This window comes from Castanea sativa, chromosome 5 (assembly GCF_040712315.1).
Source record: "Castanea sativa cultivar Marrone di Chiusa Pesio chromosome 5, ASM4071231v1".
NCBI classification, from domain to species: Eukaryota; Viridiplantae; Streptophyta; class Magnoliopsida; order Fagales; family Fagaceae; genus Castanea; species Castanea sativa.
This window is the reverse complement of record NC_134017.1, coordinates 61076201-61148289: the sequence shown is the minus strand read 5'-3', so window position 1 is coordinate 61148289 and position 72089 is coordinate 61076201. Positions and strand designations below refer to the sequence as shown.

Here is a 72089-nt window from a genome sequence, read left to right as displayed (position 1 = left end):
AATGAAGTTACCCTTCATTAATAAGGATATTTTGAACCAGATAAAATTCCAGTTGAAAGAAGGAATCCTCTTATATATAATATAGATTAAGGAGCTTATCTTTATCACAAAAAGAATTTTCCACCCTTCAAATTTGATACTAATAATTATAAAAAAAAAAGTACATGATGAGCACAGATTCTACACATTACTTTTTGTAAATATTTTTAAAAAAAATCTCAAAAATAGAAATGGTCTCCCAAACAATTATATTTTGTTTTTAGTAATTTAAAAAAATTTCTTAAAAGTGAGAGCCAAACATGTAAAATATAAAAATTAATATCTGAAAACTAGTTTGAAGTTCAATTTTTTTAAAAAAATTATATTGTTTTAAAAACAAAAACAAAAATCCTCTCACCCATCAAGTCCTAAGGGACTCATAATTTGGTAACAAATGAACAAGTGTAAGGCTGCTTTCAATTCAAAACCATAAATATTTTACAGTGAAATAGACGGAGGCTAAAAATAATTAAAGACATACATATATAGTGATAAGGAATATTTTCACCAGTTAGAAAATTTTTTCCAACACCCTAGAGTCTTCGATCACCAAAAGAATAATTGAGCTTGCCAAAAGAATCTTCGGTCACCAAAAGTATTGTCGGTCACAAAGGGAGCGTGACACCACACGATGCATTTCGCCCTGACAGTCGTCACGTACCAAGAGGTCGTCAGGTACCAAGGGGTCATCAGATACCTTCCCTGACATCGCGCAACATGCTCTGCCCTGATGGTTGTCACGTATCAAGGGGTTGTCAGGGACTAAGTGGTCATTAGGTACCAAAGGGTCGTCACGTACCAAGGGGTCGTCAGGTACCTTCCCTAACACCGCACGACACGTTCCGCCCTGACGGTAGTAACGTATCAAGGGTCGTCAGGGACCTAGCAGTCGTTAGGTACCTTCCCTAACACCGTGCAACATGCTCTACCCCGACGGTCGTCACGTATCAAAGGATTGTCAGGTACCAAGGGGTCATCAAGTACTTTCCCTAACATCGTGTGACACACTCCGCCCTGACGGTTGTCAGGCATCAAGGGCCGTCAGGTACCTTCCCTAACACCGCGCGACACGCTCCACCCTAACAGTCCTCACGTACCAAGGGGTCATTAGGTACCTTCCCTAACATTGCACGACAGGCTCTGCCCTAACGATCATTACATATCAAGGGGTCGTTAGGGACCTAGCGGTCGTTAGGTAGCAAGGGGTTGTCAGGTACCTTTCCTGACACCGCCCAATACACTATGCCCTGACAGTCGTCACGTAACAAGGGGTCGTCAGGTACCTTCCCTGACACCGCGCGACACGCTCCGCCCTAACGGTCATCATGTATCAAGGGGTCGTCAGGGACCTAGCCATCGTTAGGTACCTTCCTTAACACCGCACGACATGCTCCGCCCTAACGGTCATCACATATCAAGGGGTCGTCAGATACCAAGGGGTCATTAAGTACCTTCCCTGACACCGTGCGACATGCTCCGCCCTAACGGTCGTCACGTATCAAGAGGTCGTCATGTACCTTCCCTAATGCCATGCAACTTGCTCCGCCCCGACGATCGTCACGTATCAAGGGGTCGTCAAGTACCCAAGGGGTCATCAGGTACCTCCCTTGACACCATGCAACACGATCCACCTTGATAGTCTTCAGGTACCAAAGGATCGTCAGGTACCTTCCCTAACACCATGCGACACGCTCCGCCCTGACGGTCGTCAAGTATCAAGGGGTCGTCAGGTACCTTCCTTGACACCGTACGACACGCTTCGCCCTGATGATCATCACATACCAAGGGGTCGTCAGGTTCCTTCCCTGACACCGCGCGACACGCTCCTTCTTGACGGTTGTCATGTATCAAGCGGTAGTCAAGTACCTTTCCTAACACTGCGCAATATGCTCCGCCTTGATAGTTGTCACGTTTCAAGGGGTCGTCAGGTACTAAGGAGTCATCAGGTACCTTCCCTAACACTGTACGACACGCTTCCACCCAAATAATCGTCACTATCAAGGGGTCATCAAGTACCTTGCCTGACAGCGTGCGACATGCTCCGCCCTGATGGTCATCATGAATCAAGGGGTCGTCAGGTACCTTCCTTAACACCACGTGACACGTGCCGCCCTGACGGTCATCACGTATCAAAGAGTCGTCAGGGACTTAGCGGTCGTCAAGTACCTTCCCTAACACCGCGCAACACACTCCACCCTGATGGTTATCATGTATCAAGGGGTCGTCAGGTACCTTCCCTAACACCACGCAACGTACTCCGCCCCGACGATCGTCACATGTCAAGGGACCGTCAGGTACCTTCCCTGATACCATGCGACACGCTCTACCCTAACGATCGTCACGTATCAAGGGGTCGTCAGGTACCTTCCCTAACACTGCGCAACACGCTCTGCCTTAACGGTTGTGTGTACCAAGGGGTCTTCAGGTACCAAGGGGTCATCTAGTACCTTCCTTGACACCGCGCGACATGCTCCGCCCTGACGGTCGTCATGTATTAAGGGGTCGTTAGGGACCTAGCGGTCTTTGGTACCTTCCATAACACCGCGCAACACACTCCCCCCTGATGGTCATCACGTATCAATGGTCGTCAATTACAAATGGGTCATCAGGTACCTTCCCTAACACCGTGTGACACGGTCTGCTCTGACAGTCGTCAAGTATCAAGGGGTCGTCAGGGACCTAGTGGTTGTCAGATACCCAAGGGTCGTCAAATACCTTCCCTAAACTACATAACACGTTTCGCTTTGACGGTCGTCACGTATTAATGGGTCATCGAGTACCAAAGAGTCATCAGTTATCCAACGGTCGCCAGGTACCTTCCTCGACACCTCTCGACACGCTCTGCCTTGATGATCGTTACGTATCAAGGGGTAGTTAGGTACCCTATTCATCGCCTAGAACATGCAGACACTAACTCATCTAAATCGATGAGACACTTTTGGCAGGCGACCCACTAATATGGGTATTTTCATCCAATAAAGTCCTTCAAGCACTTTGACTCATCAGGATGGAATACTCCACCACTGACCCATTGATAGGGATAAATCCCAAAGCAGACGGATCCTATTGATAGAGTTAGTCATTTGTGATAGTGTTGTCAAAAGTGATGGTCTAGTTAGCCTACTAGTCAAAGAGATGGTAGAAGGAATCATGCCTTGGACGGAAAGGTAGAGAGACAGACGGACTCTTTAAGGTGGACAAACTCAAGGGAGATGGGTGTCAGAGTCACGTGGCACCAACGTGACCTAAGTGGTCTCCAATGATCCTAATATGGAAATGTCTTGCATTCTATGCCCAACCATAATCAAAAGAATCCTTACAAGGAAAGAATCTCACAATATATGAGCATTAATAAAGATCTTCCCTATAAGAAAATACCTTCTCCACCAAGAAATTAAGGTTGTGTCTACACTACTATAAAAACGCCAATTCCCTCACAAATCAAGGTACGAAAATTCTCTCTAGCTCTTGCATTCTTGGGTTCTTGGAGATTCTTCTATCATTAACTTAACCTTCGGAGGTTTTTTAGCCGTTATCTCACCGATGCCATTTGATCAGTTCTTCTCTTTTGTTTTTCAGGTGCACCCATTAGCACATGTGTGTGGACGATCAACTCATTGACGATTTTTGTGCATCATCTTCTAGTTTTTCTTAGATAGTTGAATATCTATGGATGTATTTTAAACAGTTTCACTTCTAATTTGTTACTCAACCTCAACAGTTTTTATTTACTTCACATTATTCGCATCATACACGCATAGCAATAGATAGAAATCGCCGATAAAGCACTGCTAACTACTTCTGTGAACTTTCAGCTTTCAAAGGTAGGGGCTCTATCGACCATTGCTTAGTGAGCTAGAGAGAGATCGCGAGGTATAGAATTTGCTAAGAGAGATAGAGAAAGATCACCGCTGTGAAGGCTAGTGGAGAAAGGCCAAAACTTGAGAAAGGGTCAACAAAAGGACAAAGTCCATGGAGATTGGGGTGCATCATTCAACACCACCTCATCCGTTCCACTGCCGCTCATCCTCCTCCCTACTACCAAGTGCATGCAAACAAAATTGGATCAGATCGGCTTCTGACTTTTATTATTATTATTATTATTATTATTATTATTATTATTATTGGTTCTTTTCTTATATGTCTTCGTTGAGAAATTTGAGAGAAAGAAACAGATCTCCTTTGTTCTAGAGAAGAAATCATGAGACCAGAAAGAAATTAAGAAGAAAGAAAAAGAATTGATATAATACTAGCTTTGAAATTTTTTAATAAAAAAATTCAATTGCTAATTTACAATAGCCCATTGGACTTGGTAAGCTACTATTTGTATATGTAAAAAAAAAAAAAAGTTAGAGAAATTGTTGGAGATTTATTTTTTAGTTTCACTTTCGAGTATTTTAGTTTTATAGTTGGAGATGCTCTGACCGTGACAATTTATCGATTTTTTTTCTAAAGATAGACAGATGGTACTAACGATTTAAAATAAAATGCTACACACAGAAATTTAGGTGTAATTCTTTCCAAAAAAAAAAAGAAAAAAAAAGAACAAAGAAAACAAGATGTAATTTATCATATTGGTCTGAAGGAGAAGCGATATTTGTTTGGCCCAACTTGGACAGAATATTTCCTACTTGTGTCCAATAAAACCCAAACATTTGTCTGAAGATCACTAAGACTAAGCACATATATAGGATCGCACCTCTCTGTCACTACCCTCAATAGTCAACGAAGCCTTGGGCCCAAAACGATTCTCCCAAGCCAAAATTTTGCTGCTCTCAAGTCTCTACTCCAGCAAAAGACTACTGTACACACAAATAAAAATGCAACAGTACACATGGTTGAATGCTCAGTTCACGCTAATTTATGGCCAAATTCCAGATAAATATTAAATACAGTTGGTTGATGTCTGATAATAAAAATAAATAAATTTATAATTAGTGATTGTCGGTCTATTAGAAATCTGGAATCATATTTTTTTAGCAATAGTGTAAAACTTTAGATTATGTTTGGTAACAGTTTTTGTTTTTTGTTTTCAAAAACTTGTTTTTGAAAATATAAAGAAAAAACTATTTTCTTGTATTTTTGAAATAAAAAATATGTTTGGTTAGTTGGAATTAAAAAAATAGTTTTTTGAAGAGAAAAATAGAAAATATTAAATATGTTGTTAGGAGAATTGAACTTTAATAGTAACTCATTAAATGAGACAAATTTTTTAAATTAAATGCATATTTTCATCGACTTTTGAAAATTAGAAACTGAAAACAACCTTTTGCATGTTTTCAGTTTCCTTCATAAATTGAGTTTTGAAAACAGTTTTTGTTTTCTATCAATTTTGGGTTGCCAAACAAGTTTTTTAGTTTCAAAAATAGGAAATTGTTTTTGAAAATAGAAAATAATGGGAAAAAACAGTTATCAAATAATTGTTTTATTTCTATTTATCTATTTATATATTATATCTAAAATCTGAAATTTAGCATTTATTGGAATGTTATGCTCCTATTGAGTCACATCAATGGTTACGTTATTATCTTTTTTGTTTCCAATTTTTCTATATATATTATTTTAACATTTACTCATATTTTTAGTGACTTAAAAACTCCATTATTTAAAAATTAAAATATATATTATTAATTTTCCAACATTTCTCCATTCCTTTTACATTTTCATTTCCCCATTACTTTCTATCTTAATAACACTCTTTCTCTATCCTTTTATCTTTCTATATTTTGACTCTTATTATTCTAATCATTTCACTATAAATTTGACATTTGCTTTTACATTCTATGCATAGTTTGCTCATAAAAATCTCTCTCTCTCTCTCTCTCTCTCTCTCTCTCTCTCTCTCTCTCAATTTGTTTATAGAAAGTTAGAACAGCAGTTTGTTATAATTTTTCTTTATGGAGTGAAGACAACAGCAAAGAGAAATGATATGTCCATAACATTTTTACAATATTTTTACAACAAATCCTAAGTGGTAGGTTGTTACTGGTTGTTATTGTTGGGACAAAAAAGTAATCTTAGTGTTAGGTTCAAATTTGAACCAATAACAACTAACCACCTATGATTTGTATTGAAAATGTTGTAAAAATATTGTGGATGTAGCACCTCTTCAACAGCAAATTGGTTATATAGTTTTGAGTTTGTCAAAGATACATGTTTTCCAGCAAAGATCAATTTCGGTGATTTTTTATTGGCTTTATCTACACTAAGTTATGTTTGTAGGCAATTTTATTGATCAAATGGTTTGATAAAAGTGTATATACACGTTAAGTGGAATTTCATAGTGGTTTTGTGTGATTTTATCTAGAATTGTAATTTTACGATGGATTTGCTTGATTTTAATTGCTCAATTTTATTTATTCAAAATAATTTCACAATGAAGCTTTTTTGGGGTTAGTTTTATTACTTTTACGTAGACTAAGTGATATTTGAATGCAGGTGGAGTTTCATAGTGAGTTTGTGTTTGAAATTGTAATTTCCAAATAGGTTTGCTTGATTTTGATTACTCAATTTTATTTCTTAAAGTAGATATACCAAAATATTACCTTTTGGGTTCCTAATATTGTTGGGTTCCTTAGCATAATGGTTAGAACTTAGAAGCCATGTGGGCATGGTCGTAAGAAAATGTTTGATCAACTCTTTGCCCTCTATAGCACTCTAATATATAACATTGGTAACACATTATTAGATTGGATATTAGCTTTTGGATGTTGATTGCAATAAGAAGAATTTTGTACATCATATACACATTCTTATGCAGTTAATAACTACGTACCTCTTTTTAAAGCTTTTGAAGGATGGACAGATGCAAACCATAATGGAAAGAACGCAATCACCTTGCAAATGATAGAGGATATGAGAATGCAACTTATAGATCTATTTAGCATTGCATTTGCAATTTGTTTTACACCTACCACATGTGGTAACTTAACTCTTAATATTCTTAAGTTGTTTTGCCAAAAAGAAAAAGAAAATTATACAAAAAAGGTTGTCACAAAAGAGGAGTCTATGTAAAGGTTTTTTCAAAATGAAATACCTATTTTGTAAGGTCACTATACTTGATAATTTGCAAAGGGTGGAACCACTCGCAACAATATTTACATAGTTATATAGTTCCAACTAAAGCAATTAAGCATACTTTTAGTCTTCAAAAAACAAATATCTACTAGTGGTTATACGTTCATCTTGGATAGTTGTAACTTTTCATATAATTTTACCTTTACATATTCATCTACTTTATTTACATTTTTCTATATAAAAAAAACTTTAATTTAGATATTTATTAGTAAACAATGAAATAATGATTTATGAAGAATAAAAAACGAAACAAAAAAATTATTTATACATATTCATCTTGTGCGGTTGTAACTTTACATATAATTTTGCAATTATATATTCATCTACTTTAATTTAGATGTTTATAACTGAATGTTGGAATTTTTGAACAAGGTAATTAAAATAATCATATTTCTAGTCTTCAAAAGTCACCAATTTTGTTTTCCAAAAACATGCCTTTTACATTTCCTTGGAAATTCATTTTAAAAAAAACCTTTGACATACCACTAACCAAACCACTTCATACATTAAAAAATTTCAAGGCTCGTTATTACTTTTGTTAAGATATTGTGGATATTGTTTGTTTGTTTAGACCCCTGTACACTCAGATTATTTAACTTAATTAATTAACCAAGTTGATGCTTAAGTTGATTTTTTAGATCTAGGTTAGACACAAACAATTATATTACTTAGTGCAGAAAAGTAAAGAAGGCAAGCAATATGATGACCTAGGAAAACTAATGAAACCAACAGTTCAAGGTAAAAAACCTAGGGATGATTTACCTTAATCTATCCTCAAGGCAACAAATTCCCTATGATAGAATTGAAGTTTTACAATAGATTTTCTCCTTAAAATCTAAAGCTACCTCTTATAGTACTTACTTACACAACCACGTGTAGCTCAAATCCACAAACCTTTCTATTTGAATTTGTCATGCACAAACAACACTGTTTGTGACTTTGGGATCCCATTCAATGATTTTAGATAACTGTCAGTGGCTGATCTTTATGCAGCAACTTATCTCCACCAGTTCTTGATTGTAGATCTAGCTTTTGATAGATGCTTGTTGAGTTAGAAAGCTAAAGAAACCTCACAAATCTCACAAGAGTAACTCACAAGACTTCTAAGAACCTCTGAAAAGTATTTAGGGTTTTCCTTTTATATTAGGTAGTGTAGGACTGAAACCTTAAACATTTTCGCGATCTTTGGGTCGGATTTAAAATTTGTAGAATAACACTTTTGATTGGTCAAGTCTTTCTTTCAATCAGTTGAGCTTCATAGAAACTTACTTCTTCTTTCTACGGCTTGACAATTCTTGAATCTTGACTTGAACAATCTTGAGCAATGTCTAACACCTAATCTAGACATGTTTTTGTTCTCGGTTTGCCAAAATTCATAAATTTAGAATCTAATCATTTATCCTAAATATTTCCCTTTGGCAATCCATAACGAAACACACAGAAACATGAATTGCTCAATTCAAGAACTAACCCAATTTCAATATTTTTCCTTACTACAATTCTACTATCTATAAGTTGCTAGAATAGGCAACAGTTTGATGAACTTGATAAACGCATGTGTGGAAAATATAGTATAAAACATAATAACTTGAACTTGATTTCACAAAGCTGAAAAATAAAACAGGATATCTAATGAGAATCATCAATGTATCAATAATCATCAAGTTTGTGAAACAAGAACAAAAGAAAATAAACTAATATAATAAAAATATACATCTCCAACCAAAATAAAAACAACTGAAATAATAACAAATCCCCTAGCTACAAAATCTACTCTCCCCATAAGTACAAGAGCTCTACACATCTATTGCCCTTTTTTGTTATGTATTGCCAAAGGCAACCATCAAGGATCCGAGGTGGAGGAGGTGGAAAAGATCTTGCTTTAGAGACACTATTTTCTTAGTTATCTGAAATTTCTCACCTCGAATCTAAGTATTCAAGTAATGACCACTAGATGAAGCAGAATGAGTAGAGATTGAAGTAAAATTCTATAATCAAGGCAGCAGGAGGAGGTGCAAGATCATTGCACAAAGACAACCAATTCCTAGACTCTAGATTACGTTGTATAGAATGATCTAACTCATCTAGATTTACCTACCTTTCACCCCAAATAGACCTATATTTGACTAAGGATTCAAACTTTTGTGAATTTTGAAGAGTGTGAAACCTAGTTTGATCAAAATCCTTAACTAGTTTAGAATTGGACTCAGAGACTCTTTTGACTTTGGTCTTAATTAAAGTTCCTAGATTTCTTAGGAGCCAATTCTAATATCTAAAGAGTGAGGAACAACCAAAACAAAGCACAAAACCAATGGCAAACTGCATTACAGAGATAAATAAGATATATATATATGTGTGTATATATATATATATATATATGTATATATATATATATGCAATCTTTGAAAAACTACATGATGCATGAATTAATGCATTGAGATGTTCAATTTTCCTTAATTTTGAGAAAATTAACCCAAAAAAATCAAGTTTTTTGAAAAATCCCATAATTTTGAAGAAAAAAAAGCCTAATTTTTCAAAAACACACAAATTGAGCAATTGATCATCACATCAAGTATAATACATGTTCTAAACAACCAATCAATCAATAACAATGATCAATTTTATCTAATTTTAACCAATTGAATAAAATCTCCAATTTTCTCAAAAACACATGAACCCTAATTTCAAATTTTTTTACAAATCATGAAAAGTTTGAAATTAAAGTATAGAAAACATGTGAACAACATGCATAGACAAAAACCCATTGATCATTTTGAATCAAACACCCAAAATTATAAAAAAACTCCAAAATCTACAATGCTAAAAAAATTTAGAATTTTGAATGATTATGCATGAAATGTTTGCAAAATGATCAAAAAGAAAGGGTAAAAGGGTCATACCTAGAGTGTAGAAGAAAACCCTTGAAACTTTTGACTTGAAAAGATTAAAAAAAAAAAAAATTGTTCTAAGAAGAGGGATCGAGAGGAGTCAAAGAGAATAAATGAAAAAACTGATCTCGATGACCCTTAAGAATTTGAAAATTTCAAATTTTGATCAGTTGAGAGGAATCAAGCAGTGATCAAAGGGACAATTTAAAATTTTTGACTGATTGAGTGTGGATCGAACATGAATCGAGAGAGACAAAGGTTTTGGCCTAAATACTAGACATTTTCAATTAGTTTGGGATCAGCTTTGATTGATGAAAGTAGTTGAAAAAACTAAAATTTTAAAAAACTTGGAAATTTTGTAGAAAATCATCTAAAAACAGTTTTTATGATATAAGATGCATATGAATGCTTCCAGAAGTTTTCAAAATCAATTTTCACTCAAGTTTTCAAACCATTCCCACAATTGAGTTAAAAATCACTTGATTTAAAACCTTTTTTTTATATAAAAAAAACACTTCTTTCAAATTCAACTCAAGCCAAAGAAAAAGTATTAAATGTCACTTAATGAGTTATATTAGATGGCCTTATTAGTTAATACTTAGTCATACGTATAGAATTTAATATTGATTTGCGTGTAGTGTGTGCAACTAGAATGTGTACAAAGTACAGAAAATGTGATATGTAGATAGTAATTAAACAAAGTTTCTACATCATCAATCACATTGGTTTGTAAGTGACTATCACACAAAGAGTTACATCATATAACTCCCACATCTCCTAGAAAACACATTTGCAATCATGTAAATGTTTTCTTTTTTTCTTTTTGCCCTTTTTTTTTTTTTTTTTCTTTTGATGCATTTTTTTTTCTTTCAATTTTTTGATTCTTTTTAAAAATAATACCTCATTAATCTTGCGGTGCAAGTGCTACACCTTGCTGAATATGGCTTTTATAATTTACACACAGGTATTAATGATTGGCGAATAACAGTGGTGAGATGATTATTTATGCTTTTCTCCTAGGATTTTCTAGTCCTTATGATCAAAGGAATTTGACATCAAAATCAAGAGCGTTTATTTAAAGACTATAAACAACTCACATAATTAAGCATTACATGGCACAAACAAACAAAGTGCAAAAAGAAGCTCATCAAAGCTAAGCAAGGTACATAGTCATGAAATGCAAATTTCATTGCCCAACTTTATTACACACTTAGTGATGTGCAATACGATTTTTTTTTTCTTTCTATTTTTTAGCATTTTTTTTTAAATTTAAAACATCCTAATCAACCCTAGAATAAAAATGCATGAATGAAAGGCAGAAAATAACATCCTAAGCAAAACACTTTGTCTAAATAATTAAGAGATTATGCACGAGGACCATGTCAAACAGACTCACTGATGTTTAGTCTTTTGCATCCACACTTTCTTAGATGCAAACTTAAAGTTGGAGTTTCTAGACACATGAGATTATTGATCTACTCTAGTATTGGCATAGAGGCTAAGAGTCTTTACCAATTCATCAATAAATGTCATGGGATCTTGTGCTTTTGACACATGCACTTTTTGTTTAGTTGCTTGCTTGGCAACTTGCAACTTGAAGTAGTTTGGGCGAGTATGCCTAGCTCCACCATGGAAGTGACAAACCATTGAGGCTTGTGTTGTTTCTTTCCCACAGGATGAGTAGATTTCTTGGGTTTGGTGTCACTTAGATCTATCCTAATTTTCCTAATAGCTAGGACCTCTTCCTTAGGAACCCCAACTTCTGGTTTAGTCATAGAGATTGAAAGAGCAAACTTGGTGGAAGTCACAGTAGAAGATAAACAACTCTCAACATAACCTAACATAGTCTTATCATAAGCAGATTTTTGAACATTCAGTATATTATCAAGTTTAAAAGTAGAAGTTCTATCAATTTGTTCTCTAACAATAAGTAATTTAGATTCTAAACTTTTAACATTTTCAATCAAAGATATGATCTCAATCTTAACAGCAGTTATGAGTTCATTTGCATCAAACAATTTGACCAAAAGATTATTCTTTTCTTGTTCAAAAGTGCCTATTTTTTTCAATCCTAGGTCAACATTCATGGCATCTTTTGCTGCAATTTTGCATAGTTTGTTGTAGACCTCTTGGCAAGTCAGTATTCTCAAAGAGTTCCCTATCAGAAGAGTTCTCCTCAACAATTTCAGATTCACCAACTACAGCAATAGCAGGGAAAGTCATGAAATTTTTTTCTTGATCACTTTCAAACTCGTGATTAGATCCTTCATCATTACTAAGAGTAACAGTCATAGCTTTACCCTTTGACTACAAGTAAGTGGGACATTCAGACTTAAATTTCTATACCCTTGACAACCAAAACATCGTTGGCCTAAAGAGTTGTTAGAATGTTGAAAAACTTTATCTTTGGACTTTCCTTAAGAGTTGTTTTTAGTTGGTTCATTCTTCTTCATATTTTTAGAGTCAACATTATTTCGATTTCTTGCCCTTCTATTTTGTTTCTTAGAAAATTTCTAAAATTTTTGACAAGATAAGCAATCTCTATAGATGTGATCTTTATCATCAAATTCACAATCATCTACATCAACTACAGATTTCAAGGCCATAGATTTGGACTTGTTAGTCATGGGTAGGTCAGACTCATAAGATTGAAGGGATCCTACAAGTTTATCTATAGGAATAGTATCCACATCCTTGCTCTCATTTATGGCAGTGACTTTGGGTCTAAAGTTTTCAGTTGAAGATCTAAGAATCTTCCTAACTATCTTAGGTTGCTCATATACTTCACCCAAATTAAAAGCAAAGTTAACCATGTCATTCAGTTTGGCATAGAACTCATTAAACGTCTCATCATCTGCCATTTTAATGCTCTCAAACCTAAAAGTTAACTGTTACAGTTTATTGATTTTTATTGCCTTAGTGCCTTCATGCACAATTTGTGGGATATTCCAAGCTGATAGGCAAAGAATGTATTGACCCATAAATTAATTGATTAATTAGACAAGTTTATTAATTAATCAAATTAACATGCAATTTTTGTGGTAGCACAAACAAATCACCAACTAAAATAAAATGCAACAAAAAATAAAGTTGACAAGGTGATTTGTTTTCGAATGAGGAAAACCTCCAAGGCAAAAACCCCACCGGGTGATTTTAAGGTCATCACTCTCGAGAATTCACTATTATCACAACAAGCAGTTACAAGTAAAGGAATCCCAGTACATTGTACCAACTTACAGTTGAACCCTTACCCTAATACACAATTGGACTTGTTCTGTAGTGACAATCTCTCCTTTTAATGCACGGCTCCCAGTACGTGACTAACCAATAGATGCGCGGATCCCAATATGCAACTTAATCAATAACTTGAGAAGGATGTTGGCTGCAAAGTTCTTCAGTTCATCACATAATGAAGATCACCAACTAGAGTATATGTCTCCAGTTCACAATATGCTTATAAAGAACTTTTGAAAAGATGTGCATCAGCTGTGATGACCCTTAAAACAATCCTTATATATGTTTAGGGTTGTGAGAAAAGAATGCCCAAACATCTATTCATGGATTGGAATGAAAACAGAACTGAAAATCTAATTTTCATAATTCTTGATAGATACCCTATCTGTTGAGCAACTATCGAGCTTTGGGATAGAATAGCTTTTTAAACCTTGATAGATACTAGCTGTCAAGAGTTAAAATCCAGCACTCCATCACTTGATTCTTGGACAGACTTGCATGGCTCTAACACTTGAACTTGAAACGTTGTTCCTTGAAGCATTAAACACATTCTAGATCTACCCAATTACAAGTAAGGTGCGTTTTTTCAAAAGATTAGCCAATACATGATGACATATGTTCCTAACATAAATCACATATGTCCTAACACAAATAGTGTGGGCAACCTCCACATTAGGAATCCTCTTGAATTATTCTATAGAGACAGTATTGAATATCACATTCATAGCCATGCTATTAAAGCTTGCTGCTTCTTTTTGAGTATTAGACCATTGATCCATAGGAGTGGAAGGTATTTCCCTTCCGATTTTTGCAAACAACCAAACTCTCTCATCTAAAGATTTCAGGAAGGTTTTTGTCCTTACCTTCCAGTAGGCATAATTATTCCCATAAAAGTGGGGAGAGATCATAAGAGAGTAACTGTTTTCCATGACAATAGGGATCAAGGATCAACTCAAGGTAAAACTACCTAAACAAGAGCTAACCCGCTTTGATACACTTTTTTAACCTAATTAATTAACCAAGTTGATGCTTAGGTTGATTTTTCAAATCTAGGTTAAACATAAACAATCATATTACTTAGTGCAGAAAAGTAAATAAGGCAAGCATTATGATGACCCAATAAAAGTTTCAAGATAAAATACCTAGGGAGGACTTAACCTAATCTATTCTCAAGGCAACAAATTCAATATGATAGAATGAAAGTTTTACAATAGACTTTCTCCCTAACATCTAAAGCTACCTTTTGCAATACTTACTCATACGATCACGTATAGTTCTGAATCCACACTCTTCTATATGATTTTGTCACGCACAAACACCCCTGTTTGTGACTTTGAGATCCCACTCAAAGATTTTAGTTCACCATAACTAGTTGATCTTTATGCAGCAACTTATCTCCACTAGTTCTTGATTGTAGATCTAGCTTCTGGTAGATCTACAATAGTATAATTTTACCAAAAAGATTATCACGCACAACGTGCAGATTTTTGATTAGTTTACATTAATAATAAGTGCACTTTGGATGCTAGTTTGAATTTTCATGAATTATATTTTAATATATTAGCACCCCTCAATTAAAGTTCTATTTCCATCCTTGGGTAGGGATTTATCCTGAAATAGTTATAAATTTGCTAATTAAAAAGAAGTTATAGATTTGCTAAAAAGGTCTTACAAAAACTATATTTTTTCCTTGTCACTTAGAGATCATCATTTACTCAAAGCTTAGACAAAGGAAACTTTGAATACAAAGTTAGAAAATGTCAGATTGTGAGTTGTGTCATTCAACATCAAAATGAATTGATGATGAGAAAAACACACTGAAATTTTTTATGGTATTTGACTTCACACTCTTACAAACTAAATTAAGGGTAAAATTGAGAGGGGGGGAATTTTTTTAATAAATGGATTTCTATCAGATTTTTTTTTTTTTTTGGGGACAATGTGAATAAATTCATATTATTATAGGAAAATGAGAAAATTTAATGGATACTCTATGAGCATTGTTTTAAGATATATTTTTAGAAAATTTCATGGAAAAAATTAAAATTTTTGGCGGTTTTTTATATTTCCAATAAAACTAGTGTCAAAACCTTTCTAAAATTATTTATTAACAATTGCTCTATAGACACTCATTAACATGATGCTAGTAACATTTATAAATTGATCAAATATGTCACGAAAACCATCTCAAATGTGATCCTAAAAAATTGAGGAAGAAAAATAATGGATGGTCAAGTTAAGTTCTAAGGTCAATTGTCATGCAAGTTGGGTTTTCCTACTTTGACACTTTGCTTTTATTTTAGAAAAAAAAAAAAAACAATTTTGGTCATTACATTTTAGAGTTACAATCAATTTGGTCATGATATTTTGATTGTAGTCATTTTGGTCTTTGTTAATTTCAACTCGCTTTTAATTTGGTCTCTATCATTAACTTACTAATAGAAAATGCATACATGGCAAACAGTATGCATATGTGGCACACATGTACGTAGCTAATAAAAAAAAAAATTTAATTGCTATTAGAAAAAAACCATATCAACAAATTCAATCATAAAAAAGCCATCTCATAAATAGTGGCAGCTTTAGGAATTTTGTTTATGATAGTCATTAAGAAACTTAAATTAAAAAATAAAATTAATAAAATAAAACTTTAATATATCAACATCACAAAAAAAAAAAAAACATGAAAACACATGAAGTTTAAAACTTTTCTACCACTAGTTTTCATATTTTGAATTTGTTGTATTATAACTTCATTATCAATGCTATCAACTATATATTTTTAAATTTACACACCCAAGCAATCATTTATCTACTCACTTTCCATTCAATTACCAAATTTTTGCCTAAATAAGTAATAATTTAAACAAAAAGAATCAAACTTTTTTTATGATATGTTCTAGCCAATTTTTGTATTCTTTAAACCAATCAGGATTAAATCGATGCAACGCTCCACGATATATATATATATATATATATATATATATGTGTGTGTGTGTGTGTGTGTGTGTGTGTGCGGAGATGGATGTATGTATGTATATTTTAAATGAAAATTATGGCTAAGATGTTAACTAGAACCACTTTGTATATATGTTTTTCTTATTTCATCTTGATCATTAGAAAGAAAATATGAGATATTTTCTTATATCTCAGGATTCGAAAGAAGATTGTTTAAGTCAATACAAACTTTCTTAGAAGATAAATTTTGCAATACATGTGATTTCCTTAAAAGAAATTTGCCCATAATGATAGTAAAAGAATAAATGATAAATTATTAGTTCATTTAACTTAGGCATTTAACCATTACATTAATCATGTTCAATGAAGCGTTCAAAAATTATTTTAGTGCATGTGTATATACAAAATGTATCACAGAAATCTAACATATTCAGCTAAAGACTAAAGTGAGCACTGATATACTAGCTACTTGTAAAATAATGTTTTTTATTATGTAAAATAGCAATTTTAAAATATGCCTTTTGAAAACACATTTCTAAAAATCACAGTTAAACATTTGCTAATTTTGTGGTTTGACAATTAAGCTATTGATCTAACATTATTGTTTCAATGCAAATTACTAAAATTAACTTTCAATAGACCTTTGGAGAGGTCAAATTTTATTTTAAAGGGCTCAAATTTTTATTTAGGGTGTTGAAGGTTGTTTTTGGATAGTCATGTTTTTTTTTTCTTGGATGATCAACGGCCCATATTTAATTTAAAATTAATTTTTTTTATTTTATATAATTTATTTTCAAGTGAGGGTGGTCATATGACCATCCTCACAACCACATAGAGTAGCCCCTTCTCATAAAAATAAAATAAAAAATTGTGGTTCTCTTTCCCTCTCTATTTTTGTGCTCAAAAGCCAATAAGAAGATGAAAATGAAGAAGACAATGACGTCATAACAAATTCTAATCACAATCCTAAGAGTAATATTAGGAACACATAATTTGCTACAATTTTGTGTCATAACTTACCCCAAAGCGAGTTGTGATTGACAGAAGTGCGTCTCCACATAGCCCACTATCACATTTTTACCAATCACAACTCGCTACATGGAGAGTTGTGGAACAAAATAGTGGCAAATTATGAGTCCCTAGCATTACTCAATTCTAAGAGTAATACAAATGACACATAATTTGCCACATTTTTGTGCCATAACTCGCCACGTGGCGAGTTGTGATTGACAAAGGTGTCCCCACATAACCCACCATCACACCTTTACCAATCACAATTTGCCACATTGAGAGTTGTGGCAAATTATGCGTCCCTAGCATTACTCCAATTCTAATCCCCTCCCTCTCTCTCTCCAGAGAGTTTGTTTGAATCAGTCTTAACTCCTTGGATCAGCGAGTTTGTTTGAATCAATCTTAATTCCTTGGCTCCCAACAGCTAATCTAAGTTTACTAAATGCAATGAAAGAAAGACTCAATCATTTTTAACAACTAAATGGTATTTTCGCCTTTATTTTATGGAAAATGAGAGGATCACTTCTAATCTTTATTTTGGAAATGCACTTCACGCTACTAAAATGCTATAAATAGAGTAATGCAAAAATCACGAATTATTTGCAACATTTGTATGAAATGCTATTGTGGCAAATTATTATTGGTTTTTATGTAGAACTACCATTAACATTGCTTTCTCTAACATTTTATCTATAAATAATGAAGCCCTCATCCAGTTTCAATAGCCAAGCACAAACAAAGATGAAGTTACCCGATTATTTATTTGTTTTTGTTCTACTTTTCTCATTTTTATTGGTAACTTCAGCTCATACTCATGAAGATTTTCTTCAGTGTTTGACCCTTCATTCCGAAAAAGACAAACCAATTTCTAATATCATTTCCACCCCATCCAACTCCTCATATACATCTGCCTTGAATTCCTACGTCCGAAACACCAGATTCTCAACACCTTCCACCCCGAAACCCCAAGTCATTGTTACACCATTGGGTGTTTCACAAATTCAAGAAACACTTTAATGTGCCCAAAAACATAGAATCCAAGTACGAGTTAGAAGTGGTGGACATGATTACGAGGGTCTTTCTTTTGTTTCTCCTGTACCATTTGTCATACTTGATATGATTAATCTTCGAAACGTTTCTATTGATGAAGAAAATAACATTGCCTGGGTTCAATCCGGTGCAACCCTGGGTGAATTATACTATTGGATTGCCAATAAGAGTAGAACTCTTGGCTTTCCAGCTGGAGTTTGCCAAACAATAGGTGTTGGTGGACATTTCAGTGGGGGAGGGTATGGCACATTGTTGCGCAAATATGGCCTTGCTGCAGATAATGTTCTTGATGCACATTTGATTGATGTTAAGGGAAGATTCCTTGACAGAAAATCAATGGGAGAAGATCTGTTTTGGGCCATTCGAGGAGGAGGAGGGGCTAGCTTTGGAGTCATTGTTTCATGGAAAATCAAGCTGGTTCCTGTTCCAGCAAATGTGACTGTTTTCACAGTCAGAAAGGGCTTGGAACAAAATGCAACCCAAATTCTTCATCGGTGGCAGTATGTTGCACCCAATATTGATAGAGACCTCTTTATTCGTGTACTCTTAACAGGTTCAGGTTCTGTCCAATACGGGAATAGGTCGGTCCATGCTTCGTTCAATTCCATTTACCTAGGAGGGAAGGATAAGCTCCTTCCATTGATGCAAAAGAGCTTTCCTGAGCTTGGTTTGGTGAGTGAAGATTGTACAGAAATGAGCTGGATTCAATCTATCCTCTACTTTGCTGGATTCCAAAATGGACAATCCCTAGAAGTTTTGCTAAATAGGACTCTGACAGTTAACTCTTATAAAGCGAAATCCGACTATGTGAGGCAGCCCATTCCCGAGGCTGCGTTGGAAGGGATTTGGCCAAGATTTTTTGAGAAGGAGGCACAGTCATCTGTAATAATCCTGAATCCATATGGGGGGAGAATGAGTGAAATTTCGGAGTCTGCAACACCTTTCCCACATAGAGCTGGCGTCATCGGCAAAATCCAATACTTGGTGTATTGGTCAGAAGAAGGGACGGCGGCAACTAAAAAGCATGTACGTTGGATGAGAAGGCTTTACGCTTATATGGCTCCCTACGTTTCAAATTCTCCAAGGGAAGCGTATATAAATTATAGAGACCTTGACATAGGTAAAAATAAGAAAGGCCGCCGCACAAGTTTAAGACAGGCAAGCGTATGGGGCACTAATGGCCTGTTTGGGAGTTTAGAGAAGGAGGAGAGTAGAGGGGAGGGGAGTAGTGGGGAGGAGAGTAGAGGAGAATAATTACACTCCACCTTGTTTGGATGTTTTTATAATTAGTAAGGGGGAAGGGAGTAATTAGCCATTCCCCTTGTTTTTAACATTGTAATTTTATAAATATAATAAGGGTAAATTAGGTAATTTACTTTATCAATAATTTTATGTGCTCTACTCTCCCTCCAAATCTCTCCAATTTGGGGGAATTAAAAATGAGGGGTTTGGAGGTAGTTGAAACCCCTTCAAACCCCTCCAAACCCCTCCCCCTCCTTTCTTAAAAAACTCCCAAACAAGGTAATTGAATTACTCCCCTTCCCTCTACTCTACTCCCCTCCTTTTTTAAACTCCCAAACATGCCATAAATATTTTAAGAACAACTTCAAAAGGTTGGTGTTTGTGAAGACCGTATTTGATCCCACTAATTTCTTTAGGAATGAACAAAGCATCCCGCCTCTTTCATTCTAGTGGATGAAGCGAAGTGATTTGGGATACTTATTTTGCAATGATATATTGTTGTCTTGTTTCTTTCTTTTTTTTTGTTTTGTTTTTGAATGCCAAAAATTGTACTCATAATAAAGCTTAAACATAAAAAAGGCTTTATTAAGTATAAATAAAGGCTTGGATGGAATTGCAAAGATCGATCCAGAAATCTCCATCTTATGGTAAATTTATTGTCTATACATTGGTATAAGTATGTATTATATTTTCATGTTGAGTGTTTGGCTTGATGTGTCTTCATAGGTCTTGAGCACCTGCATGATAGTATGACAATATTCGTTTTGATGATGTGTAGTTTTGGGTTCCTCTGCGCTTATTGCAATTCAAAAAAACTAGGATTAAACGAGTGCAAATTTTGCATTAGGAACTTATTTATTGAGTTTCAAAACAAGCTAATCAAGAAATGTCCAAATATCACCGCGCACCCTTAACATGATAGTCACTTTACAAGTACAAGTTCTTGTGGAGTGGGTTGGGGGGTGGTGGGTGCTGAGGAGGCAAGCGCTGAGGTTTAAGTGTAATGTCTCAAAATCTTTTAAAAAAAGAAAAGAAAAAAAAGACTTATTTTGTTAGACCCAAACATGCCCCACCGACCCAACTTATTTCCCACCACTCATTCTCACAATATCTCTCCCTCTCTTGGCCGGGCCATCTGTCCCTCTTCTTTAATTCGTTCTCTTTTCTTTTCATTTCACAAAAACACAAACACACACACTCCTCCCTCACACTCTCCCACCAAAACCCCACTCCTCACCACCACATTTGCCATATTTTTCTGGCAAGGTTTACCGGAAACTTCCATAGGAAAATGCTAAGGCTCATTCATTTCTATTATTTGAGGTAAAACTTGATTTTCGGTCGGTGTTCACATTTTTGCTAGAGGTTCTTTTAATCTAAGCCTTGAAAGTGATATTTATGTGATTGTGTGTATGGGCTTTGACTTGGTTGCTTTACTTCATGAGTGAGTCTATGATTTTTACAAGTGGTGGCTGTCTAAGGTTTGTTACGGTGGAAATTTAGGGGTTTTGGGGTTCTAACATGTGATAGTTGGTAAATCTAATTTTTCCATCACTATTGGGTTTATTTGGAGCTAGTTGAAGTTTTAAATTGCTTGTCTTGGAGGATATTGTGATTTTGGTTTCATGAGTATCTCAATGATGTTATGTAAATCTTATGGAAGCTACTCATGAAGTGTTGAGATTTTAATATTAGGGAGATGACCTTAAATGACTTAAACGTATAAATTGGAGCTTATGCCTCGTATATTAAATTTTTGAGTAACTTTGGAAATGGGATAGATTACTTGTGAGGTTAAAGTATTTAGACTTGCCTATTTAATGGCTTATTTAGCAATTCCTATTTCGTAGCTAGATGCAATTTTTAGCTTTATGCCAATTGTGATAGGTTTGCTTGGCATTGTTTAGGTTCTAGTTAATCTACTTTGGAACTTGGGAAACTAGGCTTTTGTGGATTGCAACATAAGTAACTTCTTAATGGGATTTTTGAAGATAATCATATTGCATAAAACATTGTTTTTGGGTTAAATACATTTTGGGAAATTGTTTATAGAACTATATTTTCCTAAAACGCATCATGTTGTAACCTTAATGTATTATTTATGTAAAGGACATCATATTGGGCATTACATAGGGGAAATGCATGAACTACTGACATAATTATTTATCTTTTTATATTTTTATTAGTTAAATTAAGTATAATGAAAATGAAAGTCTTTTTTTTTTTTACATTGATAAAAATAATAGTCTAATATATCAATGTTAGTGTTAATAATAGAAAACTCATATAATAATAAAAATAAATAGTAATAAGTACACAAAAGTCATTCACACTTGAATTCTGGCAGGTATTAAAGTTTGAAATTTTAAAGGTTCACATTTTTTGTCAAAGAAGGGCACACAAAACAAAACAAAGGCATTTAACAAAAGTTAAAAAAGAAACAGAAGGCAAAATATTTGGGGCTCTAAGCAAAAAACATAGAAGAAAGAAGGAGACGATGAAGAATTATAAGAAGAATGGTCGATCATCAACATGGGTTAAGGTCGGTGAAATGGTGGCGGTGACGGTAGCTATCTTATATCAATTTTCACCGCTATTTTCGTTTGAAGTATTTTTTTTTTCTTACCAGCCGATTGCTTTTTCTTGGTCGAAACACCTGATTTTTGCCATTATGACTGGTACATAGCCGATATGGCCAGTATTTAAACTGGCAAACAAGTGTATCTATATCGGTTTGAGCTCTGATGCGACAATACTGGCTGTACTGGTGGTTGCCCCTTTTGTGTGACATATGATTACCTCGTCTGTGTGATGACCTGCCTTTGTGACGACCTCCATCTATGTGATGCCCTCGACTATGTGACAATCTTGTTATGTGACCTTGGATGAGGTTTCCTAGTTTGAAATGATTTTGGACATCATTATGCTCACAATGATATTATGTAGATTCATGGTGGTTATTTTAAGAAGTTTTGGGTTACATCATTTCAATCATTCTTGTCAAATTATAATTGAGTGTGATTTTTCAGCTTTTAGTTGGACATTCCCAAATTATGCTTAGTTTTTAAACTATTCTTCATTATGAAACTTACATTTCTCCCCCTCTCATTAATTATCCAACTTACTAGGTTCTATCTAATCCCATTCTTTCACTAAACATTTTTAGAGTAAGTAGCAACCTTTTTGAGACAGGTTTTTGTGGCTAACAGTAATTATACAACTATTGATGGAGGCTGGACTTTTGAGGTGGTGATCCTTAGATGTGTATATCCTGGAGAAGACTTGAATCATTCTTTGTAACTAATAGTTGTGACGGGACAAGTATTAACGTGTAATAATTATATTTAGGCTTCCATTCTTTTGTGGCCAGTGGTCCTTATAATTATTCGTAGAGCTCTAACTTATTTTGAAAGTAACTTTATTGAAATTGTTGTGAAAATTTCTCGTTGTTGGTGGGAATTTTTTGGATTGAATTGCCAATGAAATTTACAGGTGCATTGGGTTATGGTTTTCTCATACTTTGGACCTCTTTTGGGTATGGGGCATGACATCAAGTGTCTCAAAGAGAACTTTATACACATATACACTTAGATTTGATTAGAGTAGAATCTTAGTTTATAGGGGCAAAAAAAAAAAAAAAGGGTCCCAATATGAGATTTTGTAGGGGCAAAATCTTAGTTTATAAATTAACAGCATGTTATTGAGATGCTTGCTCCATAAAATAAGCAATCTAATTAAAAGCCCAGTTGGGTTTACTTATTTATTGGCATAAATCCACTACCAGTTCTTAAAATTTAGCCTACGAATGATTAGTCCCTAAAATTAAAAATGTTAATTTTTATCTCTTTAATGACATGACCACAGTACACATAGAAAATTATTGTGTACTCCCGAAATACCATAAATGCGTACTCCCTCCTCTCACATGAATGATGAGTTCTACTAATTAAATTCATGATGGGACCCACCATTCATGTGAAAGAGGAGAGTACGCATTTATAGTACTCTAAGAATATATAATAATTTTCACTAGTTTATGGCCAAATTCCAGATTAATACAGTTGGTTAATGTCAGATAATTAAAATAAACATATTTAGAATTAGTGTAGATTAGAAATTTGGAATCTTATCATTTTAAAAATAGCTTAAAACTTTAGTGTTTTTTATTTACAATAATAATTAATGCAACTTTGAATGCTAGTTTGGATTTTTCCCATTGTACAACTGATTCGAATAAAAAAAAAAAGAAAGCGAAAAATATTAAGAAACATCAAATAGTTATCTTATATGTATTTTCTTATTTGAAATTTCTTCTAGATTTGGAGAACAGAAGGAGAACAACGGCCAACATTAACAATTTATCTTACATATATGGAATGGCGTTTCAAAACTACATACCGTTTTCTAGAAAACGGTACATTTTTTTTTAAAAAAAATGTACATTTTATTTCCTCTATATGGGAACAACATTTCCTATACAATTCTACTATGAAGGTAAAAACCGTAAAATCAAGAGAAGTTAATATATAGGGAAAATTACATTTTGCCCACCTGCGATTTGCTCAAAAAATACTTTGCCTACATGTGAATTAAAAATTTGCACTTTACTCACTTGAGATAAGTTCCGTTTGTCTTTTGTTATCCACCTCTGTTAAAAACATGGGTAAATTTGTATTTTTGATACATTTTATGTCTTTTTTCTCTCAAAACGTTAAAAAAAATAAAAAAAACTAAAAAATTAAGAGAAAAAAGATCTAGAACTAGGTTTTGTAAAATTAAAACCTAACTTTTTGATCTACAACAAATCAGAAAATTCCATGCACATTACAGAACTTCACCACAATCTCAAACGTCTCTAAACCACCTGGAAATTCCGTTAACGTTAACACTGTATTTCCTCAATTTCGTCTCTGTCACTGTTTTCTTGTTCCTCTTCCATTGTCAGGGGCAGGGGGTCAATAAGAAACATAAATTATATAAAATCTAGAACAAAAGAGACTTGAATATATCAATATCACAAAAAAAAAAAAATGAAATTCTACAATTATCTTCTATGAGGTTTCATATTTTGAAACCGTCATATGATAGATTCATTATTAATCCTATGAGCTATATCTCTTTCAATGTACAAAGTCAAAAAATCATTCATCCAATGGATATACCAAGCAAATATACCAATGGATATATAACAACCTTATTTGTCTCCACCATCTTTCTAGCAAGGTCCCCAATTCCTTTAAGCTCTAAAAACTCGTCATTGGAGCACATATCAACAATGTAAGTTTGAAGTTGATTATCAAGTGTCAATACATCTGTCTCAAAAAAATCGGATGGATAGAACTTTTCAAGATGGGTCAATTTTTGTATATCAAAAGCCAAAAACGAATCACTTGGATTCAAGCAAGCCATACAAAGTAGCAACTCAATAGTCACCTTTGAAAAACGATTATTAAGCTCTTGAAGTTGTAAATCTATGACTTCAAAGAATAGATCAACACGACAGTGATGTAAATTTCTAATTTGTGGGGCGTTGTGTCGTGGCCTCACACCAACTACAAATATTTCATCCATGTTCAAGATAGGAATATCATGCTTGCTACAAAATGTGGATACTTCAGTCAATAGAGCTTCTCATTCGTCATCTCTCATCGTCTGCAATCGTTGCTTAGACACTTTGACAAGTGTCATAGCATTTACAATATCTTGATTTTTCTTTTGCAATGCTATTGACAACTCATTTGTGATCCCCAAAATATTTTTCATCAAGTGTAAAGCAAAGGAAAATTGAAAAGATAGAATTAACCTTAAAATAGATCGAGCTTCAACTCTTTGCTCAGAGAGTAGGCTATCCTTTTCAATCATCTCAAGTACATTAACTGTGGAAGAGAACATCAAAATCAAGTTGAGGATTGTCCTATAATGTGATCCCTAACGTGTATCACCAGCATGTTTAAGACTTGTCTCTTGGTTCAAACCTTGCCCACTTTCAAGTTCACCGAAGTTCAATGCTTCTGTAATTTTGGCAAGTTGTGCATTTCGTAAAAATTCTCGTCTTTTACGAGAAGCTCCAACAATAGTTACTATTTTACTAACTGAGCTAAAAAATTCAACAATATTAGTATGCTTGTTAGGAATAGCTACAAGAGTCAACTGAAGTTGATGAGCAAAGCAATGGACATAAAATGTTGATTTATTCTCCTTCAAAATTAAAGTTTTAAGACCATTGAATTCACCTTGCATGTTACTGGCCCCATCATAACCTTGCCCACGTAGTCTTGATAAACTCAATGCATACTTACATAATAAAAATTCAATTGCAGCTTTTAGAGACAAAGCAGAGGTATCTGTTATATGTACAATACCAAGAAATTGCGCTGTAACAATTCTCTTTTTGTCCACATAACGCAAAACAACAGCCATTTGTTCTTTTATTGAGATATCACAAGACTCATCAACTAAAATTGAAAAGAACCCACTACCAAGATTTTCGATGATAGCATTGGTAGTTTTATATACAGCTACATTCACAATGTCTATCAGGATGGGTTAGCTTGCTGTTTTTTGGAGTTTTCTACCACACTTCATTAAAAACATCATTATGATCTGCCAAAAATTGTAGAAGCTCAAGGAAATTTCCTTTATCACTTGAATCATCAGATTCATCATGACCATAAAAAGCTAACCCTCGATGGAAAATGAATCTTATGCAATCAACTATTGCATTTAATTGAGTCTGATATTCAATTCTATCTTGATCTGTCTACTTAACAAAAACACTTTGAATGTGTTGATTTTGATTCATTAGATTTTCACCATTCTTAAGAGCTTGGTTATGGGCACTATTAACACCTCCAACATATAGGTCTAGCTTTTCTTTCTTAGTCCAACTATTGAATCCCTTTGTCACAAAATTGTCACCTCCAGATTGTATACCAACATCTTGTCTAAATAGGTAACAATATAAACAATATGTAACATTCTTTCCAGTACTATATTCCAACCAACTTCCGTACTCTTTAAACCATTTAGGCTTAAATCGACGCATAAGTTTACCAATTTTTGTTTGAGGAAAATTGTGTTCATAAGGTTGACATGGTTTTTTTTGTAAATAATATTTTCCTATTTCATCTCGATCATTAGGATGATAAAATGAAATTTTTTTTCATAGCCTAGGGTCCGAAGGAAGATTGTTCACATCAACACGGCTATGCTTAGAAGATGAATCTTGATTATGATATGAATCTTGGGTAGAAGATGAATCTTGCAGCCTACGGAGTTTCCATATTACAAACTTGTCCATAGTACTAGCAAAAGAATAAAAAATAAACTATAAGTTCATTTGACATATTTTTTTCTAATACAATAAACATATTAATTATTGTTGTTAAGTGATTTTTTTGTAATTCTTGAATTTATAAGTTTACAATTCTTTAAATGTTTTATATTTTTATTTTCTTTAGTGTTAATGTACTGACCAAGTCACATAGCCAACAACCCCTCACAAGTCACATTCAACAAAATTAAAAAACTACTTACAAGTCACAAATTAGTCAAATAGTCAAAGTACAAAAGACAACTCATAAGTCATAACTCCACTGTATATCAAATCAATAAAACACTTACAGCAACTCTACAAAAGCCAACAGTATAGAAACTCAAACTCAACAACAATAAAATACTATAAGTAATAAGTTCTATAACCCATTAACTCCCACAGGCCCACACACAGTCACACACATGGTCAAAATTTAGAGACTCAAAACTCAAGTTGAGTTAGTCAACAACAAATATCAGAACAAATTTCTTAACCCCACAACACCCCCCCCCCCCCCACACACACACATGGTCCAAGATTCAAAACTTAACAAAAAAAAAAATCAAAAGATAACTCCACACAAATATACGATGATTCACTCACACAGATTCAGTGAATAGCATATCAAAACACTATAAACACATTCTCACAGTGAAAGAAATAGAGAAAGAGAGCTGAAAAACTAGATCAAGTGGTGGCAGAAATAGATTAGGGACAGTCAGGCAACGGCAGATCGTTGGGGTTATGTTGCGGTAGATTTTGTGTGTGAAGCAGAGGTAGCCTTTTTCCTTTGGGTTTGGAGAGTGAAGAAGGATAATGAGAGATTTTGAAGGTTAGGCAGCTATAAATTCTTAGGTTTTATTTGACCCTTTTTTTTTGTGATTTTTCAAATTTTGATTTATGGGCTTTTTTATTTCTAAGATTAAAGACCAAAATTTTCTTTTGGTTTTTTTTTTTGTTTTTTTTGTTTTTGTTTTCGTTTTTTTTTTTTTTTTTCAGAGTTTAAGTTGGCCTTTAAAAAATAAAGGGTCAGGTTCATGGTGAGGGTGTGCAAATTTGTATTATAGGGGGTTCAAAATATTGTTTTTTTAAATGTTATATATATATATATATATATATATATATATAATTTTCGAGTTAGGGGGTTCATTTGAACCCTCAGACTATAACGTATCGTCGCCCTTGCCCGTTGTTCATGGTTGTATAGTACCAACGTTAGTTTCTTGAAACTTTTGACTTTTAGAGCATCCACATTAATGGATGCAAAGTCTTGCATGATAGAAAAAAATATTACATTTTACACATTTTGACCTAAAAAACACCCACATCAGTGGGTGTAAAGTTGAGCATTTATGCACGGTTTTTGTAGCTCTTGTAAAGTTGTGCATTTACTCTCTTAGCTTCTCACTCTCACCTCTCTCTCATTTTATCTCTCTCTCTCAGTCCACCGATCTCACCGATCAGTCTTGTTGGTTAAATACATGTTTGTATCGCATACAAAATATACGCAGTGAAAAATTAACGGATCTACTTTATTCGCAATTGTTAACATGTGCTATGTAAGTTTCAGAATATAAGAACAAGAGAGTATATCTTGATGTGGTGAAATTCAAAACCAAAGATTAGAAGCACTTAGAGGCATTTTTAATCTTCACTCCAATTCCACTGTACGCCCAAGAAGTGTGGTCCCTCAATCAGTTTTCTAAAGGAGAATAAGAGAGTGTCCCACGCTCACATACACACCATTTCATAATCTCTCTTACCAAAATTTTGTATGTTTTTCTCCTTATAACTGATTATCTAATTGGGTTAGCCTTTTGGGCCTTTTCAATTGGGTTTTAGTATGTGGTTTGGAGTGGGATCAAAATGGACCAATAAGATACTAGCTCTAATGGGTCTTGGGCTTTTCTGTTAACTCTTGACAAGTCCAAAGTTAGCATTAATTATATTTAATATCACTATATAAATATAGTTGCATTCTGGGCCTTATTTATGAATTATATCCCAAAACTTTATTATACATGTAAGTGCACAATTGCACCTGGACCTAAAGACAATCACGGGCTCAGGCCCAATGAGCCTTAAACAATAAGATTTGTAGAGTGTGGGCTTGAAACCTAGGTTAGAAACGCTGGGATCTTGATAACAGGCTTTTATAAGCAAACACAAGTAAATAAAGAACGATAATGACAAATGGGTCTCCTCGGACTCAAGCCGAGGACTATTTCTTTATTATTTCTCTTTCTTCCTTCAAAATTACAAGTTCTTAATTTCTTTCTTAGTTTTCCGATCCCCCTTTTTCTTTGGCCTTTACCCCCCTTTTATACTGTCTTCCCTGATACTTTTTGAACAGTGACTAGAAGTTTCCACCTCACTGTTCAGGGGTCACCTCCCCATTAATGCGGCCAGGGAGGTAGGTGCAGAGCCTTTAATGCGGAGGTGGCAGCCTTTATTCTTGATATTTTCTTTAATACTAGTGCATCTAGAAGATTCAAGATGTCCCCTTTTAACCACTGGTCTCTCCAGAATTGTACTTTGACCTTCATAATGAAATTTTGAGTTCTCTTGGATCTGTCCGAGGTGAAACTCTCCCTCGGCTGTATCCTCGGACCCTCGGCGTATGGGCCAACTCATAGAGTTTGATCCTGGAGCAAGTCGGCCCTCCATGTTACAGCCCAAAGGCCCATATGCCCACTTGGGCCCTTTTACTCCCCACAATACATGCAACCTCTTCATAAAATATTCGTAGTAATACAAAGTCATGAATGTAGACTGTCACTTTGTACCCGGTTTAATCCTCTATATTAGTCATTATATATTTATGAAATCCAATTTCATAAATATATACTTTAGTAACTCCTTACTAAAGTGATTAGGCCTAACACTCTGAATAACCAAACACATTAAGCTTATCTCAAGGGAATATTTTATATCTCCGTTAAAAGACTATGAATTTCATCTTAAGAATATATGTTCCATCAATATCAAATGTGGCTGCCCAACATACTGAGGTTTTGATAATTTCTGTAGACCTCACTTCTGATATATCAAAGCAACCTACATTTCATGATTATGTCCATTATCCTCTTAAGATTAAGAGTTCATGTAAATAGAAGTCGTGAGATTTATTATTCATTTGACAATCGTTAGGAAAATAATAAATCTCACAGCGGTCCAGTTCAATATGTCTTAACTCTTAAAACATATCAGCATACCAACTAGAAGTTTCCACTTCCACGATCAAGACAAATCATTTTAGTTGATATGTTATAGTCTTCGCAAATGAAATGTCTAATTTCATCGCCGAACTACGAACTATAATTCTGAGTTTACAAAGAACTTGTGATTTATATCTTCTGTGACTTTTCACATAAATCACATACTATGCATCTTATGGATTATATGATAATGTCAAATATTCATGTTACCATTAGTTTAGATTATAATGAAACAACTTTATTAATTACAACTTTAAGTCATACATAATGTTATACATAGCATCATACAGTAGGATTTAAGGGCACACATCCTAATAAGTCTCACCAATTTCACAGGTCTCACTGATCAATCTCACCGATCTCACTCTCACTGCTGATACAATCTCACCAATACGATCTCACTTACCTTTGATCCTTTTTAATTTTTTTGTTTGATTAGTTTTGGATTTTTAGTTTGATCAGTGGGTTTTGGGTTTGATGATGGTGGGTTGATGGTGGGTGTGGATTGATCGTTGGTGGTGGACATGGATGAATATTTTATTTGAATAAATGTGTATAATAAACAAACTGGTGTGGGTGTTTTGTAAAAATGAGAGTGTAAAATAGAAAAAGTAGGTTTTAGATATGCAAATTTACAAAATTTTTGTGCTCACATCTAAGGAAACCGAAATATCAAAAAAGAAAATGAGAGTGTAATATTGTATAGAAGAGAAGAAAAAACTCAGGGATTGATGGAGAAAAAACCTTGTGGAGATGAAACGTCACGTCGTTGACTTCGATAACAATGTCGCTTGGTAAACCAGTGGTGCAAAACCTTGCTTGACCTGAAAGTGGTAGCAACTTTTCACTATCTTCTTTTGTAAAAAAATAAAATTTATTAAAAGTTTTTATCACTTTATCTTCACGGGTATATTGGAGGTAGGTGGTGTTCATGAATGGGTCCACTATTTGGAGTTAATGGGGATGACAGTAAATGGCTGTATGAAGAATTCCTTGCGCAACATTTGCCAGCAATGCCTTGGTTCAGAATTTTACATCATAATTTGAACAAATTAATGGTTCTCAAAGAGACGAGTCCTTTCAAAAGCTTCACGGGTCTTAGTGGCAACTGGCAAGCATTGCATGGAAGCAATCAAATCGGAAAATTTCCAGGCTGTTCTTGCTATCACATTACACGTTTACGTCAATAATAAGAAAAGAAAGTCCAACTAGTGAACATAAAAACCAGAGAGAATCAGATCGGCAGAGAAAACCCAACTTCACATGTCTCATTTTACTGACAAACTGTAAATTTTCTCCAAAACCAAATTTAAAACCTAAAATTTTACAAAATCTAACTTTTAGATATTATTTTCTTTTGATTTTTTTAGTTTTTTATGTTTTGAGAGTTGAGAGACAAAAAAATGGTAGCAAAAATACAAATTTACCTTTACTTTTAACAGAAGTGGGCAACATGAGACAAACAAAACTTACTTCAGGTTGATAAAGTGTTCATTTTTAAACCACAAGTAAAGTGTTTTTTAGGCAAATCACAAGTGGACAAAGTATAATTTTCCCTAATATATATTATATGATTCTGAAGTTTGAACAATATAGTATACTAGGTTAGGTTCCCTTTTCTATACTATTAGGATCTCCCTCTAAACTAAACTAAGGGTACCATTAAATGGGAGGCGATGGAGGCAAATTTTCTTAATAAATGGATTTTTATTTGACTCTTTTTTAGGAAGATTTTTTTTTCCTGTTGATTTTAATAAATTTTCATGATAGTAAGATTGGTTAATTAATAAATAGATCAAAAATCCATCTTGAATGTGATCCTAAAAATTTGATGAATAAAAATAATGGACAGTCTGTCACGCCTCACCCAATAGGGTCCAAAACATAAGAAAAGAACCATCGAGAAAGAAACTCTAGGAGATTTTTCATTTTTTTTTTCCACGTGATAAAAATATATAACCATACTAAAATTTCCACAATACAAGTCTCCCAATTTAACATAACACTTCAATTACCCCCAAATAAAGTAAGCTCCCAAGTTATAGCTAATTGATCTGAAAAACTGTTAGAGGATGGGATGAGCTAAACCCCAGTATGTAGCATAATTAATAGGTGTGAGGGAAATGTAAGTCTCATGATAATTAGTATTTTACAAAATGTGTTATAATTTGGAAATTTCCATTTGGTTCATGCAAATCTATTTTTCTTAATAAAATAATAAGAATGATTAAAAGAATGTAACACCAAGCTTTCTCAAAATATTTCAACATAAAACTACATACTATATACTGTGAGTTATATAAACACAATTTAAAAACCTGAAAGTCCAACCTAAGGCCACATAACAAGCCACCATAAAGACGTTAGGTATGCTACAAAGACATCTTGTTATGCCACAAAGACATCAAATTATGCTATGAAGAAATAAGTTTATACCATGAAGACATCAGTTATGCCACAAAAACATCAAATTATGATATGAAGACATCAATTATGCCACAAAGACATCAAATGTGCCAAGATATCAATGTCACAAAGACTGTGACATCTAGCTGGGGTAATCACACTAATCACGACATAAGGATAAAAACAATATAAAGCTCACAGCTATATAAAATTGAAACTCGTAGTTCATTCCAAGTAGTTTCATAAAACTTTATAATATCCAAGCATTTTACAAAGCTCCTAAATTTTTCAAAATCATTTCTTGTCAACAAGATTTTCTATCAATTTTCCAAATTATACAAGTTAAGATAACACTTTTTTAGTATTTCCAACTAATGCCATAAATCCATGAAATCCATTATCAAAGTAATTCAAAGATGCTTATCTTTTTCCATGCCAAATACTCATGCATTTCCCCATATGCAATATTAAATATGATGCGTTTTTCATATATAATCATACATAGTAGGGTCATAACACAACACTTTTTAGGATAACATAGTTCTATAAATAATTTTTCAAAATGTATTTAACAACCCCCCCCCCCCCCAAAAAAAAACATTTATGCAATATGGTTATTTTACAAAAAATCCCATTAAAAAACCACCTACCTTAAAACCCACAAAAAATCTAATTCTCCAAGCTCCAAAGGAGATTAGATAGAATCAAAACAATATTAAGCAAACCTATCACGATAAGCATAAAACTTGATATTGCATCTAGCTACAAATTAAAAATCTCTAAATAGGAAATTAATTAGGCAAACCTAAGTATTTAACCTCACAAATAATATATTTCATTTCCAAAGTTTCTCAACAGTTTAATTTACAAGGCATAAACTTCAATTTATAGACTTAAATCATTCAAGGTATTTTCCTTGACATCAAAACCTCAACACTTTATAAGTATTTCCCAAAAGATTTACACTACATCAACAAGAGACGAATGATACCAAAAATCACAATATCTTCTAAAACTAAAAATTTAAATCTTTAACTGGCTTCAAATAAACAATAATAATTATATTTACCCTAATCAAAAAAAAAAAATTATATTTACTATCTATCACATGAAATAACTCAACTCCCAAATTTCTACAATAAATAAACTTTAGTTAGCTACCATTTGTAAAAACCATAAACTCACTTATCAAATAAATCCACCAAGACCAAACCCATACATACAAATACATGAATATCACTTCTAAAACTCATAAATCGTATGAATATTGTTATCAAAGTATAGATTAAAAGAGCATATAAACTCATCAAAAGATTAGGAGTCTTAGCTTCAAATAATAGAGATGAGTGAGCCTTTACTTTTTCCTATAGAATTTTCTAGTAAACTTTGCCAGAAAAGAAGGTAGTGGTAGTGGTGAGGAGTGGGGACCGGTAGGAGAGTGTGAGGGAGAAAGGGAGAAGTGTGCTATGTTTGTGTGAAAAAAAAAAAAAAAAAGTATAGAAAACCCTTAGTTGATAGACCAAAGAGGAAGAGATATTTTGCAAGATTTGTGCTTAGGAGTTAAGGGGTAGGTGGGCAACACTACATCAACAAGAGACCCATGATACCAAAAATTACAATATCTTCCAAAACTAAAAATTTAAATCTTTAACTGGCTTCAATTAAAAAATAATAATAATTATATTTACCATCTATCATATGATATAACTCAAAACTCTCAAATTTTTACCATAAATAAACTTTAGTTAGCTACCATTTGTAAAAATCATAAGCTCAATTATCAAATAAATCCACCAAGACCAAACCCATACATACAAATACATGAATATCACTTCTAAAACTCATAAATCATATGAATATCATTATAAAAGTATAGATTAAAAGAATCTCAAGCAGAAGCATATAAACTCATCAACAGATTAGGAGTCTTCAAATAATAGAGATGAGTGAGCTTTTACTTTTTCCTATGGAATTTTCTAGTAAACTTCACCAGAAAAGAAGGTGGTGGTAGTGGTGAGGAGTGGGGACCGGTAGGAGAGTGTGAGGGAGAAAGGGAGAAGTGTGTTGTGTTTGTGTGAAAAAAAGAAAAAGAAAAAAGAAAATAATAGGTATAAAAAACCCTTAGTTGATAGGCCAAAGAGGAAGAGATATTTTCCAAGATTTGTGGTTAGTAGTTAAGAGGCAGGTTGGGCACACTGCATCAAAAAGAGACCCATGAATCCATGATACCAAAATTCACAATACCTTCCAAAACTAGTAATTTAAATTTATAACTGGCTTCAAATAAACAATAATAATTATATTTACCATCTATCACATGATATAACTCAAAACTCCCAAATTTCTACCATAAATAAACTTTAGTTAGCTACCACTTGTAAAAACTATAAACTCACTTATCAAATAAATCCACCAAGACCAAACCCATACATACAAATACATGAATATCATTTCTAAAACTCATAATCATATGAATATCATTATCAAAGTATAAATTAAAAGAATCTCAAGTAGAAGCATATAAACTCATAAAAAGATTAGGAGTTTTTACTTCAAATAATAGAAATGAGTGAGCCTTAACTTCTGCTATGAAATTTTCTAGTAAACTTCGCCAGAAAATAAGGTAGTGGTAGTGGTGAGGAGTGGGGACCGGTAGGAGAGTGAGAGTGTGAGGGAGAAAGGGGGAAGTGTGTTGTGTTGTGTTTATTGAGAGGATTACTTCAAATCTTTAAGTTGGAATGCTCGTCACGCTACTAAAACGCTATAAATAACGAAGCACTAATCCAGTTTCAATCACCACACACAAAAAAAAAAAAAAAATTTATCAGTTTCTTTATTTGTGTTTGCTCTTCTTTTCTCATTTTTATTGGCAACTTCAGCTCATACTCATGAAAACTTTCTTCAGTGCCTGACCCTTCATTCCGGAAATGACAGTATTTCTAAAGTCATTTACACCCCCTCCAACTCTTCATATTCATTTGTATTGAAATCATCCTTCAGAAACACCAGATTCTCAACACCTTCCACTCCAAAACCTCAAGTCATTGTTACACCATTGGGTGTTTCACAAATTCAAGAAACACTTTATTGTGCCCAAAAACACAGAATCCAAGTAAGTGTTAGAAGTGGTGGACATGATTACGAGGGTCTTTCTTTTGTTTCTCCTGTACCATTTGTCATACTTGATATGATTAATCTTCGAAACATTTCTATTGATGTAGAAAATGTTAAGTATTAGATAGGTTGTACATATCTTTGTTATTTGTATTTTGTACATATAGGAGTAAACTACAATAGCTTAGTATAGTTGATGATATATTGCTGTCGTTTAATACTGTACAGTTGATGAGTTAGCTAGGTTAGTTATAGATTTAATACACGTGTACAGCAGTTTGTATTGGGTGAATATTTCTGTTACTGTTTACACCTCTGTTCTCACTATATAAGAGAACAGAGTCTGATAATTTAATACAAGAAATTCATTTTACAAGTTTACATTTCTCTCTCTCTGTGGTTCATATTTCCTCCATTGATAGAACCTTCGAAGCTTGTATGTGATTCAATATGGTATCAGAGCAGAACTAGCTCAGAGATCTTTCAAGTCTGGTAATCTCTGATTCTTATTAGTTCAATTACATTCTTTCTTGTTTTCTTAATGCTTCTTTTAGATCAACTAGAAATTTTCTTCATCGTGTTTCTGTTGATTCTTGCATAAAGATCATCATCTTCTTGATTCTGTTTTTCTTGTTCATAATTGAAATTGAAATCTTCGATCTTAGGGTTTCAATTTCCAATTTACAATTTTCTGTTGTGAACTCATCAAGATTACGAATTGCATCTTGATTTCTTAGGGTTTCAATTCCCAATTCATACCTATCTGTTGTGATCTCAGCAAGATTGTTAATTGCATCTTGATTTGACCTAGTTTCAGTGTTCGTTTCTTGAAGAACTCTCTAGAAAATCAATTCTTGATTTTCGTTTTTCCTAATTCTTGCTTGAGACTCTGAATCATCATCAATTTTGCACTAAGTATGTCTGAAAGCACCTCTAGTACTACTGCTCCTACTGTCCAGCCTTGGGAAAACACCTCTAGTCCCTATTTCCTGTCTAGTGGAGATAACCCAGGTGTTTCTTTGGTAGTTCAACCTCTCACTGAAGAAAATTATAGCACATGGAGTAGGGCAATTCTCATTTCTTCGGATGCCAAGACCAAATTGGGTTTCATTGATGGCTCTATTCCTAAGCCCCAATCTGTTGATCATCCATATCACAGAGCTTGGTGTAAGTGTAACAGCACAATCTTAGCTTGGTTGTTTAATTCTGTTTCTAAGGATTTACAACCAAGTATAGTTTATTTCAAGACTGCCAGAGATGTATGGGTTGACTTACAGTACAGATATGGCCAAGGAAATGGACCTAGAATCTATGAATTAAGGAAAGAGATTAGTACCCTGACCCAAGAAGATTTAACCATCAATGCATACTACACCAAATTCAAGGGACTTTGGGATGAATTTTCAAATTACAGGACATGTACATGTGGTCATCAAATTGAGGACTGCACTATGTCTTTTCTGATGGGGCTGAATGAGACATATGTAGCTATCAAAGGACAGATTCTCCTTATGGAACCTGTGCCTCCTCTAAGCAAAGTGTTCTCTCTTTTGCTTCAAGATGAGAAGCAGAGAAAGGTGGGTGCTGGGAAGAGAGTCTTGGTTGATACATCAGCAGCTTTAGCAGCTCTAGGATCAAAGTCTGGTAATACCAAGAATTTTACTAAGCCTAAGAGTGGTAGACCACAATGCACTCATTGTGGAGCCATGGGACATGTTGTTGACAAGTGTTATAAACTGCATGGCTACCCTCCTGGGTACAAGTTCAAGAACAAGGGTGGTCAGCCTTTTGCAAACAATGTCATTGCTGCTGAAGATCATGCTAGTGAACCTGTCACACTCACCAAGACTGAATATCAGCCATTGATTTGATTATTGAACTCTCAATGTCATTTTGGAACTTAAGCTCCACCAGAGGCATGTTTGAACAACACTCCTCAGGTTGCTACTGTCATTACTCAGCCTTCAATGACTGTTTCAGCCCAAGAGTTATCAGGTAGTTGCCTTTCACCTTCCCTTGAGCATTCTGTCTTCCCTTCAAGAGTCAATATTTGCTTTTCTCCTTCTCTTGAGCATTCTGTTTTTTCTTCAACTGTCAATACCTCTCACATTAGTTCCTATGACTGGATTCTTGATAGTGGTGTAACTGACCACATGGTGCATTCCATTCATTTCTTTACTTCTATTACTTCTTCTGTTCAAATTTCAGTTAGACTTCCTAATGGTGACATGGTTCAAGTGACTCACATTGGAACTGTTAAAATTTCAGCAACTCTAACTCTAGAACATGTCCTTTGCATTCCTAGTTTTTCTTTCAACCTTATTTCCATAAGTAAACTGACCCAGAATTCCTTTTGCTGCTGTGTTTTTCTTTCTCATTATTGTTTTCTTCAGGACTTACAGCACTGGAAGATGATTGGGTTGGGTAAGAGACATGGAGGACTGTACACTTTGCAGAGCACTAATTCCATCACCTTACCCTCTTCTGTTTCAGAGGTTTTATCTAGATTACCATCTTTTCTTTGTAATAAAAGTGTCAATGCATGTGATCTTGTCTCTTCTCATGCTATTGTTACTTCCAATAATGTTGTTAGATTATGGCATTACAGATTGGGACACCCCTCTTCACAAAGATTAGCTTTGTTGAATTCTATTGTACCTGATTTGACTTCTTGTAATAATAACAATTCTTTTGATTGTTATGTCTGTCCTTTGGCCAAGCAACACAAATTACCTTTTCCCAAATCTACAAGTGTTTCTTTATCTTGTTTTGATTTGATCCATGCTGATATTTAGGGACCTTATTCTACCCCTTCATTGAATGGCTCAAGATACTTTCTTACTTTGGTTGATGATCATAGTAGATGTACTTGGGTTTATTTAATGAAACATAAATCTGATGCTTCTTCCTTAGTTCAGAATTTCTTTCAAATGATCCTTACTCAATTCAAGGTTCCAATTAAGGTGCTTAGGACTGACAATGGTCTTGAATTTGCCCTTTCTTCATTTTATGCTTCCAAGGGTATTTTACACCAGCTATCTTGTGTTGAAACACCATAACAAAATGCTGTTGTTGAAAGAAAACATCAGCATTTGTTGAATGTTGCAAGAGCCTTGAGATTTCATGCCAATTTGCCTTTAAAATTCTGGGGGGATTGTGCTCTTACAGCCACATATCTTATCAACAGATTTCCTAGTCCTCTTCTAGGTAATCTCACACCTTATCAAAAACTTTTGGGTCATTTGCCATCTTATCATCATCTTAGATCTTTTGGCTGCCTATGTTATGCCTCTACTTTGGCTAGAAATAGATCCAAGTTTGATCCTAGGGCTAAGGCATGCATATTTCTTGGCTATCCTTTTGGAACCAAAGGGTATAAGTTGTATGATTTGTCCACCAAATCTGTTTTTCTTTCTAGAGATGTCATTTTCAAAGAGTCTATCTTTCCTTTCAAACATTGGTTGTCTAAATCTGCCCCTAGTCTTTCTTCTACTTCTCCCAATATTTTTCCCTGTCAACCTTCACTTCCTGAGTCCATTTCTCCTTTTCTCGCCGAGCTTTCTCTTCCTTTCAGGCCCCTGACCCCGTCAGTGCCTCCCCGATGAGTTTCCAGATCTTGTTCATCCTGATCTGGATTCTTCTCAAGCTGTTATTGTTGTTCCACCTGACCCTCCTGTTCTTGCTGTTCCCTTACCTGATTTACCTGTTGTTAGAAGGTCTAATAGGTCTCATAAACCTCCCTCATACCTTCATGATTATCACTGCAATTTAGCTTCTACAAATATTTCTAGTCTTCACTGCAATATGGCCTCACTCATACCTTCCCATGATTCCATGTTTACTGACAATCCAGGTATCCTTTATCCACTTTCCTCTACTCTTTCTTATACTAAGTTGTCTATTGCACATAGAGTTTTTTCTGTTGCCTTGTCTGTTGCCAAGGAACCTTCTTCCTATGCTGAAGCTTTACCTGATCCCTTGTGGCAAGCTACCATGAAGGCTGAGATTGATGCACTTCAGGCCAATCAGACTTGGGTAATGACCAAACTGCCTCTTGGTAAGGTGCCTATTGGGTGCAAGTGGGTGTACAAAATTAAGCTTAAAGCTGATGGTTCTATTGAAAGGTACAAGGCTAGACTTGTTGCTAAGGGCTTCACTCAGACTGAGGGAATTGATTACTATGAAACTTTCTCTCCTGTGGTAAAATTTGTAACTGTTAGAACTCTTTGGCCATGGCTGCTGTGTATGGTTGGCATCTCTCTCAATTGGATGTTAATAATGCATTCTTGCATGGGGATTTAAATGTGGAAGTGTATATGGTTCCTCCTCCAGGATTTGGCAGCAAGGAGGAGGTGTGCAGACTCACCAAGTCTCTTTATGGCTTGAAGCAAGCAGGCGGGCAGTGGTTTGCTAAGCTCTCATTCACTCTTCTTAATCATGGTTTTACTCAATCTAAGTCAGACTATTCTATCTTCACTAAGGTCAGCAAGGGTTCAATTCTCATCTTACTAGTTTATGTGGATGATATTCTAATAGCTAGCAATAATGTGGAGGCAGTCAATGCTTTCAAGGTTTTTCTAGATGACAAGTTCAAACTAAAAGATCTTGGTACCTTGAAGTATTTCTTAGGCCTTGAGGTTGCAAAGATTGTGAAAGGCATTAGTTTGTGTCAAAGGAAGTTTACTTTAGAGCTGCTTTCTGATATGGGTCTGCTAGCAAGTAAACCAGCTAATGTGCCTATGGATCAAACAGCCAAGTTTAGGAGCTCAATGGGAGAGGATGTTCCAGACCCATCCTTATATAGAAGAATTATAGGGAAGCTACTCTATTTGACTCTCACTAGACCTGACATCTGTTACTCAGTGCATAAACTGAGTCAGTTTATGAGTTCTCCTAAAATTCCACACCTGCATGCAGCCTATAAAGTGCTTAAGTATCTAAAGAAGACACCAGGACAGGGCTTATTTCTCTCTGCGAGTTCAGAATTAAGACTCAAAGCCTACTGTGATGCTGACTGGGTAGCCTGTCCAGACACCAGAAGGTCGGGCCAGGATTCTGTGTTTTCCTTGGTGATTCTCTCATATCTTGGAAATGTAAAAAACAAGTGGTGTCTAGATCATCAGCAGAATCAGAGTATCGAGCAATGGCTACTGCCACAAGTGAGATTGTTTGGTTGTTGACCTTGCTTAGAACTATTGGTTTAGATCACAATCAGCCATCTTTGTACTTGATGAAGGCAGCTTTATATATTGCTGCAAATCCTGTGTTCCACGAAAGAACGAACCATATAGAGGTTGACTGCCACTTTATTCGAGACAAAATTCAAGCTGGAATCATTAAGACATTCCATGTTCCTACTCGACATCAAATTGCTGATTTCTTCACAAAGGCACTTGGATATAAACAGTTCTACTTTCTTCTGTCCAAGATGAACTTAATCAACATTTATAGTTCATCTTGAGGGGGAGTGTTAAGTATTAGATAGGTTGTACATATCTTTGTTGTTTGTATTTTGTACATATAGGAGTAAACTACAATAGCTTAGTATAGTTGATGATATATTGCTGTCGTTTGATACTGTACAGTTGATGAGTTAGCTAGGTTAGTTATAGATTTAATACACATGTACAGCAGTTTGTATTGGGTGAATATTTCTGTTACTGTTTACACCTCTGTTCTCACTATATAAGAGAACAGAGTCTGATAATTTAATACAAGAAATTCATTTTACAAGTTTACATTTCTCTCTCTCTGTGGTTCGTATTTCCTCCATTGATAGAACCTTCGAAGCTTGTATGTGATTCAATAGAAAATAACACTGTCTGGGTTCAATCCGGTGCAACATTGGGTGAATTATACTATTGGATTGCCGATAAGAGTAGAACCCTTGGCTTTCCAGCTGGAGTTTGCCAAACAATAGGTGTTGGTGGACATTTCAGTGGGGTAGGGTACGGTACATTGTTGCGCAAATATGGCCTTGCTGCAGATAATGTTCTTGATGCACATTTGATTGATGTTAAGGGAAGATTCCTTGACAGAAAATCAATGGGAGATCTGTTTTGGGCCATTCGAGGAGGAGGAGGGGCTAGCTTTGGAGTCATTGTTTCATGGAAAATCAAGCTGGTTCCTGTTCCAGTAAATGTGACTGTGTTCACAGTCAGAAAGGGCTTGGAACAAAATGCAACCAAAATTCTTCATCGGTGGCGGTATGTTGCACCCAATATCGATAGAGACCTCTTTATTCGTGTACTCTTAACAGGTTCAGGTTCTGTCCAATACGGGAATAGGTCGGTCCATGCTTCGTTCAATTCCATTTACCTAGGAGGGAAGGATAAGCTCCTTCCATTGATGCAAAAGAGCTTTCCTGAGCTTGGTTTGGTGAGTGAAGATTGTACAGAAATGAGCTGGATTCAATCTATCCTCTACTTTGCTGGATTCCAAAATGGACAATCCCTAGAAGTTTTGCTAAATAGGACTCTGACAGTTAACTCTTATAAAGCGAAATCCAACTATGTGAGGCAACCCATTCCCAAGGCTGCGTTGGAAGGGATTTGGCCAAGATTTTTTGAGGAGGCACAGTCATCTGTAATAATCCTGAATCCATATGGGGGGAGAATGAGTGAAATTTCGGAGTCTGCAACACCTTTCCCACATAGAGCAGGCGTCATTGGCAAAATCCAATGCTTGGTGTATTGGTCAGAAGAAGGGACGGCGGCAACTAAAAAGCATGTACGTTGGATGAGAAGGCTTTACGCTTATATGGCTCCCTACGTTTCAAATTCTCCGAGGGAAGCGTATCTAAATTATAGAGACCTTGACATAGGTAAAAATAAGAAAGGCCGCCGCACAAGTTTAAGACAGGCAAGCGTATGGGGTACTAAATATTTTAAGAACAACTTCAAAAGGTTGGTGTTTGTGAAGACCGTATTTGATCCCACTAATTTCTTTAGGAATGAACAAAGCATCCCGCCTCTTTCATTCTAGTGGATGAAGTGAAGTGATTTGGGATACTTATATTGCAATGATATATTGTTGTCTTGTTTCTTTCTTTCTTGTTTTGTTTTTTAATGCCAAAAATTGTACTCATAATAAAGCTTAAACATAAAAAAGGCTTTATTAAGTATAAATAAAGTCTCGGATGGAATTGTAAAGATCGATCCATAAGTCTCTTACATCTTATGATAAATTTATTCTCGATACATTGGTTTAAGTATTTATTATATTTTCATGTTGAGTGTTTGGCTTAATGTGTCTTCATAGGTCTTGAGCACCTGCTGCATGATAGTATGCCAATATTCGTTTTAATGATGTGTTAGTTTTGGGCTCCCATTCACTTATTGCAATACCAAAAAACTGGGACTAAACGAGTGCAAATTTTGCTTTAGGAACTTATCTAATGAGTCTCATAGCAAGCTAATAAAAAAATGTCCAAATACCACCGTGCACCCTTGGTGTGAAAGTAACTTCACAAGTACAAGTTCTTATAAGGTTGGGTGAGGGAATGAGAAAGCAAAGATTGGGGTTCAAATGTAACGCCTTAGCTCTAACAAAAGAGTTGGATTTTTTTAGACCCACATGTTCCCCACCACTCATTCTCACAATATCTCTCCGACTCTTGGTCGGGTCATCTCTCCCTCTTATTTTGTTCTCTTCTCTTTTCATATAAAAAAAAAAAAACATGAACACACACACACACACTCCTCCCTCACACTCTCCCATCGGTACCTCACTCCTCACCACCATCTTTTTTTGGTGAAGCTTACAGGAAAACTCCATAGGAAAACGGTAAGGCTTATTCATCTCTATTATTTGAGGTAAAAACTCTATTTTTGCTGGGTTTACACATATTTGCTAGAGGTTCATTTAATCTAAGCCTTGAAAGTGACATTTATGTGATTATGCGTATGGGTTTTGACTTGGTGGCTTTACATAATAAGTGGGTTTATGATTTTTATAAGTGAAATTTGTCTAAGGTTTGTTACAGTGGATATTTAGGAGTTTTAGGGTTACAACATGTGATAGTTGGTAAATCTTATTTTTTCATTGCTATTCGGTTTATTTGGAGCTAGTTGAAATTTATAATTGCTTGTCTTGGAGGATATTGTGATTTTGATGTCATGGGTTTGTTGATGATGTTGTGTAAATCTTATGGAACCTACTCATGAAGTGTAGAAATTTTAATATTAGGGAGATGACCTTGGATGGCTTAAGTTTATAAATTGGAGCTTATGTCTTGTATATTAAATTGTTGAGTAACCATGGAAGTGTTATACATTACTTTTGAGGTTAAAATATTGAGACTTACCTATTTAATGGCTTATTTAGCAAGTCCTATTTCATAGCAAGATGCAATTTCAAGATTTATGCTTATCGTGATAGGTTTGTTTATTATTTTCTAGGTTCTAGCTAATCTCCTTTGGAGTCTGGGAATCTAGGATTTTGTGGGTTGCAAGGTAAGTAGCTTCTTAAGGAGATTTTTAAAGATAAAATAATTTTGCATAAAAAATTGTTTTTGTGTTAAACACATTTTGGGAAATTATTTATAGAAACTATATTTTCCTTAAAAGCTTCATGTTGTAACTTTAATGTATTATTTATGAAAAGGGCATCATATTTGGCATTACATATGGGAAAATGCATGAATTATTGACATGAAAAATATGAGCATCTTCGATTTACTACTTTGATAGCTTTATGGATTCATTGTATTAATTGGAAATACAAAAGATGCTTTATCTTAACTTTTATTATTGGGGAAATTAATGCAAAAATATTTTTGGACAAGAAATTGTTTTGAGGAATTTGAGGATATTATGGGTATTTGTCCATTGAAAAATCCTATGAAACTACTCGGAAGTAAACTATGCATTGCATATACATTCATATGTGAGCTTTTAATGTTATTTGGCCCTTGTGCTATGACACTAGTGATTACCCCATCTGTATGACGACCTCGTCTTTGTGACGTCCTCTGCCTATGTGACGATAATGTCATAAGGTCTTAGGTGAGGTTTCCTAGTTTGAAATGATTTTGGACATTATTAAGCTCATAGTGATATTATGCAGATTCATGGTGGTTATTTTAAGAAACTTTGAGTTGCATCATTTTAATTATTCTTGTCAAATTATAAATGAGCCTGATTTTGCAGCTTTTAAATGAAATTCCCAAATTATGCATGTTTTGTAAATTATTCTTTATTATGAAACTTGCATTTTCCTCACCCTCATTAATGATGCCACTTACTAGGTTCCATTTCATCACATTCTTCCACCAAACTTTTTCAGAGCAGGCAGCGATCTTTTGGAGATATGTTTTTGTGGCTAATAGTAGTTATACAACTAATGATCATAGAGGAGACTTGACTAATTCTTTCACCAAACTTTTTTAGAGTAGGCAATGATCTTTTTGAGATAGGTTTTTATGCCTAATAGTAGTTATACAACTACTGATGGAGGCTGGACTTTTGAGGTGGTGATCCTTAGATGTGTACATCCCAAAGGAGCCTTGACTTATTCTTTTGCAGCTGATAGTGGTGACAGGAAAAGTTATTGATGTGTAATAATTATTATTCAGACCTTTATTCTTTTGTGGTTAATGGTCATTGTAATTATTCATAGAGCTTTTACTTACTTTGGGAGCATTTTTAATGAAATTTTTATGAAAATTTATTGATGTTGGTGGGAATTCTTTGGATTGAATTGTCAACAAAATTTACAAGTGCATTGGGTTATAGTTTTCTCATGCTTTGGACCTTTTAGATTTGTTGGGTGACATCAAGTATTTTAGAGGGAATTTTATATACATATACACTTAGATTAAACTAGAGAAATTTTTTTTCAAATATGAGTTTATGAAGGGGAAAAATATTAGTATCTAAATTAATGGCATTTTATTGAGATGCTAGCTCCATAAAATTAGCAATCCAAAAGCCTAATTGGTTTTAATTATTTATTGGTGTAAATCCATTGTCAATTCTTAAATTTTAACTTATGAATGATTAGTCCCTAAAATTAAATGAATAATGCTAGAGATACAAACTATTTTATAGAATATTTTACAAACTGCTGATGTGGTTAATGGTAGGCTTAGATGAAAACTAACAAGAGATTGGTCGCATCAACATTTTATAAAAATGTTGTAAAATAATTTATTGCTATAGCATTGCTCAAATCAAAAATATTCATTTTCAATCTCTATGATGAGATGGCCACAGTACACATGGTTGACTGCTCACCAGTTTATGGCCAAATTCCAGATATATACAGTTGGTTGATGTCAAATAATTAAAATAAACATTAGAAGCTCAAAATCATATATTTCTAGCAATAGCTTAAAACTTTAGTGTTTTTATTTATTTATTTTTTTTACAATAATAATTAGAGCAACTTTGAATGCTAGTTTGGATTTTCCCATTGTACGCATTCATATTATTCAATAAAGTTCTACAATTGATTCGAATTATAACTAATAATAAAAAAAGAAAGACAAAAAAATAAGAAACATCAAATAGTTGACTTGTATTTTCTAATTTAAAATTTCTTCTAGATTTGGAAAACGGAAGGAGAACAACGACCAACATTAACAACTTATCTTAAATATATCGAATGGCGTTTCAAAAGAATCAAAACTACTTACCGTTTTCTAGAAAACAGTACATTTAATTTCATATATATGGGAACAACATTTCCTATACAATTCTGCTATGAAGGTAAAAGAAAATAAAAAAATAAATAATAAAGATTAGCTTCCCTTTTCTATTCTACTAATCACTAACCAATTCGAAGTGCTAGATTTTTATTTTTATTTTTATTTTTTTATATTAATACTCCACCTTTGATATCTAATGATAAGTTTATAAATTAAGTTGGTTCATCTCCCACCCATACCCCACAACTGAAGTAGCCTTAAAATTATCAACGTACCAACACCTTGATCGGTCTCAATGCCACAATCTACTAATACAGCAGAAGCCACTAATACACCAACTTTGATATTTAATGATGATTTATAAATTAATCTGATTCTTCATGTTCCAAGTCAAGCATACCTGATTTTATACCCATTTAATATCACAAAACAAATGTGCTTTTCCTTAAACCAGCAAATTTCATATTGCAATTGCAGCAACCTTAGCCAATAACTCTAGTAAAACCCTATCCTTCACTCAATAACCTAACCAACAACATTAAAATCTACGTTTTTTCTTTTCCATACCTGAACCTACAATAGGATATTGTCCCAAAATACTTGCTGCAAAATGTCTAAAAAGTCTTGTAACTTAAGAACAAAATCACTATAACAGCATATAAAGTTTCATGTATTTAAGACATACATTTGGCTTACTCATTCTCTTTTGAACAACTAAGGATACCTTATGACAACAATTTTTATGCTTGCACATAGGAAAAGAACAAAATGATCTGAAACTTATATCCAGGAGATGCATAGACATATTGCCATGTGAAAAATAAAATGATTAATACGAACTTATGAATTTCAATGATCTAATTCTTACATGATAAAGCCATTTTTTTTAGGTTCATAGCTTGAAAATAAGTCACGGAAAAATGAAATACCTATTCTCTATCAAGACTGAAAACGACTTTTTTTTTTTTTTTTTTTTTATTTGGTTGGAAAACACTTTTTTATATATAATGCAGTCCCTACATAGCTCGAATTTGCAAGAGACCACTAAAGGAGACTAATGCAAGTGACCCATGGACCATCATAGACTTATTTTTCTGATAAATAAGCTTGCTACTTGTCTCTTGTTCATATACCATGCAAGTGATCAATTATTAAACCTGCCCTGGATCACATTTTAATGGTAGTATATCTCACTGAACAGCATATTATGCACATTTTCTTGACTTGAATTTCTTTTGTAACAATTGATGGCTTTTAAGCAAATGTAGTTATTCACTTCTAGTCTTCAAAAGGCATCTATCTACCAGAAGAGAACCCTAACAATCAAGTAACAAAAATCGATAGTCAATGGACCCCATTTTGCACATAGTCTTATCAAGCACGGATACGTTTCCGGATATCAAGTGTGGGTGTGGGTATGGGTGCGGGACTCGACTATTTTTTAAAAAGTAAGATGCGGATGTGGCGATTAAAAAATTATTTAAAATATTTTTATTTATATTTTCTATACATTGCTAAGCATATTTTTTCACATTATATAAATATATACCAAATTTAAGAGTAACAATAGATAATAACTAAAACATGATATTCATTAATTAAAAACAATCCACAAGTTTGAAACTAAAACATTAAAATTAGAATACAAGGAGGGAAGTAGAGAGCAGAGAGAGGCAGAGAGTAGAGAGCCAAGGAGGCAGTGATGGTTTTAGGGTTCTTTTTTGTTTGTTTGTTTTTTTTTTTTAAGATTTTTTTGCACTCCTTTTTTTATATAATTTTTACTTGAATTTCAGCGTAATTCAAAGCTGATATCGGCCTGAATCAGCTGGAATAGCCTGAATTGGTCGATTTCGGCCGGTCGATACGATCCAATTCGACTTGAATTGGCTTCGAGTCGGCGCATATCCAGAAATGAAAAAAAAAATCTGACGAGGCATCGACACGTGAGAAGCGGCGTCGCCCACCGTACCCCGTGTCGGGCCGTCTCAGATGCTGGTGCGACACCCCTGTAGTCGTGTTGATGCTTTCTAGCACATAGTAGAAATCCACATTCCAGGTAACAATTTTCATAAATAAAGATTATGGAACAAAAATACACAAATTCATGATGCGGCTTAGTGATCCATGGACCATCATATAGTTTATGCTAATTCATATATTCGATTATCCCAACACACATACATCAATTGCTCTTGGAGGACTTTTATCGAACATCTAGCAGATATATCCAATAATAAGTCTTTAACTAGCTCCAAGACAAACAATATATATCTTTAACTAGCTCCAAATGAACCCAATAGCAATGGGAAAAAAATTGATTTACCAACTATCACATGATATAACTCAAAACCCCTAAATTTTCACCTTAAATAAACCTTAGATAGCCACCATTTGTAAAACCATATACTCACTCATCAAACAAGTCCACCAAATCAAAAACTCATACATATAAACACATAAATATCACTTCCAAAGTTTAGATTAAAAGAACCTTGAGCAAAAGTATAAAATCCATCAAAGAATTAGGAGTTTTTACCTCAAATAATAGAGATGAGTGAGCCTTAGCTTTTTTCTTATAGAGTTTTCCGATAAACCTTGCCGGAAAAATGGTGGACGTAGCAGCGAGATGAGTACCGATGAGAGAGTGAAAGAGAGAGGTAGAGAGTAGTGTTGTGTTTGTGAGAAAATGAAAAAGAAAATAGTAGATGTGTTGGGGAACAATTTGGGTAGGTGGTGATGTGGGAGCCAAAAAATCTAACCTTTTTTTCTTTTTCTTTTTCTTTTTTCGAAACCTGGGGCGTTACAAAGGAGAAGGTATTTGGTATTAAATGATATCATGTCAATAGTATCAAAATTCAATAAATGTGAGACATGTCAGCAAAAAATAACAAATGAAAGACACATGTTAGTGAGTAGTTTTTTTTTTTTTTTTTTTTTTTTGAGATAAAAGATAGAAATTTTATTAGATAAAGTAGAATGAACAGTCAATAATGTAACATCAAAACAGACTTATTCTGCAGAAACAAAACACTACAAGCAGGGGAAAAATAGACTTATTCTGCAGAAAAAAAAAAAAAAAACTACAAACAGGGGAAAACTAGACTTATTCTGCAGAATACAAACACTACAGAAAAATAACACTGCAGAAAAAACACCACTGTGCAGAAAAACACCACAGTGCAGAAAAACCAATACCGTAGAAAAACAAAACTGCAGAAAAACAACATTGTGCAGGAAAAAACCACTTTGCAGAAAAACAATAGATATGCAGAAAATTAGAACCCTGGACATACAATACCAAACACCAACAAAAACACCCTAAACAAATCACTGAGCAGCTATTAGCCTCTAAAACTCCTGCAGAAAACCGATTGCTCCATCAAGAGTAACCTTTGGATGGGTTTGGATATGTTCAAATAAAATTTATTTTGAGGATTCCAAATTGCCCAAGTAGTCACTGCCCATCTTTCAAACTCCTGCAGTGGAAGTTTATGCAATAGACATCGAAGAAGCATGAAATTATCTTGGGCTTCATTAGGACATTTCTGAAGCTTTCCTCGGCAAAGGGCCTAAACATTTCTTGCAAAAGGACATTCCCACAGTAGAGGTGCAATAGAATCCTGTTTGTTGGCAGCACACCTCACACTGTGGATCAACATTAATCTTTCGGTGATGCAAATTGTCTCTAGTAGGCAAAATATTTTAACATGAATGCAAAATATTTCGGGGGTACATTTAGTCTCCATAGCCTTCTCCACATACTTTGGTCAACCACCACACCTGAATGCTCAATTCTTGATTGCTCCCCCAGCCGTTGTGCAACCTGATATGCTGATTTAACAGAGAAAGTTTGGGCCCGATTCTCCTTCCAAACCAGTACATCCCTTGAAGACAATCTTGACAAAGGCATCTGCAAAATCTCCATCCTTGTCTGATGAGCAAAGAGATCAAAAACTTTTTTCTCTATCCCATTGGCCCGTGGTATTATCAATCAACTCATTTACAAACAGATTTGGCCAAGCCTCTCCCAAAAAGATTAGTTTATGTGTCATCCATTTATGGTTTGAAACTTCAATGTACCTTCCATCACCCACCTTCCACTTAGAACCTTCCTTGATGACATCTCTAACTGCCAATAGACTCCTCCAAACATATGAAGGGTTGCTACCAATCTCCGCATCCATAAAAGAGCATCTTGGAAAATATCTTGATTTGTATACTCGATAGAACAAAGAGTGAGTATTACGAATCAATTTCCAAGCTTGTTTTTCTAGCATAGCTGAATTAAAAGCTTGAAATCTCTAAAACCCATAACACCTCTTTCCTTTCTATTACAAAAATTTTTCCAATTGATCCAATGGATTTCCTTTTCATCCTTGGACTATCCCCACTAGTATTTTGCCAATATAGAGTTAATAGCATCACATAAAGCCTTTGGAATTTTGAAAATACTCATAGAGTAGGTGGGAATGGCTTGAGCAACTGTTTTAATTAGGACCTATCTCCATACTTTAGAAATATATTTTTCCTTCCATCCCAATACTTTACTAGTAATCTTTTCCCGAAAGTCTTTAAAATCATTAACCTTAGATTTTCCCTCAACCATTGGCAAACCAAGATACTTCTCACAATCCTCCATAATTCTTGCACCCAACAAAGCCTGTATATCATGCTTTAACTTCTGCCCTTATGTTTTTGCTAAAGAAAATAGAAGTTTTTTTGTCTATTAATGGCTTGGCCAAATGCCGATTCATAGCACTCAAGCAGGGTCAGGAGATGTTGACATTCCTCCATAGTAACTTGGCAGAAAATAAAACTATCATCTGCAAATAAAAGATGAGATACACATATCCCATTTGTACATGTGAGAATGCCATGAGGGCTTTGTGAAGCAACTACCTTTATAATCAAGGAAGAGAGCCATTCCGCACATAATAGGAGCAAGTATGGGGATAAAGGATCTCCTTGTCTTATACCCCTAGATGGGGTAACGAAACCTTTAGATCCTCTATTAATAAGCACAGAGTAAGAAGCAGTAGTCACTGTTTCCATTGCTAGACACACCCATCTAGCATTAATGCCCAATTTAAGATAATCCATCGAAGAAATTCCCATTCAACCCGATCATAAGCCTTGCTGATGTCCAATTTGATAGCCATTTGTCCTTTCTTTCCTATTCATTTTTCCTTATCCCGTGTAATACTTTTAACGCTACAATAGTGTTGTTAGTAATTAACCAATTAGGAACAAAAACACTTTGTAAGTCTGATATTACATTTGGCAAGATAAGTTTTAGCTGATTGGCTAAGACTTTAGAGACAATTCTGGACACAACATTGCCTAAACTAACAGGCCAGTAATCAGAGACATTATTGGGGTCATTAGTTTTGGGTATGAGGACAATATGTGTACAATTTATCTTATGAAGCATATGATTCGAATTTTAAACAAATAATATTGCAGTAGTTACATCATTGCCCACTCTGTGCCAATATTTTTGGAAAAAGAAAGGAGACATACCATCAGGTCCAAAGAGATTTAGAGGGATGCATGTGAAAAAGAGCATGCTTTACTTCATCTAGCGTATAATGTTGAAGGAGTGTATCATTCATATCAGGGGTAACCACTTGATCAACTAAGTCCAGGACAATATCCAAATTATTTGGAGTAGCATACATGAATAAATGTTTGAAATATTGTTCAACAACCCTTGCAAAATCCAAATTATTTTTACACATATGTGTCTTGTTTATTGGATTTTGATATAGATGACGTGGTATCATTGATATAAAATATTTTTTTTGTTACAAAGAGGATTGTATTGTATTGAGGAGAAGTTATGTCATGTCCCAAACCCGATACCCGGATTTGTGACCATGATTGACATGTTAATATCAAGCCTAAACCTAGTATTAACAAGAACCAACTAAACTCTTTACAAAAGCTTCCCTCTTTCTTTTCATTCTTGTTTCTTTACTTCTTGAGATAACTTTTCACTTGATATTCAGAGCATCTACATTGTACTTCAACCAATAAAACAATCCACTAGTTATTCAAATTCTGAATTTCACATAATACATCTCTTAATACTTTAAGGTACACAACTTTCATTAGATCCTAAAATACACAATACTACAAAGCTAAACATCAAATGCTAATTTGGGATCTATACATTAAAACTAAAATCAGTTCCTTCTAAAACTCGACTAAGGCTCCCTCTGCTTCAAAATAAAACCTGTGGACTGAAAGAGTGGAAGGGGTGAGCTACACAGCTCAGTAAGGGTAAGATACACAAGAATTTAATAAGAACGCATGTAAATCAAATCATTTCATTTTACGATTATTTAGATAGGAGAACATCTTTTCAAGCACAGTATTTTATACTATTCATAATAATATCTTATACGTTTTTCATAGGACAATAATTGTTCTCCTTTTTCTTATTAGAATGATATTACCAAAACCTTTCAGACTGAATTTCTTTTATTTCTTACAAAGTCACCAAATATAATATTGATTGTTTAAAATCGTGTATATATATATATATATAGTCTTATTAAAAAATAATCATTTTGACTTAAATCAGATAATTGGTAACTTTATCTTAAATTAGAAACATCTTGGCAAATAAGAAGACTTTTTTTTTTTTTATAAACTTCTTCTCATAAAATATTATAACTTTCATAGTCATAAAATTTAACATTTCTTAAAGAACAAATATTTGATAACTTTTTAACATGAACTTGTACTTTCATCAGAAGCTTTATCTTTATAGAACACTAAAACTTTTTCATCAGATTCTTTATCTTTAAAGCACAACAGAACTTCAAAAATTTTTATTTTTAAAGAACAGCTTTTCTTTTCATCATAAACTTCCTTTCATGAGAGCTTTTAACTTTTCATAATGCATTTAAACAATTCATTCTCTCATGATTAATAAAACAATATAGCTGTTCATAACATATCGGTTAGTCCATATCTGATAAATCTGTACTTGGTGCATGTGCACGACAGAGAAGGCCTCATCACATTTGGGTGCCCACGTGTGCATGATATTGTCCTCTTTGGGAGGCCTGATGGCACATCCCCTCAAGGTATTGTTCCTCCCCGCTGTGCATACACATTGGGGAAAAGGCCTTGTTCAGATTAGAGTTACGGGCACTCCCATTTCCTCCACTTTAAATGGCCAAACAGATAACATTTTCCATGGAAAGCCAGTAATTTAACCCCTACTAGCTGAGTTTAGATCACCAGAGGACATAACCCGAAAACATTTCATACTTATACATCATACTGAAATTCATAGTTTGCATAACATTTCACAATGATAGCACTTTCCATTATTTTCTTTAAACATCATGTTCGTGGAAATTAGTAATGGCATCAATATGCTTAAATCATATACATAAGGTTTCAAAAGCTAATGAACATATCTTTTTCCGAAACATGATTATATGTCATATCTCTAATCAAAAACTTTTTAATGCATAATACACTTTAAAATAACCTAATGACTTACCAAATGCTCATATAACTTATCTCTAACTTAAAAGCAGAGGAACTAAGAGACTAAAGTCGAAGGAGCTCAAACCTGGGGCTGGTAACACCTAAACCAAATATCAAAGCTTATTACTATCAATTATTCTTTATCATAAACTTACACATTCATCTCAAAGCCTATCTCTTAGAATCAAGGAAATCCTAATCCCACCTCAACGAGGTTCCCCAAACACAAAATACATTCATCAAACAATATGATGTACGAAATCATAGAAAAACCATTGTTTTAATGTTCATATTCAAATCAGGTCAATCAGCTTTAAAATCAATACAGAACATGTTTGAGATTGAAAGCAATGGTGCATGCATAAACTTACACAAGACAACATATATCATGAACAAAACAGCTTCATAAAAACAATAGTTGAATGGTTTAGAACCCCTCCCTTGAGTACTAAACCTTGAACCAAGTTATACAAAATTTATCTATGATCTAGACATACCAAATGATGAGCATATAAATTTATATCTCAGATCGTTCACCCTAACTTTAGAATTAAATTCTCAAAGTTAAGTACGTCGCTTACTGTTCACTGTATATTCTAGCAGCATACACTTCATTTATAAAATACATATTGGCTACCAATTCACATCCGATCTTCATGCAATTTTACAGAGCCACTCCTCTGGATGTCTAGTAAATACCATATCCTTTTCAGAGCCAAATCATAAAACCATGATTTAATAAAAATCATACAAGACAACATGCTCAAATCTGTCCTGACAGAATTTCATGTAACTTAGAAATTAAACCATTATTTTTATATTGATCCAAATGCTGTGAGACCATTTCCATTACAACCATATATGTCTTAGATTTCATAGAAAATATCTCTAGCATCTAAATTCACTGTATACAATTTAATACATAATTTATCATGTGTAAACACAGAATCTGTCACAATGACAGCTTTGCAGCATTTTTTTGTAAAATTATACATGATTGCAAATTGTCTTATTATCATATGATGATTTTTATATAGGCATTTAGACATGTTAGAAAACACTTATATATAGTCATTTAACCATTTATAGCAAAACTAAATGCAACAAAAATCCCAGCCGGAACATCAAAAGTACTCACCCCAACTTTATCTTATTTCCTTATTCATATACAATCATTAATTAGTAAAAACCCTAATCTACCTTCAACAAACCATCAACACAGTTTCAAAGCTTCTTAAAACACTATATATACACACACACACACACACACACACACACACACACACATAGACTTACAAGTTCATGATTTCCTACTTTCACAAACCACAAATACCATTACTAAAAAATTCTTTGAAGAAATCATGGATTCTAAGATGAGAGTAGCTAGAACCCTTACCAAGTTCCTGGTTCTTGCAGGGAAAATAGGAATAAAATCACTCTTGCATGAAAGGATTTCCCTTTCCTAGTGGCTGGACCCGAAAGTATTAGAGGTAGAGAGCTTGAGATAGTTTTCTTTCTTTTGGTGTTGGACCCGTGGGTGTGAGAGGGAGGGAGTTTCTTGATTGTTCTAGTTGCATTGAGAGAGTAGAAAGAAGAATGAGGTGCAGCTTTGTCTTTCTTTGGATGTGTGTACCCATGGGTTTGAGAGAGGGAGAGAGTTCTTGGAAGTTCTAGTTGTTTTGAAAAGTCAAAGAAGAATAAGATGAGTTGCTGATGATAAGATTAAAGAAAGAAGAAAACAAAGGAGCAAAGAAAGAAGAGTGGTGCAGCAAAGAAGTCAAGGAAAATAACTTGGGTGGGCACGTGAATGCCAAGGGGAATAATGAGTTGATGACTCACCTTACAACCTTTTAAAACGTACTTACCACCTCCCACCCTCACAAGCTTATATTCTATAAACGCCCAAACTATAAAATAAATTTGCATATAAACCCTTACATTTATACTTAATTAAACACCAACAACTATATATCTAATAACTTAACCACTTAATATAGTTATGTACATACTAAATATATATTTTTAATACAATTAGCCATTCAATTATTTATAATCTTTAAAATTCTTATTCAATGGCATTATAAAATAATATGTTCATTAAATACTCTTCTATTAATTATAGAAAGAAAGTAGCTTAAAATAATAATAATAATAATAATAATAATACTTAACCACTCAAACACATAGTTTAACTATATAGTTCGGTCGGGGTGTTACAAGTTAGGTTGGGAAAAAGTAACATGAGGAGAACGGGTATTGAAAATAAGTATTAAAAAATTAAAAAGAAAATAGAATGATGTGGAAAACTCTCAAGAAGTAAACAAAATGTTAAAAGTTTCAGTTTTATAGTACACAAGTATGATAAGACTCTTATTAATTGTACATTTTTTATTTTAAGAAATTAAACATTGAAGAATTTGGATTATAATATTAAGATTTTTAGTAACTTAGAAATTATAGATAAATAAATAATGAATTTGGATTGTAATCAAATTAATTTTTTTTAATCAATTTAGAAGTTATTTTAGGAGAAGAAGATAAGGAGAATATATATATATATATATATATATATATATATATATATATATATATATATATATTAAATTTAACAAAATTTTTGCAATTTGGTGATGTCACTTGGTGCAATTACGAGTTTTAGGCCCAACTTTTGTTATATAATATATGATATAGGTTAGGATCTCCCTTTAAACTAAATTAAGGGTAAGATTTCATTAAAAAGAAATTAAGGTTAAGATTGAATGGAAGGCAGATGGAGGTAAACTTTCATAATAAATGGATTTTTATCTGACTTTCTTTTAAGAAGATTTCTTTTTTTCTTTTCTTTTTTTCCTGTTGATGCAAATAAATTTTCATAATAGTGAAATTGGCTAATTAATCAAATAGATCACAAAAACCATCTCGAATGTGATCCTAAAAATTTAATGAAGAAAAATAATGGATGGTCAAAGTTCTAGGGTCAGCTGCCAGGCAAGTAATTGGGTTTTCCAACTTGACGCTTCGATTTTACTTTATTGAGAGGATTACTTCAAATCTTTAAGTTGGAATGCTTATCACGTTACTAAAACACTATATATAAGGAAGCTTTAATCAAGTTTTAATCGCCACACACAGAAAAAGGAAAAAGAAAAAGAAAATGAAGTTACCAGTTTCTTTATTTTTGTTTGCTCTTCTTTTCTCATTTTTATTGGCAACTTCAGCTCAAACTCATGAAAACTTTCTTCAGTGCCTGACCCTTCATTCCGGAAATGACAGTATTTCTAGAGTCATTTACCACCCCTCCAACTCCTCATATTCATCTGTCTTGAAATCTTCCATCAGAAACACCAGATTCTCAACACCTTCCACCCCGAAACCTCAAGTCATTGTTACACCATTGGATGTTTCACAAATTCAAGAAACACTTAGTTGTTCGAAAAAACATGGGATGCAAGTAAGAGTTAGGAGTGGTGGACATGATTATGAGGGTCTTTCTTATGTTTCTCCTGTACCCTTTGTCATACTTGATATGATTAATCTTGGAAACATCTCTGTCGATGTAGAAAATAGCTTTGCCTGGGTTCAATCTGGTGCAACCCTGGGTGAATTATACTATGAGATTGCTGAGCAAAGTAAAACTCTTGGATTTCCAGCTGGAGTTTGCACTACAATAGGTGCTGGTGGACACTTCAGTGGGGGAGGGTATGGCACAATATTGCGAAAATATGGCCTTGCTGCAGATAATGTTATTGATGCACATTTGATTGATGTTAGGGGTAGATTCCTTGACAGAAAATCAATAGGAGAAGATCTGTTTTGGGCCATCCGAGGAGGAGGTGGGGCTAGCTTTGGAGTCATTGTTGCATGGAAAATCAAGCTGATTCCTGTTCCATCGACTGTGACTGTGTTCACAGTCAATAAGAACTTGGAACAAAATGCAACCAAAATTCTTCATCGGTGGCAGTATATTGCAGACAAGTTTGATACAGACCTTTTTCATTCGTGTAATCTTAACAGGTGTAAGTTCTAGCCAAAAAGGGGACAGGACGGTACAAGCTTCGTTCAATTCCTTGTACTTAGGAGGGAAGGATAAGCTCCTTCTATTGATGCAAGAGAGCTTCCCTGAGCTGGGTTTGGTGAGTGAAGATTGTAAAGAAATGAGTTGGATTCAATCTATCCTCTACTTTGCTGGATTCCCAAGTGGTCAATCCTTAGATGTTTTGCTAAATAGGACTCTGACAGTTATCTCTTATAAAGCAAAATCCGACTATGTGAAGAATCCCATTCCTGAATCTGGGTTGGAGGGGATTTGGCAAAGATTTTATGAAAAAGAGGCAGAGTCAGCTGTATTAATCCTGAATCCATATGGGGGAAAAATGAGTGAAATTTCGGAGTCTGCAATTCCTTTTCCACATAGAGCTGGCAATATCTACAAAATCCAATACTTGGTGTATTGGTCAGAAGAAGGGACTGCGGCAACTGAAAGTCATGTAAGTTGGATTCGAAGGCTTTACGCTTATATGGCTCCCTATGTTTCCAAGACTCCAAGAGAAGCATATATAAATTATAGAGACCTTGACATAGGTACAAATAATGAAGGCATCACAAGTTATAGGCAGGCAAGCATATGGGGTACTAAATATTTTAAGAACAACTTCAAGAGGCTGGTGCATGTGAAGACTGTATTTGATCCCACTAATTTCTTTAGGAATGAGCAAAGCATCCCGTCTCTTTCAGAGTAGTTGATGAAGAGAACTAATTTGGGATACTTAGTTTGCAAAGATTGTACTCTTTTTTTTCGAATGGCAAATATTGTACTCAGAATAAAGTTTCTCTCTCCTTTTGTTTTAGTCCCTCTATTAAACATAATTAAAGTCTTCCATGGGATATGTGAATCTCAAATTAAAAATTGGGATTGTAAATATCGATCCAGAAATTTAAATCTCTTACATCTTATGATAAATTTATTCCCTACAAATTGGTTTAAGTATATAACCTATCTAAATGGATCTACAAAACTGTTTGTTGAAACCTAGCAGATTGATGTGGTTCTTGGGAAGTTCATTTGTTTGAATCAAAAGGTCAGCCCCAATTGTAACTCATCTCCTTCTGGGCTATAAGTGGCACTACGATGGCCATGAGTGGATGTGTATTCCTTTTAGGCACGGACATGTAGGGGTTGCTTTGTCTTTGAGTCAATAACAATAAAAAATACTTACGCTAAAAGTCATAAAGAATCGTAAATATTGGTTCTCTTAGTCGTAGAGAAACTCTATTTTACTTTTTGGTGGCTCCTGCATCAATTGGTATGAATTGTCAGTGGTGCTGGCCCTTAATCGTAGAGAAACAGATCTTACCCAATTTATTTAAGGCAGTGCATGCGTATTCCATACCCTTTCATTTAATTCATGTTGCTTTGTCCTTCCCATTAATTATTGAGGGTAAGCCCAGGCACTTCTCATGATCTTTACCCAGGGAGTCTTTCAGTCTTTGATCAATTTTTGTAATGAAAAACGACTGGTTTAGTCATGCTGAGCTTTTGGCTTGAAGTGTCTTCATAGGTCTTGAGCACCTAGGATTAAACAAGCGCAAAATTTGCATTTGGAAATTATCTATTGAGTCTCAATGCAAGCTAATCAAGATATGTCCAAATATGAGTTTCTGATGAGGGAAAATATTATTTTCTAATTTAATAGCATGTTATTGAGATGCTAGCCATCCAAAAGCGTATTCGAGTTACTATTTATTGGTGTAAATCCACTATCAGTTCTTAAAATTAAACTATGAACGATTATTCCCTGAAGTTAAAAATGTTCATTTTCAATCTCTTTAATGACATGGTCAAATTAAAAACTACATTTCATCACTCCATTGAACACGTTTGGAACTAAAACTATTGTTAGGGACATATTTTATATAATTAACTAATCCTTTGACAAAATGCACTTTACTTGTAATTGAGTAGATCTAGAATGAGTTTAGTACTTTAAGAAATAAGTGCTCAAGTCAAGTGTTAAGGCCATGAAAATCTGACCAAGAAACAAGTGAAGAAAAAAATGTTCATTAAAGCTCAATAGCAATTTCGACAGAAAAGATTTCTATTGAGATTTAACGTGGAAGCTCGATAGAAGCTCGATACATACCGAATATGTCAAGACTACGGGATTCATAATATAGCTAGAAACGTTTTATTCTACAAATACTATTCGTTTATGGGTTTGTATAATCCTTATTGGACTAGGAAAACCCAAGGTTTGTGTAAACCTATTTGGAATAGGAGAGCCCTTTAAGCTCTTATTTAAAGGAGGTAGTAGAAAAAGAAAGACCTAACCCTAAAGAGCTTCATAAGGTTTTCTTTTTGAAACCTTAGCCTCCTCCCACAAAAAAAAAAAAAAAAAAATCTTGCTGCATTTCTTGTACGCCTTTGGGTTCTGTAACAAAGCAAAGTCTCTCACATTATCATTGAAGATCTTATTGGTGTTTCTATGTGAAGCTGTTGCAAATCAACTACATCAATCAAAGAGTTGCTATGGAGTTAGTCATGTACTGAGATCCGTGTATCATTGGTTAGTCACGTGCTGGAATTCATGCATTGAATGGAAAGATTGCCGCTACAATACAAGTCCAATTGGGTATTAGGGTAAGGGTTCAACTGTAGGTTGGTATTTCGGGATAAGCCAAAGGGTTTGGTAAGATTTTCTTATACTTGTAACTGCTTGTGATTGATAATAGTGAATTATTGGGAGTAGTGACCTTTACTTCACCCGGTGAGGTTTTGCCTTGGAGGTTGTCCCCATTCGTAAACAAATCACCGTGTCAAATTTAATTTCCGCTGCATTTAGTTTAGTTGGGGATTTGTTTGTGCCACCATGCTATTGCATGTAATTGAACATAATTAAGTAACTTGAGTAATTAATTAATTTGCAAGGGGCCAATTCATTTTAACCCCAACAACTATCATTTTAAACTTTAAGGATATCCTTTAAGTTTTTGGTATTGTTATTGGTATTATTATTGTGGGTGGTACTGGTATCTAAAGACATATATATACTCCCAAGACTCTAATTAGGTATTGAGTAAAATTATTCTTTTCTATTTATCTGGTTTAGCTATAGGGAAAATGTGTGTGTAAGGAATATTAGGTCGGCTATAAAAGTGAGACCATATTAAGAAAGTTAATCAATTGTTGTTAATCTTTGACCCTTTGTTACTTTTGATTTTTAAAAGGAAAAAAAAAAGATATTTATTACTTTTGTTAAAAAAATAAAAAAGAAAGATAACAATGTGAGCCATGTTTTGATAACAATGTGAGTCATGTTGAGTAAATTCATTGTACGAAACAATGACAATCATTAACTTACTAAACAATGTGAATAGGGATGACAATTGTTACCCTACCTGTGGGTACCCAACCCAATAAACAGTAGGGTTGAGTCTGGATTTTTAAAATAAAACTCGAGGTTGATTCGAGTCGGGTTTGGGTTTTGGTAATACCCGGCCCGAAACCAAACCCAACTCGCTTAAATGTAAAATTACCAAAAAACCTAATATATCTATATATAAACTTATAAACCCTAATTGAACTCTCTCATTTCACTCACTAGCCCAGCCATAAGCTGCCCCTCACTCACTCTCCTTTCCCACTCTCACTCACTCTCACTCACTTTCAAGTCGTTGGCCATCACTCAATCTCATTGCCATCCCTCAAGCTTTGTCACCACTGCCTCACGGTCTGCTTTGTTCCATTCAAAACCCTTTTCGCCTTCACCTCTCACTCCTGTAACCCCTCAAACCCAAACCCTAACTCCTCGCATATCTTCTTGCCTAAAATCTCCACAATTTGATCCACCAATCCCAATCGAAGAACCAAAGGAAACCCCAAGAAGTGTAAAGAAAAGGAGCTGCATTTTTTATCCGACCACTCGTCAAGATTCAGCGAAAAAAAAAAAAAAAAAAAAAAAAAAAAAACCGAAATTGAAGCGAAAAGATAAGGTAGATTCAGATTCATTATAATTCAATGTCTCGTCTTTTTCTTTATATATATATATATATATTTAATGTATTGTATTCAGTCTAAGATGTATGTTTGTTTCATATGAATCCCATTTGCAAAGCAAAGGTACTGGGCAAAAATGAATTTTCTTTTTTCTATTTAGGCCACGGAGGCTTCAATTCAATATTTTTATTATTGGGCCACAAATTGGGCCCCAATCTGGCATGGCTAAACAGGACCCGCGAGGCCCGTAGGGCTCATCGGGGTGGGTTTAGGTGGGCATAAAAGAACCTGTTTATTAAACAAGTTGGGTTCAGGTAACGGGTATGGGCTTGCGAGGGGGTTTGGGTAATGGGCAGGACAAAAAAAGCCAACTAACTGCATATTTCCTAATGCAGATCCCCAGATGATAAATTCATAGCAACTGGAGAATGGTCATCCGCATCATCGTCATCACCATCCTAAAATATAATAAACCCACATGAAATTAGTTCATTTAATAACAAGGTTATAAGCAATCGATACAATAACTTTAAAATAGACAAGAAAAAAGAAAAGACTTTCCGGAAACACTAAAATATAATTGACAACAGATTGAATAATACAAATACAATATTCACAAAACAATCAATACTTCCAATATCAATGCAAACCACCTTATGTCCCCATGCAAGCCACCCAAGAAACGAAATCAATAGAATGAACCCTAAGAATCTCAAGTACAATCGCGATAACAAGGCACAAGAATCGAGCCTAGGGGTTTTATGAAAATTGTGAGAGAGAGAGAGAGAGAGAGAGAGAGAGAGAGAGAGAGAGATTGTAAGCGAACCTTGGATTGGGAATGAATTGGAGAGTGTGTAGAATTCATATTCATATTTGTATTTTTGAATTCTTACGGTATTTGCTGAGTTTGATAAGTTAGGGTATTGATATTTCTTTTATTGATTTAATTGACCTTGAATGGTCATGAATGACATGTATCATTGATTTTAGATTTGGGGAAGATCCATGGTGGTGGCCATGGGAGAGAGGAGAAGAGAAATTGATTTGATATTTGAGTAAAAAAAAAAAACCTCATTCACCCCCAAACCATTTTTATTTTTGTGTTTGGTTAACAAAAAAACAAATACAAGAAAATCTTAGAATAAATTTGTACGTTTTTAGACCCCTTAACACAAGTTGTTTAACCTAGTTATTTAGCCAAGTGATTATTTAGATAAATTACACAGATCTGGGTTAACACAATAAAATCATATCATGTAAATAATACGGAAATATAAAGAACACAACGATATGATAACCCAAGAAAACTAAACCGGTAAAAAACCTGGGGAGGATTTAACCTAGCTATCCTCAAGGTAAAACAGATCTACTATGAAAGAATTGAAGTTTATACAATAGAACTTAGACCACTAACATCCTATTGCTACCTCGAGTAGAAAACTTACTACCATGACCATATGACAGCTCCAAGTCCACAAACTACTTCTTTCCTTAATCAGCTGCAACACAATTTCTCCTACTTGTGACTTTGAGACTCCACTCAAAGATTTTAGATCTTCTTTAAGTTCTTTATGCAGCAACTGAAGCAATCACCAAGTTCTTGATATGAATCTTAATCTTGGTAACCCTAACTGTGTATGAAGGTAAACACCACTAGATTTTACAAGAGATTCAACACATAGCACATCAAAGACCTCCAAAACGTAGCTAGGGTTTTTCCTTTTATATGTGAAGTAAAACATAAAACCCTACACGTCAAACAGGCTTGAGCTGAATTGGAAATCTTGTAGAAAATTAAATCTGCACGATTCTCAATCAATCAAATCTAATTTTCAATTGATTGAGCCTTGCATATTTTGTCCAATAATTTCTGCAATCACTCAATTCCAATTTTACAATTAAACATACTTTAAGCATGCTTAAACCTAGACTCTATGTTTTGATCATAGTTTGTCAACACATTACATATTGAAGTTCTAATATATTAGTCCTTAAGGTCTTAGAACCTAACAATCTCCCTCTTTGGCAATCCATGACAAAACACATCACGAAAATGAAATGCTCAAAGTTACAAATAGCCTAATCAGATTTAAAAACCCTAATTACAATTCAACCTAACTACTATCTATCAGTTGCCAATGTAGACATCAGCCACGACTGAATTAACTTGTATATTCCTGAAACACTCAACAAACACATAAATGCATGTGTGGAAATTACAAGTAAACCAAAATAAATTCTTGATTTCACAAAACATAAAATAAAATACATATACCATGAATAACCTCATAATATAAATCAATAACCAATGTACCATATGTGAAACAAGAAACAATAAAAGAAACAAAGAATAAAGCACAGTGTCTCCCCCTAACAGAAATAAACAAAAACTCCCCCTATCTCAATGCACATATGTACTCCTCCTTTTTGTGACAAATTGTCAAAGGGCAATCAAGACTCATCATCAAAAGATGGAGGCGATGGAGTAGATCATCTAGCACTCGCCAAATTAGCTCGTAAAGCCTGAAGCTCCATGAGCACATCCAATAAACTTTGTGCATGGGCCGGCTGGACGGTCATGACAGTATCCAGCATGCTCAGAATAGAAGAACCGCTCGATGAAGAAGGTGGAGGATCAATAGCGGCGGTAGGATCCTTATACTCCTCAGCAGTAGGATCACCTAAAGGAGGAGGCCTACATGCATCACCTGAAGAAGACTCAACTCTAGGGCATTTAGAGCTAGCTTTCATCTAAGCCACTCTTTGCCAAAGGAAGGTGGCACATATAGGAACTATAATATGAACAGGCTCAGATGCAGAAAAATCCTCTAAACCTAAATCTAACAAAATCCTATGGATAAAAACTAGAAAGAAAAGACCATGAGATTTAGCACTACTCTTATGAAAACTAATAGGAGCATCAATGACGAGAGCGTACAAAAATGCACATCTCTCAAGAGGAATAGTATAAAGGTGGGAGATAGGCCATATACTGTGATAGGAAATCCGGAAAAACAAGTAATTGAGCTCGGTAAGCTCATGAGAAGTGATCCGAGGATCAGTACCCCATCTAATGGAAGTACCAGTGAGTAATGACATAATGTCATCATGGGAAGGAGACTCAGTGTAAGGATACACAAACTATTGTACCAAAGGTACACCTAGAGCAGAGGCCACTACCTAAGGTGTAATGATATACTCTTTAGCCCTTATCCTACTCTTCGCAAATTGAATGTTGGAATCATCGGAGTGGACAATGAGGTTCGAACAAAACTCTCTAATCAAAGCAGCAGCAAGAGGATGCTTTACATCTAAAAGAGGTAGCCAACCCCTACTCTCAAAATTCCTCATAATCTCCCTATTAAGCTCATCTAGAATGATCTTACGCCCAACCCATACCAACCTAAAAATGTTAAGCTTCTCATAAGTTTCTTGGTTTTTCTCAGTTCTAAACCTATCACTCTCGGACACAGGGGTAGAAGGGGTGGTGGTTTTCTTGGCTCTAGTCTTCCTAACCATGATGCTAAGGGTTGGAAAGGAAAGATAGAAATAGAAATAAAGACAAAAACCAAGGGCAGGCTACATTAGAGAGGGTTAGAGCACAAAAATCTCAATAAATAACAATCTATATGATGCATGTAATGAATGCACATATGATGCATGCTCTAATGGATTGATCAATTAATCATCATACTAGTTAGGAAGCATCATATAATGAGATAATCTATCAATTATAAAAGTTAATTTTACCAAATTAAGCTTAATTGAATAAAATCCCCAAATTCACAAAGTTCCAAGCCCTAGAATTTTCAATTTTCCTTAAATCACAAAATTATTCAAATTAATGCATGACAATCATGATAATATCATCGAAGAACAAAAACCCATTGAACTAAATTGATTAAAAACAACTGAAATGATCTCAAATTCAAAAAATGCTTTGTTCGAAATTTCCAATGAAAATGCATGAAAAATGTGATTTTAATGAAAAAGTAAGGGTAAAAGAGACTTACATAAGCTTGAGGACAAAAACCCTTGAGAGATTTGTGGAAGAAAATGACAAAAATGGCAAAAATGGCTTAGATTGGATCATTCGAAGAGAAATAGTGAAAAGAGTGTTTGAAAAGCTTTAAGTGAAATGAAGAACACGTGAGAAAAGTTCTTTTCAAAGCACTCACTGACCAAAATTTGATTGGTTTAAAATTAGCTTCGATCGATAGAAAAATAAATTCAATTAATTGAGCCAGACATATTCAACCCAAAAAAATTTATCGCAAATTTGATCAGTTGAGAAACATCTTCGATTGATCAAAAAATTGGAAAACTTAAATTTTTGAAAAACATAGCAATTTTATGCAGAAACTCCTCAAAGTATAATATTTCATGAATCAAATGCATGAGTATGAGATTAAAAGTTTTTCAAAAACACATGAATTCAACCCAGATCTTCCAAAAACAATATTTTCAACATTTTTGCCCCCAAAACTCAAACATTAAACACATTTTGTATCAAAATCAAGGAACATATAATCTTGGATGGCCAAAACACATTCACACATAATATCATGTACCAAGTTTAGCAAAGAATAACTTGTGTAGTGTGTACAACTAGCAAAAGCATGAGATACATGTGAGGTGATATGTAGATAGTAATCAATCACATTTTCTACAAAATTCATCACATAAGTTTGAAAGAGACAATCACCTAAAGAGTTACATCATATAACTCTCACATCTCCTAAAAGACAAGCTTGCAATCATGTAAGTTTCTTGTTTTGCCTTATAATGTACACACCAATTTCATTTCATTTGGTGTACCAATTTCATTTCATTTGGAAATTATTAGATTAGCCCAATAATGTACACACCAATTTGAGTATTAATCCAAGGCTACACCTTATATTCTTTTTGTGCATGTGCTACACTTTCTTGAGCACAAAATCTTATGATATGCACTAAGGTGTTCATGATTGGCTAGTAAACAGTGGTGAGATAGTTATTCATGCCTTTCTCATTAAGTTCTAGTCCTAGCAATTAAAAGCATGTGACTTCAAAATCAAGATCATGTGATCAAAAACTATAAACAACTCCCACACAACATGCACTCCATAACTAAAATTAGCAAAGTGAAGTAAAAATAAGCTCATCCAAGCTAAACAAGGTACACAAGCATGTTATGTAAAAATAATATGGCCAACCTTGATTATAAATCCAAGATAAGTAATACAAAACACATTTTCCTTTTCTTTTTATTTTTTATTTTTTATTTTGGAAAAGACAAAAACAACCTATCATGAAATGCATGAATGTAATGCAATGCAAATCCTAAAATCAAAAAGAAAACAAAACAGCAATAGAAGAATGGTCACAAAAAGTATAGAGATGAAGCATAAAGACCATGTCAGAAAGACTCAATTAGATTGAGCCTTTTGCATCCAAAACATTTTAGATGCAACACTAGCATTGGAGTTATTATTCATACGAAAATGCTGAGCAACTCAGGGATTGGTATAAAAGTTTAAAGCCTTTACCAATTCATCAATAAGTACCATAGGATCTTGTGCTTAAGGCACAAGTACTTTTGGTTTATTTGCTCGCTTTGCAGTTTACAACTTGAAACAATTTGGACGAATATGCCCAGTTTTTCCACAAAAATGACAAAACGACAAAGGTCTATCATGCAACTTATCCTTAGGGAGGTTAAGATTCTCAGGCTTAGACTCTTTAAGATCAACCCTAATCTTCCTAGGAGGTGGTGTAACTTGTATTGGTTTGACAGTCTCACTCTTAGGGGGCTCAGAAGAAGAAACAAATTTTGTGGAATGAGCTTCAGACACAGAGATGCTATCTACAAAACCTAGACCAGCTTTGTCTAAGGGAGACTTCTGAACACTCAACATGTGATCAAGTTTAGAACTAGCAGCCCTATTTGTTTGCTCTCTAGCAACAAATAATTCTAGTTCTAAGTTCTTAATCTTATCAAGTTTCAGTCGTCACCTTATCAATCAAAGTATTAGCATCAAGCAATTTCAACAACAAATCTTTCTTATCAAGTTCAAGGGAGGCAATTTTCTTTAAACCTAAATCAACATTCATTGCATCCTTTGCAGCAACCTTGCATATCTTATTGAAAGCCTCTTACAAATCAGCACATTCAGAGATTTCCCCATTAGAAGGGTTCTGCTCAACCAAAACACTTTCATCAACTACAGTAGTAGTTGTGACAGTAATAAAGTTTCCATCTTCATCACTATCAGACTTGTGATCAGAAACTTCATTATTATTAAGGTTTACAGCCATAGCTTTACCCTTTGATCTCAAGAATGTAGGACATTTTGATTTCACATGACCGTACCCTTGACAACCAAAACATTGTTGACCAAGTGAATTATTAGAGGTTCGACCTACTTTCCCTTTAGATTTATTAGTATTATTCAATTTAGTGGGTTCATTCCTCTTAAAATTCCTAGGTTCAACATTGTTTTCCTCTTGCCCTTCTGTTATTATTCCTAAGAAAGTTTCTAAAGTTTTAGGCAAGATAAGCAATCTCTGTAGAAGAGAGTTCATTATCAAATCCATTCCCATCAACATCATCAACTGACTTAAGAGCCATTGATTTGGATTTGTTTGTCTTGGGAAGGTCTAGCTCATAGGACTGGAGAGATCCTACAAGCTCATCAACAGGGATGGGGTCCACATCCTTGCTTTCAGTAATGATAGTCACTTTGGGTCTAAAGTCCTCAATCAAGGATCTATGTATCTTCCTAACAATCTTAGGTTGATCATAAATTTCACCCAAATTATAAGCAGAGTTAACAATATCATTCAGTTTAGCATAGAATTCATCAAAACATTCATCATCAGATATTCTAATGCTTTCAAATCTAGTAGTTAATTGCTGCAGTTTATTAATCTTAATTGCCTTTGTGCCTTCATGCACAGTTTGGAGAATATTCCATACAATATGAGCAATCTCAACACTAGAAATTCTCTTGAATTCCTCCATAGAAACCGCATTAAAAATAGCATTCATAGCTTTGCTATTAAAAGCAACTACTTCTTTTTGAGAAGTTGACCACTCACTTACAGGAGTAGTCAGTTTCTCCCATCCATATTCAACGAAATTCCAAACTCTCTCATTAATAGATTTCAGGAATGCTTCCATCCTTACTTTCTAGTAGGCATAGTTGCTCCCATCAAAGTGAGGTTAGATCACAAGAGAGTGGCCGTGTTCCATGATAGCAAGGGTCAAGGATCAACTCTTAGATCAAAAGACCTAAACACTAGAGCTAACCCTCTGATACCATTTGTCGAACCGTGAAGTGTGTCATTCCATCTCAAAACCAATTGGTGATGAAGAAGACACACTCAAATCTTTTATGGCATTTGACATTACACTGCATGGACCTATTTTTAGAGTGGTTGTAGGGAGTCAAATTGTGGTCCCCCCAACAATCCCTCCCTTACAATGACACTCATGTGACTCGAATCCATGACCTTGGCTCTGATACCACTTGTAGGATTTTAGACCCCTTAACATAAGTTATTTAACCAAGTTATTTAGCCAAGTGATTACTTAGATAAATTACACAGATCTAGGTTAACACAATAAAATCATATTATGTAAATAATGCGAAAATATAAAGAACACAATGATATGATAACCCAGGAAAACCAAATCGGTAAAAAACCTGAGGAGGATTTAACCTAGCTATCCTCAAGGTAAAATAGATTCACTATGAAAGAATTGAAGTTTGTACAATAGAAGTTAGACCACTAACATCCTATTGCTACCTCGAGTAGAAAACTTACTACCACGACCACGTGACAGCTCTAAGTCCACGGACTACTTCTTTCCTTAATGTTAGGACATATGTGATTCATGTTATGGAACATATGTTATCATGTATTGGCTAATCCTTTGAAAAAACGCATTATACTTATATTTGAGTAGATCTAGGATGTGTTTAATAATTCAGAACAATGTTTCAAGTTCAAGTGTTAAAGTCATGCAAGTCTATCCAAGAATCAAGTGATGAAGTTCTGGTTTTCAAAACTCGACAGCTAGCATCTATCGAGATTTAAAAAGCTGTCTAAGCATGAAGCTCGACAGCTGCTCTACAGATCGGGTATCTATCGAGAATTATGAAAATTAGATTTTCAATTCTGATTTCATGTCAATCTGTAAGTATGTGTTTGGGCTTTCTTTTCTCACGACCCTAAAAATATATAAGGATTATTTTAATGGTCGTTAAAAGAAGCACAGTTGCACAAGTGTGAAGCAAAGAGTTGTTCATGCAAATTGTGACCAGAAAACTAGTTTGCCCTAGTTCATCTTAAATAAGCTGCTGTGTTTGTACACCTTAGGGTTTTGTGACCAACCAACTTCATGATCTTCATCATGTGATGAATTTAAGAACTTTGCAGCCAACATCTTTCTCAAGTTGGTGATCAAGTAGCATACTGGGATCTGCGCATCTATTGGTTAGTCATGTATTAGTAGCCGTGAATTAAAAGGAGAGATTGTCACTACAGAACAAGTCCAACTGGGTATTTGGGTAAGGGTTCAACTGTAGGTTGGTATAAGGTACTAGGATTTCTTTCCTTGTAACCGCTTGTTGTGATAATACTGAATTCTCGAGAGTGGAAACCTTAAAATCACTCGGTGGGGTTTTTTGCCTTGGAGGTTTTCCTCATTCGTAAAAAAATCACCATGTCAACTTTATTTTTCGCTGCACTTTATTTTAGTTGGTGATTTGTTTGTGCTGCCACGTACGTTGCATGTTAATTTGATTAATTAATAAACTTGGATAATTAATCAATTAATATCTCACAAGGGGTTTTTACATTCTTGGCCAATCAAGTGGTATCAGAGCAAACACACTCTCATTACGTTTTAATCTTTGCTGTGTGATCCATTGACCCCTATTTGTCATGGATAGAGGACAGTCACTTATTATACCTCCTCTGTTTCATGGTACTAACTATGCATACTAGAAAGTACACATAAGAGCTTTCTTGCAGTCTTTAGATGAGAAAATGTGGCAAGCTATAGAGATAGAGTGGACCAAACGGAAGGAAATGCCAGCCAATTGGGATGATTCTAAGATCAAGGCAAAAACTTTAACAGCAGGGCATTGAATGCCTTATTCAGTGCGGTCACAAATAAGGAGTTCAAGAAGATATCTTCCACTGAAATTGCAAAGGAAGTATGGATCATTCTCTAGATAACCAATGAGGGAACAAAGGTTGTCAAGAACTCGAAACTTCAGAGGCTCACTACTAGCTTTAAAGAGATTAAGATGGAGGAGGATGAGTCATTTGATGAGTTCTATGCCAAGCTCAATGACATAGTAAACTCAGCCTTTAATCTTGGGGAAACTATTCTCGAACCCATGATTGTGAGAAAAGTGCTTAGATCTCTACCTGAGAGATTTCATGCCAAGATCACCACTATTGAGAAATTAAAGGACATTGACAAAATTCCTTTGACAAAGTTGGTTGGCAATTTGCAGACGTATGAGTTAGGTTTGACAAGGATAGGGAAATCTAGTAAGGGAAAGTGCATGGCACTGAAGGCCAAGACCAGTGACACGGATGAGTCTTCTAACAATAAAGATTCTAAAATGAAGTCCTACATCACTAAGCAATTCAAGAAGTTCATGAAGAATGCCAATGCAAAGGGCTTTGACAAAGACCATAAGCAGTCGAGTTCTTCTTAGTCTAAGAGCCAAGACAAAGGAAAGAAGGATGCTAGAGATGGCGGTCAGTACACTGTTCCCTCAAGATCCAAGTGTTTCGAGTGTCAAGGCTTCGGTCACATGAAACAAGAGTGCCCTACTCATCTCAAGTCCATTGGGAAAAGCAAGACACTTGCTGCAACTTTGAGCGACATCGAACTTGAGGATGATTCCGAAAATGAAGATGATGGAATCCTAAATGCCTTCACCGCCACTGTCAATCCTACTGAGGGGATTGTAGAAGATGTGGATGAAGAAGAAGACTTGGTGGAGTCAAAGTTTGAGAAGATGGATAAACAAGATGACATCCACACTGCCTATCCAAAGTTATACAAGGTCTCGAAAAAACATGAAAAGTTGTATAGGTTGGCTACCAAGAAGCTCAGTGATGTGGAGCTTGAACGAGAAGAACCCTCCACAAAAATTTTGATGAAGCAAATCAAATTATAGGAGCACTGAGGTTTGAAAATAATTTTTTGGCTAAGAAGACCAAGAAGCTTGAAGCGGAGCTGTTTCAAGTCAGAGCTCAATTGGAGAGGACATCAAGTGCAAAGCTTGATAAGATGCTTAGCCTTCAGAATCTGCTTCTGATTGAACCGGTTTAGGATACAATTTCTCCTCTCCTAATATTACTTCTTCCAGTACTACTG

General features: G+C 34.4%; 3 protein-coding genes and 2 pseudogenes across 3 annotated transcripts; 4 read left to right on the top strand and 1 right to left on the bottom strand.

Moving 5' to 3' along the window:
- Positions 1-17948: 17948 nt before the first annotated feature.
- LOC142633295 (tetrahydroberberine oxidase-like) lies at positions 17949-19949 on the top strand (annotated as a pseudogene).
- A 4695-nt stretch (positions 19950-24644) lies between these two features.
- LOC142635556 (uncharacterized) lies at positions 24645-25919 on the bottom strand. Its single transcript, XM_075809695.1, has 3 exons — positions 25475-25919; positions 25303-25375; positions 24645-25095 (listed from the first exon to the last, which is right to left on the bottom strand). Exons 1-3 carry the CDS (start codon positions 25917-25919, stop codon positions 24645-24647), a joined length of 969 nt encoding a protein of 322 aa, XP_075665810.1.
- Positions 25920-30967: 5048 nt separating this feature from the next.
- LOC142635555 (tetrahydroberberine oxidase-like) lies at positions 30968-42554 on the top strand. Its single transcript, XM_075809694.1, has 3 exons — positions 30968-31143; positions 35226-35655; positions 41343-42554. The coding sequence occupies exons 1-3, from the start codon at positions 30968-30970 to the stop codon at positions 42534-42536; spliced, it is 1800 nt and encodes a 599-aa protein (XP_075665809.1). The 3' UTR covers positions 42537-42554.
- On the top strand, positions 36470-41013 carry LOC142637079 (uncharacterized). The gene is made up of 7 exons (XM_075811370.1): positions 36470-37376; positions 37458-37840; positions 37946-38254; positions 38348-38573; positions 39166-39683; positions 39773-40711; positions 40789-41013. Exons 1-7 carry the CDS (start codon positions 36470-36472, stop codon positions 41011-41013), a joined length of 3507 nt encoding a protein of 1168 aa, XP_075667485.1.
- Positions 42555-56841: 14287 nt separating the features above from the next.
- LOC142636626 (tetrahydroberberine oxidase-like) lies at positions 56842-58650 on the top strand (annotated as a pseudogene).
- The last annotated feature ends 13439 nt before the right edge of the window (positions 58651-72089 follow it).

Coding starts and splice junctions, on each gene's coding strand:
- LOC142635556 (XM_075809695.1), bottom strand. CDS start 25,919: ATGGCTGTTGTTTTGCGTTATGTGGACAAAAAGAGAATTGTTACAGCG. Junction 25,376..25,474: donor TGAACTTGAAAGTGGGCAAG/GTTTGAACCAAG, acceptor TCTCTTCCACAG/TTAATGTACTTGAGATGATT. Junction 25,096..25,302: donor GAAGCTCGATCTATTTTAAG/GTTAATTCTATC, acceptor CACATTTTGTAG/CAAGCATGATATTCCTATCT.
- LOC142637079 (XM_075811370.1), top strand. CDS start 36,470: ATGTCTGAAAGCACCTCTAGTACTACTGCTCCTACTGTCCAGCCTTGG. Junction 37,841..37,945: donor CAACTCTAACTCTAGAACAT/GTCCTTTGCATT, acceptor TGTTTTCTTCAG/GACTTACAGCACTGGAAGAT. Junction 38,574..39,165: donor TTCATTTTATGCTTCCAAGG/GTATTTTACACC, acceptor ATGAGTTTCCAG/ATCTTGTTCATCCTGATCTG.
- LOC142635555 (XM_075809694.1), top strand. CDS start 30,968: ATGGGTCCACTATTTGGAGTTAATGGGGATGACAGTAAATGGCTGTAT. Junction 31,144..35,225: donor ACGGGTCTTAGTGGCAACTG/GCAAGCATTGCA, acceptor GCACTAATCCAG/TTTCAATCACCACACACAAA. Junction 35,656..41,342: donor TTCGAAACATTTCTATTGAT/GTAGAAAATGTT, acceptor GAACCTTCGAAG/CTTGTATGTGATTCAATAGA.